Source organism: Pyrgilauda ruficollis, unplaced genomic scaffold (assembly GCF_017590135.1).
Source record: "Pyrgilauda ruficollis isolate IOZ18807 unplaced genomic scaffold, ASM1759013v1 scaffold17, whole genome shotgun sequence".
Classification (NCBI taxonomy): Eukaryota; Metazoa; Chordata; class Aves; order Passeriformes; family Passeridae; genus Pyrgilauda; species Pyrgilauda ruficollis.
This window is the reverse complement of record NW_024515875.1, coordinates 8,657,400-8,728,306: the sequence shown is the minus strand read 5'-3', so window position 1 is coordinate 8,728,306 and position 70,907 is coordinate 8,657,400. Positions and strand designations below refer to the sequence as shown.

The window sequence follows — 70,907 nt, the reverse complement described above, 5'->3', positions numbered from 1 at the left end:
TCCCAAAGAAAGGGAGCTGCTATTTCAGCTAAAAGGCTGAAGAGTACTGGCATGAGAACACACACGCATCACCTGCTTAAAATAGAGGCTAGATACTAGGAGGTCATTTGAACCACAATAACAAAGAGGTTTCCTTCTAGCCACATGTAAACTGTTTTCATAGGTATGCCATAAAAAACAGCTCTGGAGACAAGCTCTCTCTCTCCCTCAAACAATCTCAAACAGGCTCAAGCCCTTCCCTCTGCTCTGTTGTGGGAAATGTTAGCTAAGCCAAGCTGTAGGCAACTCGTAAATCCTGCTGCAGGTCAATCCCCACCTCCTCTTTAAACACCACAGATTCAAGGTCATGGTTTTTTGCCCAGCTTCACGTGAGCTATGAGGTACAGTCCCTGGTCTCATTGCTCCTGGGATTTGAATGCATGGGTGGCTCCTGTTAGCATACAGAAGAAGCTTCTGTACTGACTTTCCCAAAAATCTGCATATTTGGCACAGCTTTCACCACTGTGCAGTCCCTGACACAGCTGGGGATGTTACCACAGCTCCTCTAGACAGTACTACATGGGATAAGGGAGATAAACACATATGGGTTAAGCAGGATGTCTTGCACCCCTAAACAACTTTTATCTTCCCTTTTCATTTTTCTCCTGAACTCACACTACTTATATACAGTCACCTGGCTCATCCCTACTGTCAAAAATCAGCACTCCATGATCCAAGCCCCAGAGGAGAGTCTGAGCTGTGTTTCTGGGCTGCCTGTGGAGGCCTCATGACAGAGTTGTGTTGCTTGGCAGCAGACAAAGCCCCAAGGGCAAAAATAAGCTCCCAGGAAGCATGAGGATAAAGGAGAACATTGGTCACAAACCCCTTGAACCCGTGACTGATGTGGTCAACTCCACCTGTTCAGCTGCCACTCAGAAATGTTCTTCTTTTGTTCAAGGAACTGCTCCTTGTAGTTGTGCTAGCTTGTACAAACGTGACCTGGAAACACAACTTCCAAAAAAAGATTTAGAATCACTTGACTGCAGGCATCTCCCAGTGGTGGGACCCATGTGCAGGCACCGTGGCCAGCATGTGGTGTTCCTGCTGAGGCCTTTTCTTGCACCTGAACTCCAACTGAAGCAGAGGCTCCTGTGTTGACTTCTCCATATGCTGCTGTTTGATACTCTCAGAAGTTGAAAGTAATTTCCCTGTATTCTGAAAGGGAGACACTGAAACATCAGCTCCTAAACTAATGCACTATACTGCCTTTTCCAGGTTCCCTTAGGGGGCAATGACACTTCTGACTTCTTGTAGAGCACTAGAAGATGTCTGCCTGTCTCATTACCTCCACGTACTGTTCTGCATGTCCATGCAAGACCATAGAATCTCTTTGCAGGTGGATGTCTGAGTATCAGCCTCTAAATATGTCTTTTTGCATGTCAGGACCCACGTGCATCAGGGTATGGGTCCTATTTTGTATCTCTATATGTCTCTGTGCAGGTTCAACCCTCTGTACCAAGGACCTGAGAAAGGTAATGAGGGCAAAGTCCTTATGCTGGCAAGTTAAAGAGCACTAGAAAAGTGACTAATAATAATAATAATAACAATAATCCTGCCATTCTAATAGCCCAGACTAGAACTGTTCAGTGTGCGCAGATGGGGAATGCTGGGATCACATCAGTTGGTCTTGCAAGTGCAATATCACATCTCAGGTCTTCAGATACTGCACCACTGTGTATGCTCTCCCTTTGCAACAGGGAGAAGCAGGGTGGGGAGACCTTCACAGCTTGGAAGTGAGGTGGCAAAGAGCCCACTAGTCAGAGGGTGGCTGAATGTGGGAAGTGTGTTTTCCATCTGAGTTCCTTGTCTGGGAGAGCTCTGCCACCCAGCACAATGCCTTGTATCCTTCCTTTCTGCCAGATGTTGGGCACAGCCACTTGCCAAAAATCACTGGCTTAGAGGCTACCTCTTTTGGAAAAAGGATGCTCCACAGGCTGGGGTTACACGAGCAGCCAGAAGTTGCCCCTTGTCAGGCACTGGCCATAACTTCTAAAGTCTCTTCTTCCAGGTGGAGGGAGAAGGAGGTCACCCTGATGAATGCCAGCTAAGACTCACCAACACCAGCTCCCTTTCCCCAGTGCTCATCTGCCAAGAAAGATGGGGGAGCAGAGTGCCCCAGGGACAAGTCTAGGAGTGCTGAGGGTAACCAGAGAGGTGAGCAAGGAAGTGATAGGAGCACTGTGTGTTCTCCTGGTATCCCTTGGACCTGCTGGCTCAGGGCTTGTGGTCATGTTTAGTACCAACAGACTCTTGGGAGCACATAGCTCCACCAAGTGCTAAGGAAATGAGCCTTTGGCTGCCCCCTCCGCGGAGGGCTCCGGTGCATGAGAGGGACACCTCCCTCGGGGCAAGGGTGGCCGAGGTCCTGATGGGAGCTGGCCAAGGCATGTCAGCCATAGCTGATAGAGGCTTAAAACATGCCCTGTTCCAACACGCCTATGAACAACTTGCGGGAGGTGAAGGGAAGAAGGGAGCCCTTTGTCACCGTGCTGGGAACAAAGGCTGCTCTGTGAGCCCGGGGGTAAAACTGACCCAACCAGCATCAGCTGCCGCTGTTTCTTCCGTCACACTGACAATGCACAGTTGCAGGGTTTCTCTCCCTGTGAGGAGAATGGGATTTAGTGATACCATAAGTTAGTCAAACAGCAGCCAAGATACCAATTCAAGTCCCGTTCAATGGATGCAACGTTTGCTTTGTGCTGTTTTTCTTCCACTTCCTGTATTTTGCACTAAGCCTCATTTCCTCTCCCTTTTTCTCTGTAACACAGGCACCACAAATGCGCACACACACTTTCACTCCTCTCCCTTCTATTTAGCTCCTATTTTGGAGGAAACAGCTGTGTATTTATCTTGCTAGAGAGATCAAATGTTTTTCCAACACAGCTCTCAGGGAAACAAACAACGTTAACCACTGAAACCACCGCTGGCGTGCATCAGCTGTGTCATGTCCACCCAAATGAGTGGGACAGTGCACCTTGCTCCTTCAGGCTGCCAGAATCTTGGGTAGACCCTGGATCAGGGTCTCCCAGTAAGTTTCCTCTGGGGTTGGGAGAGAGGCCACAGCCAGTCCCTGCTGAGGGCTGGTCTTGGCAGGGAGCACAAGCAAGGAAGCCAGGCCGTGGAGTGACGCTTGGTTGCTGGCTGGTGACCTTGTGTTGCCATTAGATAACCCCTGGAACAAGAGCCAGCCAGGAGCTCCATGGGCAGGAGCTAGCTGAGGTGAGCTGACCCTGCCCTTGCCACCCATCCACGCTGGGCAAAAGGGCCCTGCTCCTCTCTGCTGAAAAATGCAGTCCTGATCCTGTGGCTCCCGCTCGCAGGGCCCCCGGCAGCTGGTGCAGTGAGGAAGAGGGGACAGGTCACAGGGTCATGACACTACCAGTGTCCTTGTGGCACCTGTAGCAGTGCACCCTTGGTGCACAGAAACAGGTGCTGAGCTACAGCTTTCCTTTTCTCTTGAACTGCTATCCAGGTGTGAAGATCACTCTCTGAAGTTTCCTCTCCATCACAGATGTGCCTACTGTCTGCAAGGTCCAGAGGAAGGCATGCTGTTGGCCTAGATTTTGTCTTTGTAAACCACTTGCTTAGCTACTTCCCATTGGTGAATATTCCTGTAAAATCAGGGCAGTTCTGGCTGACTCTCTGAAGTTCTAGAGATTGGCCACAGATAGAGAGATGAGCTGGGATGTGTACAGCTTGAGCTGGGAAACCTCTCACGGATCTCTTGTTTGTGAATTCAAGGGTAAACCAGTGTCCAGACTGAAGAAAGGAAAAAAAAATCTTTGTTCTGGTCAGGTAGGGAAGAATTGTGTGAATGTGACTTGGTTGCCCAGGATTTCATCTGGCAGATACAGTCCTGCTATTGCAAGGAGCTGGGAACTGGCACTCCTGTGCTTACAGGCTTTTGTTTGGAAAAGTTCCCATCAGTTAGAGGTGCTGGGAAGGATTTTTTGGGACAGAGAAGGGGCAGAGTTTGCATGTAATAAACACAAAGGTGTCTCCTTATTGACCACAGGCAGGCCCCTGTCCTGCAAGTTAATAACTGAATAATTGAGTAATCTCTGATGGTCACACAGTGCCAGACATACCAGGAAAACGTCAGAGCAGAAGGCTGGAGGTCTTAAAGCTCCAGAGGAGCTCTGGGGCTATGGGAAGCAGCAGAGGAAGGTCAAAGACTGCTTCAGTCAGTGCCTGCATGAAATGTGAGCAAATAAAAAGATCTCAAGAAATAGTCCTGTTTTTTATACTGGCTGGCTCTGATGTGCTTGTTAGGTTTGGTAGTTTTAGGGAGGAGAAAGGAAAAGAGGAGCATAGCCAGCTCCCTTAGAAGAGACCAGCCCATGGCTGGAACTGAAAACAAGGATTGCTGGAGAGCCAGAACTAACCCTGACTGTGCCAAGAAACACAAGTGCATCCCCCCTAAAAACATGGCTATGCCTGGGTGAATAGTGTCCTGAAACTGTTTGCAGAGCTGGGAATCCACATCACTGCAAGAAAGGGAGCTAGGACCTACAGAGCAGAGTGTGTGGACAAAGGATGCAAGTCACAAAAATCTGAACGTGGCTGGATACAGCTGATGCCATAATATGATAGTGCATGAGACTGGCTCCAGTTCAGCAGGGCTGGGGTAGAGCACAAAGCTTAGAAGAGATTTAGTTTGGTGGCTGCTGATGCCTATCATTGCCAGTAAAATGAAGGAATGGACAAAATGAGAAATTATCCTGTTTATTCTGAAAAAGACCCCAAAAAGGGCCTAAACTGGCTCAGAAACTTGCTACACAGCTCATGTCCCAGAAACCCTGCTGTCACATTGTCAAGAAGCTTTCCAGTGCAGGGCAACTCTGATGTGACAGTGTAATGTCATGTGTGTAAATACAGACACATTACAGAGATATACATATATCCGTATAAATGTGTATGTTTGCATATGTATGCATGTACAGATGGCACACAGAAATCTCTTTCAAAGAGCCTGAGGCTCTGAACAGCCCCAGAATCACTGACAGCCCCAGTGGGTGTGCTCTGTGTCCTGGCAGTGAGGGCGCTGCAAAAGGAGAGCCCCTGGGGAACATAGCCAAGGGCAGAGCAGCCCAGGGTAAATTGAAGCCAGCACTTCCTGGCCAAAATTAACATGCTCCTTGTTGCCTAATCTGTAGGACTCATCCCAGGGAGTTCTGAAAGAGACCCGAGCTGTGGTATGCACTTGTGGAGGGCAGAGCAGTACCTTGCTTGAGTTAACAGTACCATCAGGTGTTAACCTGGGCAGGAGTGTGCTTCTGTCACCCTTATCACCAGGGTGTGAGTGCTTACTGGAAAGCTTCCTTACCCTGGAGTGCAGAATCTAAAGGGAAGCAGTTGGATTGCATCCTCAGCTCCCCTGGCTTTGGCACACATAACTGAGCTCCCCAAATATTGCTTTAGCAGAGAGTTGGACACAGGGCAGAACAAGGAGGGTGTCCCTTGCACAGTGCGGTGACACCAAGCCCAGCTTCACGAGGCTCAGCATAAAGGAAGAATAGCAGCAAAAGCATCCTTGAGCCTCGGCCAAAATCTGCCCGAGAGGGAACTTCAGGTGCCACTGCTGCTGGGAGGTCAGGCCAGCGTGCTCAAGGTCGGATTCCTGTCAGAGGCGGTTCTGCTGGCTGCAAGATGATCTCCACGCTGAGTCTGAAATGCTGGTGGTGGGCAGAAATGCACTTCCACCTCGTCCAGCACTGCCAAGACTGTGGAATTTTTTCCCATGGAAACTATCAAGCTGGGGGCATCCTTGAGCATGGAGATAGCTTTCCTCACTAGAGAGGGATTGGAGGCATTCTTTTGCTGTGGAGAGTTGGGGAGCCAGGAGGTAAACATGGCCTTTCCTGTTGTCATGCTGGTCACTGATGGCAGCCTTGCTCTGGCTGTGCCCTTCTGCCCCAGCTCCAAGTGTGCACGCTAGCTGTACTGTCCCTGCAATTTAAGGTTTGTTTGACCAGCAGGAAACCACCAATCTTGTTCAAGATAAAGACAAGACTGTGTTTTTTGTGGAAGAGGAGAACAGACTGGATCCAAGGAGTGGAGGAAAGATCTTGTCTGAAGTTCATTACCTTCATGTAACTCAGGGTGTGGGTCAGAGCCTTGAATGTGCAGGGCAGGAAAGAGATTAATTGAGGAAGAGTGGAAAAGAAAAAGCCACAAATATTTGAAGGCCAGGAAGGGAACATTCTGCTCAGCTGCCTGGACAGAGGTTTATGATTATTTTCTATGCAGCTCAGTTGTATTATCCACTATGAAAAATCATTGGCCGTGGAGATATCTGATAAGAACTGGGCTGGCATCAGCTGGGAGAACAAAATGTCAAGAATGCATCGCACTGCACCCCCACTTTTACCAGCAGGCAGGACATTGGTCTGGGAACAGTGTGTTGCTCACCCTTATCTCTAATTGCCCTGCTTGCCTAGCTTCTTTACTGCCTCCTAATGAATGCAAATATGATATTATGAGATTTGATCTTCTTCTAAGAACCCCTTCCCCTCCTACCTCTCACCTCCTGACCTGTGTTCCCTAATGCATGGCCTTGGCTGGTGATGGGAGGTCTGGGGAGCTGGAATGATGTGAATACAGAGGAATACCTCTAATTTGGCTAGCTCTGTACTCCTATGCCGAGCTTCCCCCACGGAGCAGAAAAAAGTTGCCATTTGTGGCAAAATCTATCTGCTCCCAAGTGCTTAACAGCAAAGCAAAGCAAAAATCCCCTTCCTCACTTATTTTGGTAAGAAATGGAATGTGAGCTGTGGGTTGCTGAACAGCCTCAGCCTACACCATGACTGTCAAGGGTACACACAGGAGACGTCAGGAACAGGCACCAGGAGGAGGAACAGCTTCAAGGGGAGCCAATGGGCTGAGGTGGGACACAGCACAGGAGCTCAAGGGCTTTTCTTCTCCTGCCCGTGCCACATCTCCTTCCAAGAAACCTACCCCTCACCTCTGCAGGACTGGAGGGCTGTGTCACCAGCACTCTCAGTGGGTGCAGAAGCTCATCCCACTGATGTGTGAAGAGCTGTTTTTCTAACAGTAACACACACATGGCATCTGAAGACACTTTTGTTCCTTGGTTAGGTGGGACAGGTCTTGTTGGAGTGGAATCACTAATGTTAGCCTGAAATTCAGAGAGGGACTGACCTCCCTTTTCCTGCTCAAGATTTGATAGACATGAAGCTGTGAAAAAAAAGGCTTTTATTTGCTCCTTCTTTTCTCAAGCTTGACGGTAGCAGGGTGTCTTTCTCAAAACTGGCTTGGGAAGCTTTGCTTCCCCCACCCCTTATATGAACCATCACAGACTTATGGCCCACCAAGGCATGTCCTAAAGTGCTGCTCAGATCTGCTGGCTATTCAGTCAGTTTCTGTGGAACCCTGGGTAGAATACATGTCTCTCCCTGCGTTGTTGGACATACAATGCAATCCCTGTCCCTGGGGACTGCTGCACCCTTCCCAGACTGCTGCTGGATGTTATCCAGATCCAGCTCCCTGATCTCCTTAGGGCACAGCTGGCATGCTGAGCTGCTGGGGCTCAAGCCCCAGGGACACCCTGGGAGCAATAGCATTGCTGAGCTCTCCCTAGACAGCAGGACAAGCCTACTCAAGCCTGAAAGGTGGTCAGGCAAAAGAGTATGTTTGTAGCTGTATTTGTACAGCTGTAGCTGTAAGACATCTGTGGGCATGTATTTAAACAGCTAGATCTTGCCTGAGTGTTCAGGTGTTAGTATTTCACTGATATGAGTGGACAGGACAATCCTCCAGGACAACACAAACAGAAAACTCCTGCCGTGGTTGTTACACACCACGTGTGTGTGTTCTGGGGAGCAGGGTTGGTGGATGTTGGCTGAGAATCCGGCAACCATGTGCATGCAGCACTGGGTGGAGAGCTTCATGTGGGGGGTAACTCATGGATAAGGCACTGAGGGCAGGAAGAGGTTCTGGGTGCTTCTTCCAAATTTGGTTGTAATGTGGGGATCTCACCCATGGCATGACCCTGCCGACACCAGTGCAAGTTCCTTGATTCCAGTAATGATGCGTGGGGGTTTAAAGATGTGGATAAGTTCAGGCAGCTGATTACAAAAAACACACTGAAATCCAGAATGAAAAAGAGGAAGGCTCAGGCAAATTGTAGCTATCTGACTGCTTCCAGAGGAGGTAGTGAGGACTCTGCCCTGCCTGCTCTGTCTGTGACCAAAATAGACCTTCCCCAGCAGATCCTGAGGGTGGTCATCTCAGTATTAAGTTTTCTTTCCTATCATACCTTCATTATTTCCAGGTGATCACACTGTTCCCAGTAGCTTGCTCTGACTGCCAGCAGTGCAGCTGAGCTGTTCCTGACCCCTGGCCTATGGTAATTAGAAGGCTTTGGCGGAAGCCTTCAAGTGGCATCTGTTGCTTTGGGAGTGATTTGTCCAAGATGGTCAATTTTCACTGTGGAGGAGAAGGAAGGTCACACGGAAATGTTCACTCCAAGGAAAAACTCCCTTCGTTTCTATTTTAGTCTCCCTGGGGATTAATTGCCTCCTAAAAAAAAACCTGGAAGAGCAGAGAAGTAAGAGCATGCAGGCAAGCACGTGTGATAAGGATAGGCTGGGGACAGCCATGTTTCAGACTGGCTGTTGTACAGGCTTGCTTTTAGAAAGTATTTTGTAAAAGGGAAAAAACATTAAAAAGGAACAGAAAAACGTCCATGCATGATTAGCTGTAGATGCAACTTTTAAAAGCAGCAGAAAATACCCTGACTGGAAAGGAAAAGCCCAGCTGTCTGCTGAGCACTCCCTTTCCCTTCTCCTCTGCCCATGGGCCCAGCTTTGTCTGCTGGGGCAGCATGGAGCTGTGGGAAAACTATTCTCAGCCCTTTCAGGTTGTAGCTTGACAATGTGGTAAACCTCCTGCCATCAGATCAAACACACCCCAGCCATGCCATACACAGGGCAGATAAGTATAAACTTGTTGGTTCAAAATACTTTCTGAGTTTTTGAGACAATAGCTCTTGCATAGCCAAGCTTCATGCCTGTGCTGCTCTGTTTTTTTCTCTGGGTCAGGTGCTGCTCATTCTCGCACACATGGGACGAAGCCATCAAGAGCACCACACAATGCTTATTCAACAGAAAGGAGCCCTGTCACCATGCCTCAGCCAGACCAGATTTATAAGGATGGGTAATGCAGGGCATTGGTTGGATGAAAACTATCAGATCATCACCACAGAATAGCTGTCACCAAAGACACGTGTGGATAGACTGGCAGATGTTTTATGAATGAAGGGTTTCAGGAGGTTGTGTAAAAGCCAAGTCACCAAGGGGAGTCACAACTGAGCTGCGTCAGTTTGTCTGGGCAACGGTCACCACCAGAACTCCTTTGGCCAGTGCTGTTGCTGAGTTGTGTGGAGCTGCATCCTCCACAACAGTGCTCCTGTTGACTTCCTGGCTGTCTCCCCATCAGGCCCGGCTCTGTTTAGTTGTGAAACCCGACCCTTGTATCCTGTGTCCAGCAGGTATGAAGACCAAAGTAAATAAGCCTCAATAGAAACCACACTTGTTAGGGACAGAACGCGTGTTAGCTTTCATAATTCACCTTGGGACTCGTTTGCCGAAGGCTGCTCTGAGCCCATTAGCGCTGATGTCTATTTTTAGCCCCAATTCCTGTCAGCTGTGGGTCCCAGTCCATGAATGTGACACCCTGTCAAGAATCCCTTTTTTTTTTATCCTGTAACATTTAAAAAACAACTGTGGGGTTTTCTTCTGCTGGCTGTTCAATGTCTTCTGCCACAGTAAAGGGAAAAGGTGAGCTGCTGTGCCTGTGGAGAGGTTTCTCATTCCTCATGGCTGATGATTTTCTAACCATCCCTGACTTTCTGGCTTATTTCAGCGCATCAGGGATCCAGTTAACCGAGCACATAGGACATGGGGGTGCTGGCTTGGCAAACCTCTGGGAGGTGACACCAACCTTCCCAGGCATGCTTAGGAAGCACAGCTGTTTTCCAGCTATAGTTGGAAAGTTCTGGTGGCATTTCACGGGAGGGTTTTCAGTATCTCCTTCCTGATCAGATCTCCCCACTGGGCTGTTTGAACTGGCTCTTTGCCGGACAGCAGCACAAGCCTCCCAGAGGCAAAGTTTTGTGTACCATGCAGGAAAGTGTGGGGCCTCCTAAAGTGAAAGGAAGTTCATAAATGCAAGATTGTACATCTGCTGTTATCAGAGCTGGGCAAATCAGCCATACTTTCTTTCCAGCCTTCTGAAGAGTCAGAGAGCTTAGAGGTTCACACAAGTGAAGAAGTTATTGTGCTTGGAAAGCCAGATGAAAGAAGCAGGGAGATAGATAATCTCATGGGAGCAAAGATGAGTGTGATGAGAGGGATTTCTATCCTTCCATATAAGGAGTAAAATCTTCTGCCATACTTTTCATCAGCAAAGCCCAGGAGTCCAGAGGCCCTTGGGATGGGACATGGAGTGATGGGGAAAGAGAAGAAGGGCTGCAGAGACTGGAGGAGAGGAGAGGAGAGGAGAGGAGAGGAGAGGAAACAAAGCAACATCTGAAGCAAGTGCAGGCAGGATCTGAGCAAGCCTGCAGCAATAAACTGTGGGAGAGCACAGAAGGGGCTCTAAGCATTGGTACAATTTAGGAGGTAATGGAGTAAGAAGCTGCGACTGTAAGCAATGGAAGGTCCCTGGGATGCATGTCCAAAGCCAGACTCCTGGGAAGCCTATCCACAGTGCTTTACTGAATATAATTGTTTATACATTTTCACCTAATTGGGGTTAATCTGCTCTCTACTTTGGCTAATCAGCTGATTCAGAGGCCTAATAGGTTGGAGGGGTATGTTTTGCTCTCCTCCTGTTTTCAAGGCCATGGAGTCAGGGGCAAGCAAGCACTGTGGAGGGGCTCAGAGCTGCCTGCTGTCAAGTCTGGTAGAAAAGTGCTTTATCCCTTGAGGAATGGTGCTGGGGAGCAGGTCCCCAGGAGGGACTAGTGCCTTTCTTCTTGCTAATTGGCAGATCTTGTGAAAACGAAGGATTACTAGGGAAAAAAACTCCTCTGCAAGAGCCCAGCACTGAGTGAGATAACTGCTCTGTAGAGGTCTGCTGAGGCTCCCACATCCTGGGGGGTACCATTCCCAGCTGGCCCCATGCCCTGCCTCAGGCCCCCACCTCCAGCAAAGGATACGCATGATTCTGGCACAGACGTCTGGTGTCCATCCACTCAGGCACTGTTGCTATTTCAGGTTCCTTTGCTGGGTGGTGAGTCATGGGCATCTCATGCAAAATCTTCCATGTCACTTCAGGCTAAAGGAGATGGTGTTGCCATCATAAGCACATCCTGCCCTTTGAGGGTGGGAAAAAAGTCAGGGTGGGCTCAGCCATGTGATGGGAGCTCACTGTGCTACAGGGAAGCTGCTGTAAATGCTGTCTCTAATTACTGCTCATTACTTAGCTTATGAATGTTGACCAGCACCTAGAGCCAATATAGAACATCCTCCATTGCCTTCTCTACCACCCTGGTCCTGGTTACCTGCTCCCTTCCCCAAGCATTGGAGCCCCATCCACCCCAGTCACAGCTGCCTCAGCCCTCTACCCAGGCAAGGATGTCAGAGCACAGTGGGCTAAAGCTTTCCTTTAACGAGTCACTGCTTGTCCAACTTGGCTTCAGAATAGTTTTCTTATAGAAGATGGGAACTAAACGGGTGAGTCACAGCACGAAGTGCAAGAAATGCTCCTGGACTAGTGTGAGATGTCCAGGTGAGGTGGAACTCCTGAGCAGCAACTGTAGCCAAAAAAAGCATTCCTGCAAGATGTGGATGGAAAGGAGCCTGAACTACAGTGCAGCACAAGGACAGCCCAACAAGGAGCCACTGGGGAGGGGGGTCACCTCTGGCCTCGATGTTCTGAGCAGCAGCTGGACCTCCAGGGGTCCCTTCTCACCCACACCTTTGAGTCAGTGAGAAGCCCAGTGCGAAGGCTGTTTAAAGCTGAAATGTCAGGGAGAGTAACAGGACCTTTTTTTTTCCTTTTTTTTTGCCAGCATCTGACAACCAACATTGATTTTGCAACTTCACTGTAGCAGACCTCAGGCACAGACCAAAATGTTTAAGGAAGTGTAATGCCAAAGTCAAGGAAGTGTCACGCCTGGGTGGACTGAGTGTCATTTCTGCATCACTTCTCAGTCATCATCAGATCCTGTAACACACATCCCACCTTTTTTTCTTCCTCCCCTAGTGCAACTCATCATCTCCCCTTCCCAACCAGGACCACCTCACGCCCAGTTGCATCAATTCAACTGTTAGCATGGGCAGACTCCAACAATTGGAAGACTTTATTGTTATTTTTAATCATCTCCAACTGGGGGTTCCACAGTAGAGTGTCCAAGACAAAGTGAAACCGTTGCCACCCTCAACTTCTCATTTTTTTCCCTCCCTAGTGCTTTCTGAGTTTATATTGTTCAGTACATGAGGTAAGCGACCCGAGATCAAAACACCACCTTAAAAAAAACAAAAAGTTATGAGGAAAGAGGGATGACAACATTGAGTTTTAATTGCAGAGCCTTTCAGTGCTGTGGTTTAGCGATCCTTTGAAGAGACAGACACGTATCTAAGAGGGGCACAGGCCAGTAGTTCAGGAACAGGGCTTGAAGCATCTCCAGCTTGCTTCAGCATAACAGCACTAGGAGCAATGAATAGTTAGGACTTCATGGTGACTGCCCACATGCAAAAGGCCAGCTCTCTCAGAGTTCTCACAAAAGAGAGCCATACAGGCATTAACAGTAAATCAAAGCATACAGAAAAAGGTCAGATACTCGGAGGGAAGCAGCATGACTCACTTCAGCTCACAAGACAGGCTCAGACCCCAGACAACAGCAACACCTTCCTCAAGAGTCGAGGATGCAGAATTCAAGATCAGCCCCTGCTCTCATTCCACAGGAGGCACGAGCCAGTATCAGGACAGGGCAAGTGCCATGCACAGAGGACACCAGGAAACATTATCCTTTGCTTGGATAAGCAAGCAAGAAAATCAATGTCAATTTTGAGAACAAGGCTGCTTGGATCCAAGTGCCAGTCAGTAGAGCTCACCCAGAACCCAGCAAAGAGCCCCTTTAAGGCAGGCCAGCTCTTCTGTCTACTCAATGCTCCATTTGCTCAAGCAGCCAAGATGCACAGCCAAGGAAGCTTCCTGAGCTTTAGGCTGTGAGATCCAAGTGCTGGCAAACAGTTTGTCGCATTAAGCACTGAGCCAGTGTAAGGTGCACCGGGGCTTTTACACGTGCTGTTGTCTGTGGGTCAAGCAGCTCTGCTTCCCTATTACAAAAACAGGAAGCCAGGGACTAACCCTTGCACTCACCACCACACCCCAAGCCAGGGTGGGGAAGCTGCCCTGAACCAGTTTTTGCCTTGAGAAAAACATCCACCTAAGACCATGTGGGGGCATCCTCTTATAATCCATCTTTATTTGTAAAAATCCACATATAAAATCTTCGGTTTCCTTTTACAAAAACATAAAGGCACATAAAACTACTCAAACTCTCATCCCCCTGGACTGATGGTCGGACACTCCCCCCCACCCCAACCTCCCCGTTGCTTTCTCCTCCAGTCCACGTTTCTTCATGTTTCCTTTAGTTTTCAGCTCACTCCTGCTCAGACACAGTTCTGCTCTTGCAAAGATGAAGTATGCACACAGGGGAGATGGTGGAGAGGTGGCATGGGCTGTGCGTGGAATGTTTTACAGGTACTTTTTAGTAGTAGGTCTCTCTTTCCACCCAGCCTGAAGGAAAAGGAGAAAGCAGAGTTAGTCTCAAGGCAAACCAATTATGAGGCTCATGAGAGCTCCTTTTCAGCTCTTGAAAACTTTCACTGTAGCACCTGAGCTAATAAGTGACCTGCCACAATGGGAAAATCTTGCCAAATTTATGTTCTCCAGCTTTCAGGATCTCTTCCAGCTTTCTAGAACTATCCAAGCATTAATCAGTCTTTTCCATCTACTTCAGTACATCTGTACTTTTATATAATGTGAGAGAATGTAGGGACAGCAAGAAGGCATTAATTTGAACTAACTGCAAAATACAGCCCCAAATAGTGCTTAGGGGTCCCCAAGCTTTGCTGGGGTTTCTGGAGAACTCAGCAGCATGAAGAGGTTGGGAAGGAAACACACAGATGAGCAGCAGATTCTTACCGCCAGGGTTGCGCCTGATAATGAGCTTTCTGACTTCATCATACACGAATATGAGGAGGGAGTATGGGAAAGCACAGAACCACCAGGTCGGCCTGTTTGGGAGAGGAGACAGTGAGAACACGGGCTGTGGAGATGCTCTTTGCCTGGCACAGCTCTGACTCCATGGCACACTCAAGCGCAAAAAGGCTGGCATGATCCAGCTTGCCAGTTCAGTCAAGAATCCTCCAAGCCCAGAATTGCAGGTTTTCTGCTACAATAGATTAATTCACTTTTGGATAATAATTCCAACACGAGGTGTGTCATGGCACCTTTGCTCATCTCTGTACCAGCACCTCCCCACCTACCAATCAAGCAATATTTCCTCTAAGTACACAACCTTTGTGCCCAGAGCCTTGCTTGCTGGAACTGTATTGTTTCCCCTCGTGATTTACACATACTAACATCCAGCTGCTGCAGGCACTGGGCAGAGGCCAGCTTTCCTGTTAGGAAATGCTCAGACTTCAGCACCCAGCTCTTGGAATGCAGGATGTACCAGGATTTATTTTTTTTTCCATGAAGATTTCATGACACCTAAACTTTGAACAGTCCTCTGGCTTAAGACTAAACCCTGCCATGAAGTGTTGCAATGCTGTTGAGCAACACTTAAAATGTTGGCACCTTCCCAACCATTAGGAAAGTTAGTGTGCATCAACTGGTCATCTGCATCTACGTAGCAGCTTTTAAAAGACTTTACTAGTGGTTCTCTTCCCAAGGGATGTAGGAAAAAAGCACAAGACGTCATCAGCAGCCCTTCAGTACCCAAGAGTCATCTGACTTACGAATTACAGCAATGCTTTCTTTGGAGGTGCACTACCCTACCCATAAAAATACTCCATGAAATAAGTGCAAGAGGCAGCTGCACTAGAGCACACTGGTACTGAAGTTGTACTGCTGATTTTTAGTGAGGCACTGAACAGGAGGCTCCTCATAAACATTCCACGCACAGTGAAGAAAACCACAGTGTGCCACACGACACCAAAGGATCACTGACACCCTCTAGCCTGAGCTCTTAAGACTAGGTTTAATGCTCCACTGGTTCACAACTACTGTTATCCATCTCCCCACCCAAGCACTATTGTTCTGTGGTACGATCTGTTACACAAAAAGCATGATGCAACTTACTTCAGAGGATACATCCTTAGAGCAACATCCATCCCAGGGCAGTAGGACAGGAAGGCAGCCAGAGCAGTCTCCTCAAAGAGACCAAATATTAAGATCTTGTTCCTAGAAGAGACAGGAAAGAAGTCAAAAACAAAGAGAGACATTCAGCAATGACCTCCTAAAAAACACCTAGTTGCCACATGGGAGTGAATGGAAACAAACATTCCAGTCCAGCCCAGAGGGTAATCAGGTGAGGACTACCAGGCCATCCATCCAAGCCAACTGCAGAGTTGCCATTATGGTATTTTAAGTCTCTTCAGAGACAGTTCATGGTCAAGTCAACCAGCAATTGCTTTCATCACAAATTCAGGAGGTGGCTGGGGCTCATGCCATGAGATCTCTTGATGTACAAGATCAGGAGATCAAGGCTGTGTGCTGGAGTGTCCATGGGCTAGTGAGGTGGCCTAGCTCCCACAGACAATGCCAACAGAAGCCACCATTTCTTTGTCTCAGCCTGACAACTGTACTAAAGGAAGAGAGCACCCAGTCTTTTACCTACTACCGAGGCAGTCTGGTCAGGACTTTTGCCAAAACACCCAGACACTGCTGGGATGAAGGACTAGAATGCTGTGTGCTGGAGAACACAGAGTCCCATTCTAAATCCTCCATGGACAGGCTGACTTACTTCATTCCCTGCTGGAAGACAGAGTTTCTTCGGGTCTTACAAATGATCAAGTCTGCCCACTGCACGACCACGATGCTGACAAAGAAGGCTGTATGGCAAGTGAACTCCACTATTTTCCTCTGTTCATAGGTCTAGGAAGCAGACAAAGCAGAGAGCGTTTGTTCAGACACGCTGCCTTTGCTCTCTGGTGCTCACACCAAGTTCAGCAGGTGTTAATATTCTGGCTGGCAGCCTCTAAGCTGTGCTTCAAAACTCACCCATTGCTGCCCATAGCTGTCTTCCACATCATTAATCCATCGGTCATCCCACTGAACTCTGATCCCTAGCAAGCCAGAAGGCCAGAACCCATTCTCTGCCATGATTACAAAATAGGTGAAGAAACCTCCAAGGGCCTGGATCATACCTAAACAGGTAAGAAAGGATGATAAAACTAATGAAGCTACCATGCAGAACAACTGTTTGCAGGAAATCCTCACCCCCTTAAAAATTACTCCTTGCCAGGCTCAATGTCCCAAGTAGCAGCTGTAGAAATAGTTCACACTAACATCAAATTCAGCTGCAACCCTTTTGCTGAGCAGCTTCTGCCCCCAACTTTGTACAGAGTTACTTCTGTTCTGCCCTGTGCTGTGATGGCACCATACTCAAGGACACAAGATAAAACTCCCTTTGTATTCTTATTATGCCTTGCCCACCCCCCAGCCCTTACAAAATAGTCAAGAAGGTTCCCAAGGTCTGCTGCAATTAAGCATGAGCTCCCATCCTGTGAACTGGGCACGTCTCTGTAGCTGCCTTTAATCAAAGCTCCTAATGCTGTGTGTTTAGGGATACGCTGGAGAGAATCCTTTACTTCTAATTAAACTAACAATGGGATCTATGTTCTTGCTGGACAAGCCTGAACCAGAGGAGAGCTGGTTGTCAGCCAGTTCCTTTACAGCGCTGTGCAATTAAACAAAATTACTGTGAAAGCGATTCAATGGATCAAGCTGCACAAACCACTGCTATAAGCCATGGGGGAAGAATCATGGCAAGTTCTTTACAGCCTGAGGTTCTTGGTTTACACACCCCAAACCTCAACCCTACCAAAATAAGCAGAGCAGTCACTGACTCAAGATTGTGTACAACCCCTGCTACCACCAAGTTCAAACTGGTGCCAGAGAAAACAGAGCAGCTTACCAATCTGCCCATAGGCCATGCTGATCAGCCGTTCATTCACCAGCTTGTCTGTTTTGGGATTTCTGGGCTGCCTCTTCATGATGTCACTCTCTGCTTGCTCATATGCCAGGGAGATAGCAGGGACCTGAGGGTGGCAGGACTGCTCTTAGAAGAGTTTCAATTCTCCACTGTACAGAGTCTTCCCTGTCCCATGTATTCAGTGCCAGAAACAGCACTCCCCAAAAGTGATATTCCAAAATGACCTTACCCCCTCCCTTTCCCTAGTTTGTCCTTACAGAGAGCTGAAAGATCCTCAGATTCAAGAGCCATGAGATGAATGTGAATAAAAGGAGTATCAGATAGTTTTCTCTAGTGTTCTGATTTAAAGTGAGCAACTATCTAAGCATTTTCCTTCCATCTGTCCTTTCTTTAAGGTACCTAAGAATATCCACATTTTTTTCCTGAGACAAAAAAACCACATTCACCATGTCAGTGCCCAAGTCAATGCAGAGGATGGTGACTGTTCCCAGAGGAAGGGGTATGTTTGCAATGATGAAGATCAGGAACGGCGTGATTTCAGGAATGTTACTGGTCAAGGTGTAGGCAATAGACTTCTTCAGGTTATCAAAGATCAGACGACCTGGGGCAAGGAAGAGAGAACAGGGTAACTCTCACTTGTCAGCAGAAGGCAGCCAAGCAGCTCACAGGCAGCCTCAGTGCTAACACCAAAAGGCAAAAAGCTAGTGCAGCAAATGAAAGGGTTCTCTTGTATGTAAGGGTGAGAGACTGCTCCATGCACAGCAACACCTGTGGAGAGTGACACTTCTGGTCACAGCAATCAGGGCTCACTGCATACAGCAGTAAGATACTAAGCCTTGGCTTCTGGACATCATCAAGAGTCCCTGGAGGGACTGTCTGTTCTGCTCCTGTTTGAGTGCTACTTCTCCATCAGGGAGGAAAACGTCACACTCAGCTGGCAAAGATGACTGTAAGGTCATGTGTTAGGCAACAGCACAAAGTTGCTTTTGTTACTCAGCTGCTTCCTACTCTTACCCATCCCAAAGGGTCATGCAGAACACCCATGGAAAGAAATAAAACTTTGAAGGGAGGAGGAAAAGCACTGCTCTCCTTGAAAACTCTTGGCATGGAGGCAAGCTCAAAGAAGAGCCCCCCAGGTGCCTCTATTTCAGAGGGGATGCTGAAGCATGTTACTTTACCACCACTGAACACAAGTTATAGACTCACCTTCTTCAACCCCAGTGACAATGGAGGCAAAGTTGTCATCCAGCAGAATCATGTCAGCTGCCTGCTTGGAGACATCTGAGCCAGCAATACCCATAGCAACACCAATGTCAGCCTTCTTCAGGGCTGGGGAATCATTCACACCATCACCTGTGACTGCTACAATGGCACCCTGGTCACAAAGAGAGGAACAGCAAGACTGAAATCATCATGTAAGATGTTTTTGGCAGAAAAGCTTTCTGCTACCTTACAGATGAAGCACAAAAAACTATTTCACCTTGCTGTAAAGAGACCTCAGTTCTTCCTTGCCCTCCCCTCACCCTTTCCCTGGTCTGATCAGGCTCATCAAGGGAACCACGTTGCTCTCTCAAAAGGAGATACTGGAAAACACATGAGCATGCTGGATCCTCCTCTCCCAAGCACATCCAGTGAATTTAGGAATTAATTTTACTAATGAACACCCTAGGATCAGAAGAAGGCCTCAGTACAAACTGAAGGTGTTTTCCTGTCAGACCCTTGTATTTATGTATTGTAGAGCAGCCTGACATGAGCAGCTGCAGGCTGCTGACAGACAAGATTTAATCTGGCTCTTTACATGAGGGCACTGAGGAGACTTAGCCCTAGCACTTCAACAGCAGAACTGCCTGGTAGTTTACATCTATATGTCTGTGCATTTCTCTAATATGACAGCCTTACTCTCCCTCTCTTTACCTGTCGCTGACAGCCTTCCACAATGATAAGCTTCTGCTGAGGAGATGTCCTGGCAAAAACAATTTCTGTATGGTGAAGCAGGATGTCATCCAATTGCTCGCTAGTCATGTCCTTCAAATCTGAGCCATGAACCACACAAGCTTTGGCATCCCTGAAAACAAGATAAGGTGTGTTTTACTTTGCAGTAAGTTTCTCATTACCTGTACTTGCCCCATAAAAATAAGGCTCTTCAGTGCTCTGGGGAAAAGACCAACTTCTGCTATGACTAAATACTAATCCAGGCAGCCTCTGCCTGGTTTGATGCACAAAATTTTGAGAGGCAGATGGGGAGCACCAAGAAAAAGACAACACAACAGAACCAAGCAACAGACAAAAAACCTCGTGAGCAAATTTCTTTCCATAGCTTTCTAAAAGGCATCAAGGTAAAGACTAGCTGTTCCCACAAATCTTAGCCTGTCTGAAAAAAAGGAACTCCTGGCTCAGGTAGTTAGCTCCCAAGGTTTCAAGAGATGCTGCTGTCTTCTTCAGGCAATCCTTTTTGCAACAGACTGATGACCATGTGACTGGTGACACATGGCTCTTCACAGAGTGTTCACACCATGCAAGTTCCAACTAATTTACACCCTTTGGCCACAAAAGCATGTAATGTTATATTTAGACTGGTTTGGTACCCTACATGCTGCAGCAAAATACCATCTCTCCAGCCCAGCATACCATCCCTTATAGGTCTAGGAGACTATCCACACAGCTCTTGACATCACCCAGTTTAGACAGGGAAATTCCTTCCCCACCCTCACAGCCAGCTGCTGACCTCCTCAGTCATACAGCCCAGCAAACCCCAGCCTGCACTACTGGGTTTTGAAGTTGTCCTCAAAATCTAAAAAAGAAAAAAAAATCCCAACCAAAAAAAAACCCCAAGCAATTTCATTTCACAGGGTGTCTCTATTCACAGTTCATAAGCTACATGGCTGTCCTCCAGCCCAAACACAGGCTGGGTCAAGCTAAGCAATGCAGACAGCCCAGCCATTCTGCAAACAGCCTGCTTATGCCAAAGCACATTTTCTGAGGATGCCTCAGTCCTAGCTAGGCTATGAAGGCAAGCATTAACCCTTAAAAGGAAGGAGTTCCCTTTTTACATTTATTCTGCTTGTAGCTATGCAATAATGTCAACTCCTCTACCTGGCATAAGTCCTGCTCCCTTTGCTCTCCTACAATCTTACCCTTAAGTACTTCCCACACACAAGACATGCACATTTAATACAATCTTGTGCATTCTTCAGATAACTCATGATACACACTGAAGAGCCACAATATGCTGAGCTAAGCAAATGCCAAGCTTTTCGTGTCCAGAGGGGAGATGCTGAGGGATTATCCAAGGCAAGGAGAGAGGCAAATGCTGAATTCTTTGAACAGCTCTGGCCTTTCCCAGCAGACATTACCTAGGGTTGACCTGGCTGACAGGAATGTTGAGTCGAGCAGCAATATCTTCTACTGTTTCATTGCCCTCGGAGATGATGCCGACACCCTTGGCAATGGCTTTGGCTGTGATCGGGTGGTCTCCAGTAACCATGATAACCTGAAATGCAAACAGACTGCCATGGAAGCCTTGCCTGTACTGCAGAGCAGCACTGCCCCAAAGGCAGGGTCCCTTACAATGAAAAGCCCGCACGTCTTTTGTTCTACTCGCGAGCCCTAGCACAGAGCAAGTCTGAGGTACAGGCAGTAGCCTGCTACCAGTATGTGAGAGATTGAGGTGGGTGGAAGACAAAAAATTTTCATATTGAGCTAATGAAGCCAGTTCTGTTTCCAGCCTGTGCTTCCCTCTCATTTTACTCAGTACTGTGGCCCATGCAGAACTCACCCTGAGCCAAATCATGTGCTTTGGGACACCATGCTTTCAGCACCAGCCAGGGCCCTAGCAGTTTGGAGTTTCACTCATTTTTCAGTTCATGAACACACAACCATTTGTACTGAACTTAGAAATTAAGCCTGAAATAGTAGTAGTTAAATCCTGATCAATTACTTCATCCACTCACATTACAGTAATACAGGAGGTCAAGGAAGCCCTTATTTCCACAGGTATCAAGTGAGGTGATTTTCGACCCAGGAATGAATTACCTTGATCCCAGCACTTCTGCATTTGCCAACAGCATCTGGCACAGCAGCACGAGGTGGGTCAATCATAGACATCAGTCCTACAAAGCAGAGTTTGTCTACAGGGAAGTTCAGGTCGTCCGTATCAAACTGGAAGCCATCAGGGAACTGATCATCAGGCAGAGCCAAGTGGCAGAATCCTGTAACACATCAAACCCACATTTACTCTGTTCCTACACATCAGGAGGGAGAGAGTGAACACTTACTGCTTCTGCAAACAGCTGTGCAAGAATAACAGGGCAGCTTAGTCAGAGGTTTAGCCAGGTTGAGACAGGAGTCATGCTCCTATTCTGATAACTACCAGCTGTGGCTAGGTGCCCAGACACAGCCTGGTTCCTGTGCAGTGGAATAAACCCAGCAATACTGTGTGGTCCCATGGAAGGTCCCAAATGCTTTGCTGCATTTTCATCTCAGTGACTTCACTGCTGAGAGAGACCAGACACTGCAGGCTGCCTTTTAGATTAAAGGCAGGACTGTCCCTACATGGATTGCTGAAGTGACCTTAATACTATGGTTACACTGCAGGAACAGAGTGACCCTTCACTTAATCTGTGAGGACTGCACGGGAACATGAAGGACAAATCTTTTCCAATGTAATCAGGCTGTTTTTCCTTACCTAACACTCTCTCCCCGAGGCCTCCCAACTCAAGGTAGGCATTCTGAAAAGCATCTTTCATTTCCTCATCCAGTGGTTGCTCTTTGCCATGAATAAGAATAGTGCTGCAGCGATCCAGGATCCTCTCTGGAGCTCCCTTCATCACCAACAAGTAACGGGATTCTGACGGATTTGCATTTTTGTGGATGGACAGCTAAGGGTGGAAGAAATGAATCTGTTCTACAAACATGTACTGTGAAGGACACGAGTGATCAACATCAGTGTTTTGCAACTATGGCAGCTCAGGGCCATTTGTGATATTCTGCCTAGTTTTCATTTACCCACACTTTAAAGAGGTTTACAAACTAAGGAATCTGAGCATTCTTTGGCATTAATGTGTAACTGCAGGTGTTGTAATGACCTTTTCTCTATTCAAGTGCCACCTGTTAAGGTCACTTCCCAGCAGTTTGCTCCTATTCCCAGATTTGAGTTACTCCATGCTCTGTGCACTATTGCTACACAGGTTAAGAGCATGTCTGATCCTTTGTTAGCAGTTAACACCTTAGTGTCAGTGCAGCTCCTACACATGTAACTATGGTCTCTTAACTTAGATTTATAGAGCAGTCTTCAAGCAAGTAATGGCTAGACAAGATTTGGGTGCCAGAACATGTTTTGAGGCACACTGTGTGCAAATTCACACAAGTACTTCACACAGCAGCTCTTCTTTCAAGAGCACACCTGCTTACCTGGTACTTGTTGGTAGAGTTAAATGGTATTTCCACCACTTTGGGATACCTTTCTCTCATCTGCTTGACAGAACCACAGCACAATTCAATGCATTTCAGAAGTGCAGACTCAGAGGCATCTCCTGCCACAGCTCGCTGAGGAAAAAAGACAACTATCAAAACATACAACCACAGAAGACTGGATATTTAAAATAGATTTTAAGAGTGAATTCGTCACAGCCCAGTCCCAGCTTCTACATAAGATTATATGAAAGCAAATGAAAAATAATTCTGTTATCTAGTACCAACAAATGCTGCATTTCAAAAAGCCAGGCCTCCCATCTTAAGAGAGCAGCAGTCTCCTTGTGACAAAGTCAAGAAGCCCTTTAAAAGGGTTAGAGAAAGTCATAACCGGGTACAGCCAGACCAAGTGAGGCGGAAGGGTAATCTTTGAGAAGAACTGCTGTAAGCTGCTTGCCATGAAGAACAGCTAATGTGAGATGACTGACTACATGCACACAGAAATGCTTCCATGTGCTCCCCCACTCCAAGATAACACCAGCTTATCAAGCCCCTGGGAGAAATTTGATATGTCCCACAAAGGCTGGCACTCAAGAGATTGGGGTTCTCAGCCCAGGAGATCTGAATATGCTCAGTGTCCTGGTGGAACTTCCTTTGCTTTTTTGCCTTTCTGGTCTCTCTCTTTGTCTGTGAGCAATTTTTTTTTTTTTTTTCATTTCTGTACTACTTTTTGGTATCTAACAACTTCTCAAAACTTCCCTCTCCCAAGCCTTCCTTAAACAGGAAGAACTCCAGCTCTTTAACTTCAGGTCACATTTTGCAGACTTAAGATACAGTCAGAGGAGTGCTGGGAGAAAATAGTTTGTTCCATCATCTCTACTACCACTGCATCAGAACACCCTGGGAATAAGTTTACTAAGCAACATGACTAATACTTGACAGATTATAAGCACTGTACAGTTAATTTCAGCCCTGGCTGGGTCACAGTTCAGAAGGAGGAATGTGAACTGGTGCTATGCCAGCATTTGCACCAGCACTGAACCAGTGAAAGCTTAAGGAGACTTGCCAGTGAGAGCAGACTGTCTCTAGCCAGTCTCCCACAACCACTGCTCCCCCTGCTCTGATGTTTACTTCTCCCAGCACCAGGTGTTTGTAGCTTTGAAGTATACAAATGCCAGAGATAGCAATTCCTGGAACAGCCAGATACTGGGCAATGCCTAGGAAAGCTTTCTGGTCTTTTTGAGCCCTGTCTGAAATATCTGGCCTCCCAAACTGAGTGTAAATGGCAGTGGATTGCAGGGATTCTGCTGTGGGAAAAATGTCTTTTCAATCCCATCTCCCTTGCCCACAGCACACTTCCTCTAAGAGTGCTAGACTGCAGAGAAGATTAGGAGTGGCAGCTACCTCTACTTTGTAGGTTTGTATGACCCACAGGATGTAATTTCACTACCATTATGAGAGGATGGTGATGAGGAACAAGACCAACACTTTTTTGGGGAACTTACCTTGAGAATTGGTACATTTTCCTGGCCAGCCTGAAACACAGCACGGTTACAAAGACCTGCAATTCTGGACAAAGCAGTCCAAGTGGCTGAGCTCTTGTCAAAGGAAGCACCTGAAAGCAGAGGAAGACTGTCAAAAAGCCACCCCTCAAGAAAGTCACATAAGCTCAAAATCCCACAGGTTTAAGAGCAAGAAACCTTTATCTCAGAAACAGGAAACACTCATAGCATCACTGCACCTCTCTCATTCTTCCTGCCTTCCCAGATACTTGATGAGCAGCTGATTATTTTAAGACAGCTGCAGTGCAAGAGAACACCTCTGCTTTCAAGATTCCAGATTACTGGCTGTATCCAGCAGCAACAGAGGGACACACTGACAAAACCAAGGAATTCTGGACAGGTAACGCTCATTCAGAGGGATGCGTAAGGGATGCTGGGTTCTACCTCCAGGTTGTCTCACTTTATCCATCAACTCAGGAACTGGATATCCCAAAGGAACAATGCTTAAATAAAGATACTCTCTCATTCTGGCTCTTAAGCTGGCTTTAAAGGAGATGAATTGAAGAGACAGTTAACCGATAACTTAACATACTTTCCATGAAGGGAAATCTTCTAGGTTTACTTCCACTGCAGCCAAGCCAACCACTGCCAGGCCTAGGGCTTCCAAAAGATCTATTTATAGCTCATTACTTTGCATTAATGTTAAATAAAGTGGCTTTTTTAAGCAGTGCAGACAAGCACAACGTTTTGGACTGGTTCAGGGCAGGGTGCAGCAGCATCACTGGAAAAATATTGATGCTAATAATGTGTCGCAAGCACAGCATTACACAAGGTAGATGACAGCTAGGAAACTCCTGAGTTTGGTTGTGTTGAACAGTTCTGGAGAGGTAAGCATTTCTCTCAGTTGTACAGCACACTGAGATTTCAGATTCTTATCAACTAGAAGAAACTTCCTGCTAAAGTCTTACACTCATTGCTGGCACTATGCAAACACAACCTGGATGTTCTGGGAAAACCCCTGTCCAAGGCAACCATTTAGTTCCACATGGGAACTTGCCATCTATGTCCAGCCTCAAGTAATTATTATCAGGGCCAACACTTCTGTTGTCATTACTTTCAACAGACTTAAGATTGAGCAATTTCATCAAGATACATTTTAGCAAAGATAATCAGGTACTTTGCAAATATTTCTATGTACAGGAAAAACATATGGGGCTGAACATTCAAGAGGCTCAAATTCCAATGGAGTAATTCTGCACAAAAGGCAGGCTAAACAGAGTTAAAGGATTAAACAGAGTCATGCTACAGTGCAAAGCTCTCTATGTGTCATTTTAATTTTTTTTATGCTCATTCTAGACTGTACATTAGAAATCCCTGCATTGTGAACATCACTTAGGACCGAGGAGCTACAAACACAGGTTCTTAGAAGTACCAGTGTCCAGGCAGGCCCAGAAAAAGCCATTTTTTAATGAAATGCCTCAAGCACAGAGAGGCTGTCTTACCACTCTGGTTCTCTGTAGTGTCAGCCTCATGGATCTGATTGTCAAACCACATGTGGGCAACTGTCATACGATTCTGTGTCAGAGTGCCCGTTTTGTCAGAACAGATGGTGGATGTGGAACCCAGGGTCTCCACGGCCTCGAGGTTCTTCACCAAGCAGTTCTTACGAGCCATACGCTTGGCTGTTAGTGTCAGACATACCTGGGGACAAGAAAGATGATGTCAGGTTAGAGGCACTTGTGCAGTAATAACACTGCTATCCAACTCAATGTGCACATGGAATAACAACCAGTTTCCATGCCCTGCGGTGATTCCTTAACGCCTTGTTCACCTTGACAGTGCAAAATAAACAGCAACACTTCAGCTCAGGTGCTAGGTTTAAATGACATTTTCCTCATTACAAAATCTCCAGAAAAGGCTTTCAGCCTCCTACTTCTCAGTGTATTAGGAAGGAAATAACATGCCTCAGGCTAACGTTTCAGTCAAAGTTGCCACCTCCTAACGATAAGAGTTCTCAAAATAGGTGAAGGCAAGCCACATATGAGACGGCCCAAATTAGCTCTGGTGATAAGGCCTGCAAGTTGCTGGGGTAGAAAGTGAGCAGCTCCAGCTCACTTTCTTGCTAGAGGCTGTTATCTGGTTCCAGTTCCCAACCATTCATTTCCTGGCTTGGTTGCTACTCTGCTTCCTAAGGCAGCATGGAAGCATTTTCTCCTGTCTACCACCACTCTCCATAAACCTAAGAACACCTAGATACTCTCACAACCTCTTAAGGAAACCAAACTTACAGACCTCTGACAGATCCCAGACCAAGAGCTAGGGCCAGAGTGAAGCTAGCTGGATGCTCTGCCAGCCCTAAAAGGTTGGAAGGGTTGGTGTGCATGTGGGTGTAGAAACCCTGATGGCTGTAGCAGGAAAACTCCTTACTGACACAGAAAAAGGCAGGACTTAGAACTCCTAGTCTTGCTCACTTCAGCTGTATGATGCCAGGCCTCTGTGCAGGTTTAACTTAGGGACCCATCTTTATGAGCTAAATTGCTGCAGAACTTGACGTTGATTAGTTAAAATACACTGAACTTACGGAGCCCAACCCTGCACACACACACCTTCCATTACTGCAGTGTTCACCTCTCTGAATGCACACTGAGATAAAGCACTCCACTTCCTTAAGGACCAAATTCAATCTTTTTTCCAACTTCACTCACCGTAACCGTTGCAAGCAGCCCTTCAGGGACATTGGCAACAATGATCCCAATGAGGAAGATAACGGCCTCCAGCCATGTGTACTCAAGGATGAGGGACAGGATAAAGAAGGAGAAACCCAGGAACACAGCCACACCAGTGATGAGACGGATAAAGTGCTCGATCTCCGTGGCAATTGGAGTTTTCCCCCCTTCCAGGCCAGAAGCCAAACTGGCAATACGGCCCATCACAGTGCGATCCCCAGTGCTAATGACAATGCCACGGGCAGTGCCTGGAAGAGAGATGGGTTTGAGAAAACAAAAACAACCACAGCTTAATATCCTGTAGGTGTGGAAGAGATGTCCTGGGTGGGCTTCAGCACAAAGACCCCATATTCAGAGCTGCAGCAGAAATCCTGCCAGATGTGTCTGACATTCCTGCTTTCTGCAGCAGCCGCAGTACTTGATACAGATCTACCTCATGGTTCATGCTACGTTATCTGCTTTCAACTTCAACACTTTTTACTTGTAATAAAACAGGCAGGCTATAAGACACACCAACTAGCTGCTCCTCTGAAAGAAGCAAGAACAAAACACCCAGTAGTGCTGTGGAGTCTTTAACCACAGTAGTGCAGTTGGAATGGGCAAGGACTTTGATGGGAACTTCCACCCTGCTTTTGCATTCCCACTACTTATCTATACAGCTCAATATCATTGCTCATACTTCAGGGAAGTAGGAGACACACATACCTTCCACACAGTTGGTGGAAAAGAAAGCAATGTTCCTGGTCTCCAGTGGGTTCTCATGGGAGAAGTCTGGAGACCTGGTTTGAGGCTCTGATTCACCAGTAAGTGAGGAGTTATCCACCTACACAAAAAAGAGTACTTTGTCATACACCAGCACACAGATGCCTGCTAGGTACTTTCCCCACCCTTCTCCTCCACTCCAGCCCCCATTCACGGCATAGAAGACTAATTCATCCTCCTTCAGAATGAAGCTTCCCAACAGCCTGTCACTAGTGTACCTTGCAACCATGTGCAGATATGATCCGAAGGTCAGCTGGAATTCTGTCTCCTCCTTTTACCTCCACTAGATCTCCAACTACAACACCTTCTGCATTTATGCTCATCTTCTCACCGTTTCTGACTACAAGTGCTTGCTGAAAGACAGTGAAGAAACAATCTGTGTCAAAAGCAAATCTTAGGAAAAGGCTCAAAAGATCTGACAGTCTTAAAACAGTTATTCTGTGCTTCTACTAAGATGTTTATATCTGATATATATGTTAGTTAAGAAAAATAAGTTGGTTTTTTTTCTTGATATTAAAGCTCCTTGTTACCAACGTGACAGTGTGATAGCTAGTTTTGATCCAGATTGTCCATGAAGGAATTCAAATTTTAGTGCTTATTATACCAGTTATTGAATTCCCCGTTCTATGGAGAAAGTCTATGATTGTTAACAAGCTGGTGGAACCCACAGATTTTCAGGAATTACATTGGCCTATTAGCATAGCTACTTGGAGCAGTCTCACAGATCCCTCAAAATTAAGAGCTAGTAACCCACATTAATAGCCAGGCCCTTGCAATTGGAGATGGCATTTAAAACAACTAATACCTTTGAACAAGCTATGGCTTGCCAGACATCAAGGAAATTATTTATTCCATACCTGAGGCACCAAGTTCTTGAAGGACTCCATGATCTTGGAACTTTTTGCTTCTTGGTAATAAGAGAAACAGCCAGTAATGATAACCACAGCTGCCAACACAACACCCAGGTACAGCTACAAAGAGCAGAGAAAGTGAGTCAGAGGACAATCTGCCTGAAAGGCTTCCAGTTTGTCCAAATTAATTGCCTGGCATTTAAGTGCCCCATCACAAGCATGAAGGTACTTGCAGTCTCTGTAGAGTTTGAACACAAAGGCTGTCCACAAGCTGGTGTTGTTAACACAAAGGAAGCTGCCTATTCATTTCATTATGTGGAAGCACTCCAAAACATGTTAAGCTCACACACTGAATTTCCCATACTTATGGGAAAAGCTTCTGGACTTAATACTTAAAGGAAGTTAATCTGCCTCGAGCCCAAAAGGCTGCTCAGCCTGCCTTTGAGGTAAACCAGACATTTTTACTTACATTATCATTGTTGGCCTCCTCCCCCATCAAGCTCTCTATGCTGTAAGCCAGAAAGCACAGAATAGCACCAATCCACAGCAGGAGCGAGAATCCTCCGAAGAGCTGCCGGCAGAACTTCACCCATTCAGGAGTGGTGGCAGGGGGGGTGAGGGCATTTGGGCCATCACGAGCCAGGATCTCAGCTGCACGTGCAGTTGTCAAACCCTACAAGAGAAGTTCCTTTTTAGGCATTGTGGAAAGACCAGCTGCAGAAGGTAGGTCTGAATTTGCTCAAGTTCTACCACATCAAGAAGGAGCTGCTAACAGGAAACGGAGATGTCCAAAGCTGCCAGGGTTCCACAAGTGCAGGATGTGAGAGCTGATGCCAAAACAGGAGCTACAGGATGCTGAATACTACTTGAGGAGCCTGCAGGCCATGGGCCTAAGAACACAGAAGGGCAGGACAAGAAGGTTATAGCCACAGACTTTGAGCTCTAAGGAAAAGCTCAATGCCATCCAGCCTCATCAAATTATGGAAGAAGTGAAAGCTGGAGGCCATAAAAGTGATGACATGTTGGAACAACCTTCCAGGAGGTTCAGCTTTCAGAAGCCAAGATCTTGGACACAAAAATACCAATCTCTGTACTGTTTTAAAGAGCAGAGTTGATGCTATATGCAATCATGCAAGAAATGCATTAAGCAAAGCAAACAACAGAAGTGTAAAACCACTGCAGTGTTTCTGCACTGGACTCTAAGGTAGCCTAGGACATTTGCACACCTCTTAATGCAGAAAGGTAGAATTTTAACTGGTATTAGCCATCATTAAGTCTCTGGGCATGTGCTAGCTCTCCAGAGCTAGCTGTTACATTAGCAACATAACAAACATTTGTCTTCATTACATGCTCCTCCAGAAAAAAAAATAACACCAAGAATCAACCTGACCTTGAACGACTCAGAGGCAGATAACAGTGACTTTGTTAGAAGCAGAATCACTAAAGTATTGCAGTCAAGTTGTACAGTGGGAGGATAAAGAGAAGTATTTGTGAATTCAACAGTTCTCCCAAAGCCTGAGAAACTTAACTGGAGGTGGGGAGATTAAACACAAAAAGGAAAAAACAAAAAACCATACCCAAATCAGACCACCCAGATCTCCTTTGTGAAATGCTCTGAGCTGTGACTGTTTCTTTTCAGATCAGGGCAAAGAAGGAAGGAATACAATGTTTACCTACCCGATTCAAGTCTGTTCCATATTTACGATGAAGCTCATCAAGGCTCAGCTTGTGGTCATCCTGAAAGACAAGAAATAGTTGGAAGAGAAAAGAATCTGAGAAAAGAACTCAGCAATTCCACCTCCCACCCCAGGTCTCCTATCTGTAACAGTGTGATAGCAGAACTCTAGTTCCTCCTTTCTGTGAAGGGAAATCTCAAACTCATTCTGGAATTCAGCAAAGTCTTGTCTTTAGCATTCTTGTGACTATTTGGGTACTTGAAAGCTTTTTTGAAAAAGTCTGACTTTCTCTCAGGGCAGTCCTTACACTCCCAGCAGATTCTGTGAAACCTCAGTGGGTGGATTTTTTTGGGAGGTTGAGAGAGGAATGGAAAGAAAAGGAGTTGGGAAGGAAGGTAGGAATGCACAGAAGATTAAACCTGTAATTTCACACATTTTTAAGTAGTGTTGCCATATTAAGCACTACTTTGGGGAAGTGTTTCTTTCCCCAAAGAGGCTTCTTTTCACAGCCTGCCTATTTTTCAGTTGGATTGAGTTGGTTCACAGCAGTGCCTCACTTAAAAAGTTTTGGATCTGGAGAAGCAGATGCTTTAAGTACACATCTCTACCGAACACAGAATGTAATGTTTGAGCAATATTTAGAATCCCCTCTTCCTAACAGAGGGGTCAAAAACGTTAAAGCACGGTCTCAAACCCATGGAACAGAACCAAAATCTGCATCACCTTTAAGGACAGCAGATCTAAGCCAGATGATGCTCACAGACGGGTATAGCATCATCCAGCTTTCACAGATGGAGATGGGAGACACTCCCCACAGCCTCAAACATGATTAGAAGGAATAACACTGAGGTCAGTCTGAGCAGAGGCCAGCAGTAAATGGAGCTGTACAGCCTCAACTCCTCAGCTGGAATGAAAACAGCAGTCCCACTCACATGACAGCACAATAAAGCCTGTAATGCTGCTATGCAGAGAGCGCTCGCCTGGCTGAGGAAATTCATCCATACTGCGCTATGGGTAATGCAGGCAAGCACAGACTCAGGTTCTGTGTCAAGTGCCTTTTGAGAAGTGATGTTGCCGGGGTCTATTGTGTGCTCATCTTGATGCTGAAACACTTACAGCACATCTGACTTGGGGACACAGGGGAGGAGAAGGGAGATCAGTGCCTTCAGACACACCATACTGCCAGCACACCAGCTCGTTTCTCTTTTAGTCAGATTAGGGACAGGGCTTTGGGCATAACAAACATCCTTAAAGCTGCTCTTTCTGTGCTCTGCACTCTTACCATCACAACTTCCTTTTTAAGTTCATCCATGTCCCTCTCCTTCTTTCCCTTCTTCTTTCCGCCATGCTCTGATGTAGCAGTGGGCTCATATTTGTCTCTTCCAGCCTGCAAGGGAAGATACAGCATCGTTAGAAACATCTTACAGTCAAATACCACAGCAGCAGACATGAATTATACACAGACATGACTGCCAGGCAGACAAAATTATCACAGTTTATTAAAGTTCTCTACCAAAACCTCAGTAAAGCCTTTGACACTGTTTCCTATAGCATTCTCTTGGAGAAATGGGCTGCTTGGACAAGCTTGTGGCTTGGACAGGTGCACTGTGTGCTAGGTAAAAAACAGCCAGAGGGTTGAACCATGAAAGTGGTGGTGAACAGAGTAACATCCAGCTGGCATCTGGCCACCAGTGAGGCTCTCCAGGCCTCAGTATTGAGGGCAGTCCTGTTTAATATCTTCATCAGTAATCCAGACAAGTCGATCGAGTACACCCTTAGTCAGTTTGCAGATAATAGTAAGTTGGGCAGGAGGGTCGATCTGCTGGAGGGCAGGAAGTCTCTGCAGAGGGATCTGGACAGGCTGGATTGATGGGCTGAGACCAACAATACAAGGTTTAATAAGACAAAGTGCTGAGTCCTGCCCTTGCATCACAACAAGCCCAGGCAGAGCTACAGGCGGGGAGAAGAGTGGCTGGAAAGCTGCCCAGTGGAAAAGAATCTGGGGGTGCTGGTCAACAGTGGCTGCACATGAGCCAACATGTGCCCAAGAAGGCCAATGGCATCCTGGCCTGTGCAACAGTGTGGCCAGCAGGACCACTGCAGTGATTGTACCCCCATACTCGGCACTGGTGATGCTGCACCTTGAGTGCTGTGCCCAGTTCTGGGCCCCTGACTGCAAGAAGGACATTGAGGTGCTGGAGAGTGCCCAGAGAAGGGCAACAGAGCTGGGGAAGGGTCTGGAGCACAAGTCTGATGCAGAGCTAAGGGAGCTGGGGTTGTTGAGCCTAAAGAAAAGGAGGCTCAGGGGAGACCTTCTTGCTCTCTGCAACTCACTGAAAGAAGGCTGTAGCCAGGTGGGTGCTGGTTCATCCTCCCAAGAAGCAACAGGCCAAGAGGAAATTACCTCCAGTTGTACCAGGAGAGGTTTAGATTGGCTATTAGGAAAAATTTCTTCACAGAATGGGCTGTCAGGTCCTGGAACAGGATACCCAGGAAACTGGTTGAGTCACCATCCCCAGCAGTATTTAAAAGATGTGTAGATGTGGCACTTGGAGAGATGGTGTAGTGAGACTTGGCAATGCTGGGTTAGCGGTTGGACTCAATTATTCTAATGGTCTTTTCCAACCTACATGATTCTACGACAGTTATGCCACTACAATAAATAACAAAAACGAGCTAGTGAACAGAGAAGTCTGCTCGGTATCATACCCAATACACAGACCAGACCGAGACATTGTGCAAGCCTAGCAAGGAGGAAAGCAAGCTACACACTATTCAGGCAGTCTTGACGTGTGAGCCCTGGCTCAAGCTGAAAAAGTGATGAAGAGCAGAATAAACCAATTCCTGAGAGCAAACGTATGTTTCCTTCAAGACATTACCTCCTCCTCCCCCTTCCCAGCCTTTCACATCCTCTGGTGAGGAGGAGCAGCCTATCAACTGTAGATAAATAAGAGGTGGTACCTCTGCTGGTCTATTCTGGGAGCTAAGTTCCAACACTTTCATTCTCAGTTTGGCAAACTAGCTGGCCAGTTTACACAACAGAAATCTGCTTTCAATTTATGGCAGTTTGAGCAGCAAGAATGGTATACAAGCAGTACACTTTTGCAGATTCAATCTGTGCTTAGTCCTGCTTACACTTCACAGAGCAGATGATTCGCTTAAAGCCTCTTTATTCAGCAGGATTTTTATTCACTTTTATTATGGTTAATTCTACATGAAATCATGCAAAGATTTAGATCTAGTCATAATGGGGTAAACAAGCATCTAAGGACAAACAAATGATGACTTAGTGCACATAAACATCACTTAATCTTCTGTTCCTTTCTGTGTGGGACCAATTACATCCCCACACTCTGCCAACTTTTATGTGATGAGATTTTCACCTAATAAGATCCCCGAGAAGAACTTTGAGATGAAACAGCACTTAGTAGCACCAGAGTCAAATCTTTAACGAGATTAAGAAAAGGTTTCAAAGGCATTGCCTTGCTTGTTCTTTGCATGAACACCTCAAACCACGAACTGGACTCCTGAGAGCTGGATTCCTGAGTGACCTGGACACAGGAACTCTTGTTTGCATCCAAGACCTGTCGTGATGAGCAGCTAGCACAGGAAATTATTATCTATTTTGAGAGAAGTAGAAACCAAAACCAAAAGTGAAACTGCACAAAAAAGAAGGAAGACCATTACTTTTCTGGAAGACCCCGTAAGTCACATCTAGACAAGGGTTTTTTTTACTGTGCTGAGAAAGCTCTGTGTGCAACTCTGCAGCCATAGTCACATATTTCACAGGCACAGAAGTCTCCCCTTGCCCTGCTCAGTAAAGGCAAGCTTTGCACGACACTACGGAGCTGTGCAATGGAAACAGTTTTTAATAAGTACAGCAGAGCAAAGCTATTTGCCTCCACTGATCCAGGAAAAGGACACAGAACTCCAGACTGTCAGCATTCCTGACATTCTCTTCCCTGCACCTAAACTCCCATTTCCCTTAAAAAAGTGAAAGCCACAGTACTTAAACCAGCAAGGTCCTCACATTCCAGCATTACAGGAATTTGCCACAGGGCAATTCACAAAAAGCCACCATGAAACATCTCTCTCCTTCAGTCTCTGAAGGAAACAACTTTGACTTCTGCTGGAGCTGTGAGACACAAGTCCAAACACGGCCCTGCACAAAACACATGCCTCTTGATTACTGCTTGAGATGAGAAATGATTCCTAACCAAGGTGCAGGAGCTAGTGCCTTGTCTGCCTACCACTCCATCACCTTCAGCTTCACCCCTTCTCCCCAAGAAATGCTTGGCAACTGCTTGCAGGTGATCTAAAAACCTCCTGGTGAGAAATACAGTTACTCATTGGGGGCAGTGAATAATCCAGGAATATAGGAGTGCTTAGGCTTTTTCAGCTGCAGCTGAATCAATCTACAAGTGGGCAAACATGAAAAGGCTCATTGCCCTTGTTCAAGCATGATTTGCTTTAAAAAAAAAAAAAAACAAGCAACCAAAAAAAACCAAACCCAAATACCCCGGCGATCAGCTCCAGTCAGAACAAAGAGTGGATAGTTAATTGTTTCTTTAAGCACCCAAGTATTTGGGTCTTAATGGAGTCTGTCTTACAGAGGAGCTCAGCAATTCCTCAGCTTGAAAAAAAAAAAAAAGCACAATACTTTCAATACTTTCCCTTTATTGCTACATCCCACCCTTATTGAAAAGGTAAGTAGATAAGTCAGGAGAATCAGCTTCAGCTCCTTGTTACAGGATCATTCCATGCAGAATCTGAACTTCCTGCTCAGTCATTCAAATCTGGACTTGACACATGCACCAGAGTCCAAGTCCTGCCCCTGTTCTGTGCCTCCAGGGCCACTGCCTCCCTTCCTGCAAGATGAGCCCAATCTGTTCAACAAAGGCTTGTGCTGGCTGGGCTGCCAGGGGAAGAGGTTTTCATCCCACCTCAGCGCGGTAGGATTTCCCTGCTCTCCCCTTCTTTTCCTGTTATACAAAGAGAAGAAGGCCTGTGGTACTCCACATCCACATCTTATCACGATTTAATCACGTGGCCTGAACAGAAAGGAAGGTCTGTCTCATCAGAAATGTCTTGTTAGCCCAAGAACTGACTCATCAAAACTGCCTCGGAAAAAAAACAATGCAGCTTCTTTTTTTTTCCATGCAAGATTTATTTTTTTTCCACTGGCTTAAGCACAACATTTGTACACACCAGCGTAAGAAGTTTTATACATCCCCCAGAAAATCCTATTGTCTTTCAGCTACAGCTGATGATTTTCCGCTCTGGACTAATTGAGCCATTCATGGCTGACGTTCTCAATACAAGCCATGATTGACCAGGAAACAGGAGGGGTACAAATCAGCAGACAAGCTCAGAAGTACCGTGTTCTAAGATCACCTAATCCAACAAGAAATGTCAAGTAAGAGCCAAAACAAATTATGCAGTCTCCGGAGGCCTGGTCTGTTTTACTGCTTATGTCATTATAATCAATTGTGCAGAGAAAACAGAAAAGTTACTGTCCTGCTGCCTTATGAGACTAAATATATTAACCAGATGAGTCATAAAACTAACTCCGCCTATTGGACTGCAAACTGCTCCATGACCCTATGTAATCCTAGCAAGAGATGGCTTCTTTGGATCCTTCTTCCTCCCAAGAGCTGTATTCAATCTCCTATCTTGAATCAAAAATTTAAACTGCATCAATTGATCAGACTCTCAGCATCTAGGACAGTACAAGGCAGTTTTTACTCAACAGCTAGTAATTGCTAATTGTGCACTGTCTGCTGCTTCCCAAATTATGAAAGGACAAGCTCTTCTCCCATGAAAAGAGATGTAAACCTAATCAGGTTTTTAATCATCAGGATAAAACAAGGACCACCCACACACCTTAAGCCCTGTCTGGGTATTAGGACAAACAACTCTACTGCTCTGGAATTGTGTGAAGACCCAAGAGCAGAGAGGCTTTCCAAATGTCATCACTGCACAGCTGAGCAGCCCATCCTGGGTTTTTTGGTGCTGTGCCAACTACAAAGAATCACCTTCCTCACTTCTTCGCCTGTAATAAATAGTCACCATAACTCCAGACATCTCTAGTAGTTGACAAACACATCAAGATGAGTGGACTGGACCCAGTTCTCCCCTAGACAAGCTGGTGAAGGCTACCCCTTGGAAAGGCCTGGGGGAAGGATGAGCTGCAGCTTTCAGCAGGTCAGGACTGAAGCAGGTTGTACAGCTCACCTCATGTGCCAGAGGCCCCTGTCCCTGCTCCCCTGTTTTTCCAGAAACACACTCTGACTAGGCCCAGGGTTTTCTTTGGAAAAAGGATGATCCTCTAGTCACAGTAATAAAAAGTGAACTGTCATAAAATAGCCATGGTAATAAAGGAATCAAGAAGATGGGGGAAGGTAATACATTAAGATTTTTTTAATTGCACCAGATAAGGACTGCTGTGATTTGCATTATTTCCCCTCAGTTGGTTCCATTATGCAATAAACCTTCCTAGTTTCTGACAGGGGGAAAAAACCCTTAACTGGGGTTCAAGGAAATCTGAGCTAGCTAAGAGGTGCTTCTGCTCCACACATGGGTGCTTGATCACAGCATCCAGCTTCAAAAAGTCTTCATTACTGTTTCTAACAGTCTTCACACACACTTTAGTTAGAAGATATGACCTGAATTAAGGACATCTCCTCCTCATGGCCTTTAAGGCAAAGCTGACCTCCAGAAGTGACCCAAAGCACACACCAACTCCATGCAATGCCTGTGCAGCAAGGGAGATGGAGTGAAACATGCTGCTATCTACCAAACAGCTTCCAGTCAGCTCTGAACAGGAATGAAATCCAGAGTGCTTTCCTCTGCTACACACCACCCCCCCCCACCCCCTTTGGATAATCTGCTTTTTGGGCTATGTAGCAGCAGCTGGCCCTCCCCTTGCCCCATTACCATTTAAAGTAAAACACACTCAGCTTCTCCTCACAGCCACAGAGAGAAGAAACTTGTTTACTCACACTTAAGCTCTTTTTTTTTTTTCTCTCTTCCATCCCATGCAACCATGGGAAAGAAGTTTCCTTTTTGGGCACCCTAGCTTAGAGCAGGCACATGCTGTTCAGTGTTGCATCCACACTCCGCCTTTCTCGCTGCCTCGCTCTCTCACATGCCCGTTTTCCAGGGGGTCCCCAGTCATACGCACACATTCTCAGCGCTCAACCAGCAAATCTTGTGACTTGCTACCAGAAAGCATGAGGCAGCCGTATTATCCCTGCTGAATTATCCCTTGTGGCGGCGCTTCAGTTTCAGGCTAATTGCTTTATTATCCATGCGACCTCCGAAATCTGAAGTGGAGCAAGACAGCTTTGTACTCTGGAAGGCGTTCATACCTTCTATTAGCCCCACCAAGGCAGGCTAAGCCCCTGAAGCCTTTTGTGCTGCAGTCCTACATACACACACAAATCAAAGGCTACTCTGAGGATTTAAACAAGATTCAGAATACCGCCCACACTGCCAGACCTCTCCTCAGTGTTTTATCTCCTAGATGAGCTTTTGCTGTCCATACCGCCTGTTGCCTACTGGATGAAATGCAACAGGCTAGGCTGCCAAGCAACAGAAGGACTTCCTTAGGAAAAGAAAAAGAAACCCCATACACAGAACAAATGCTGAAAGCCCACCCCACACACTCCTCAACCCCGTTTTCCGAGCAACTCTCCATTCAGCCATGTTCTTGCAGCGCTCCCTACCACTCACGCAGTTATGTCAACACTGCTGCTGCTGCACTGCACCGATGAGGACAATACAAAGTCAAGCCAATGTTTGAACAGCGCCTGGAAGCACAGAACACCTGTTGGCAGGGAACAGGCTACCACCGCTGCCATGGCCCTGCACGGTCACCCTCTCCTCAGGAAATAGAGAAACCTGGGAATTTTACAGGAATGCGTCTAAACCAAAAGTAAACACGAATCTACACACCTCCAACTACACAAGACATACAGGGAAGCATTCAAAGGGAAAAAAACAAACATCCAGGCAACAAACCCCAGAAAATGGTCTCTAGTTTTTTTGACATAAAATAAAACCAGAGCAAGCCAAGAGGTGTTTCTGTTCCACACACGGGTGCTTGAGCACAACACCCCCCAACATCCTTCAGATACACTTTTCTTTAGTTAAAAGAAATTAAGAATTAAGGACTTCTCCTCCCTATAGCCCTATAATGGGCTATAAGTAGAAACAAGGCTGATCCAGAGCAGGAACCGCTGCACAGCCTTCTGCCGTGCCAAGTTATCGCCCCAGCGACCAGGAGACCTCGAGCGTGTCCGCCTCCCTTCTGCCACCATCTCCCATCACACCGTCACTGCTACCAACAGGCAAATTAGCCCTAATAACCCTGAGGGCTCCCCTTCTCTCGGCCCCCCCACGCCGGGCCCGCGTGTCTCAAGGAAAGTCTAAAGTACTCTCAGGAGCCCGGGGAGCAGCCGCGCTCCCTCCCCAGCTCCGCAAGGCCACCAGATAACACCAGCCCCGGGGGCTGCGGGCGGACCAGAGGCCCCTCGTCGGGGAGACACGGCCTCAAGGAGGAGCCGGGGGCTTTGGGACGCCGGCTCCTCGCCCCGGGCTCAGCCACGCCCTCGGCCCGGCTCTTCCTTCCCGCGGCCGGCGGCGGCCGCCCTCGCACGTTGCTGGGGTGGCGGCACCGGCGCCGCTCGCCAACGGCCCCGGCCGCCCTCGCACCCGCCCCGACGGGGCCGCCCCTGCCCGGCGCACACAAAGCGCAGCTTCGTTGAAGGGAAAGAGGCACCGGCCACCGTCCGGTTCCTTGGATTTCCCACTTCCCGCCCCGGCCCGGCCCCGCCGCTCACCCCCTTGCCCATGGTGCCGGGCGACTGCGTGCGGGCCAAGTGACGGGGGGCGAAGAGCGGGGCTCAGCGGCGCCACGTGTCCCGGCCGGCGCAGGTGCGGAACAATAGGAGCACCCCGGCCGGCGCGCTCCTTCCTCTTCTTTCTCCTCCTCCTCGGCTCCTCGCCTTCGCCTCGCCCCCCTCTGCCCCCGCCCGGGTCCTTCCTCTCCCGCGCCGCAACCGCGCGCAGCTCCGGCCGCCGGGTTCCCGCCGCATAAAGAGCCTCGCTCGGCCCCGCCCAGCCCGTGTGGCACTGAGGGGGCGTGCGCTGAGGGGGCGTGAACGGGGGGCGGCGCTGGGGAAGGGGGCGGCGGCCGCGGCCCGGGCTGGGCCGGCGGGGAGTAGCGCCCGCGGGCCCTTCTGCCGTCCCGGGTGCATTTTGGGACGGAGGGCTCCCCTTGAGCCTCGCCCAGGCTGCCCCGGCCGCGCCTCGCCGGCGCCGCTGCCAGGCCGGGGCTCCCCGGGCGCCTTTCCCGCCGCCCCTGCGGGGCTCGGCCCTGCGGCCGCCCGGAGCCCCCAGGTGCCGCCGCTTCCCCGCGGGTTTTGCCGCCGCTGGCTGAGAGGCTCAGGAGCCCTGGTGCTCCCTTTCCACCCACGGGCTTTTCTGCTGGGCATGGTCCCTGCCGTGCTGCCAGCCTGCCGGAGCCTCAGCGCGCTCCGTGCCCGTTCCGTGGGAGATGCTCTTGGCGGAAACTACTTCTGGTGATTGAGGACTCGGGGACGAGTTAGGGGACATCTTTCTGTGCCCTCTGCTGCTCAGGGAGCCTGGCTAGGGGACCAGGTTTGGCTATGGTCATCCTTCCCTTATGCTTCAAATTCTGGGGGAGACAGATGAAGAAATTATGACTTTGTTCACTTTGTTTGGTTTTGGGGTTTTCTTCCAGAAGTTTGTTGACTTTGCTTTTACTTCTGTCTAGATTTTCTGGCAAACAAAATGAGCTGATGCTCTTTTTCATTCTCGACGGCTTAGTAGAAGCCCTGGAACCCTGTATAAACTTGGAAATGAGAAAGTGTTTCAGGAGGCTTCATCTGCTGAGGGTCCCAAGAATAGCTGTGAACTTTCTTGGGAAGGAGGAACATAGTTAGAGCACTTCCCTGCTTAGCATGGCTTGAAACCCTTCCACGGGGACTGAATTCAAGCCTTAAACATCCTGCACAAAGAGCTTGCTCATCAAACTGGCCACGAAACCAGAGTCTGTTAGGGGAATATCTGCCACTGCAATCATCATGTTTATTTAAACAATCGTGTGTAGAGGGGCACCACACGTGGTGGAGCTTGGCCCTGTCACTGCTCCCTAGACCAGCTGTGGCGTTTCTGATGGATTTGCTATTTGCAGATGTGGGGGGTGCTCCATCGTTGTATATTTCAATCTACTGGCTGGATGCTCCAGCTGGACTTAGAAACATCTTGATCTCTCAGTTCTGAGGTGCTTCTGCAACAGAGCATATTGAACATGAAAGCAAAAACCAGCAGTGAGATCAGATGCAATTTTAGGCAGCAGGCCAGCATTTCAGGGACACTTTTTAGCTGTATGCATAATCTCCATATTGGAGCCTCTCATGGTCATTATTAGGTCTGGCACTGAGCTGACAGAGTGGGAGGCTGAGGCTTTTGGTTTACCTAGAAAATACCTGGACAGCTGTCTCCCTACCAAGCTGCACCAACCCAACCCTGAGGCGACACTCAGATAGCTTTCATTACTTACCCTTGAGATTTTCTTCTGAAATTTCCCAGGAAATGCTTGGCTCTTGCCTGTGGGTGGGGAGAAGGGGATAAGCATTGGGAACTGGGTCAAAATTCCAGTGCCTGAAATCACCTATTAGTTTCGTTTTCACTCCTTAACAGCATTTTACTCCTGAAGAGCAATGCACTGTACCAACCTTGGCTTTCTTTCTATGTGGCACTGAAGAAGCATCATCAATAGGACACTACAAGAAGACCTCCAGACCACTTCTGCAGTATGTTGCCCCTTGAAGTGCTGCCTAACCAGTGTAGTTGATTTGGCACGCTATCACGCACTTTTCCATGGGGCAGTTGATGCATTGTCATTTCTGCATCATACGAAACTGTCGCGTGCAGCTGTGCTGCTGTAAACCCGGATTAATGTCTCAGTGTCACTGTTTTAAACGGAGAACAAATCCATACAGATCAAAAGAAATTTTATTACGTCAAACCAGGCAGGGGTTGTAATGTTCTGTATTGGAAATGCTTGTGTTCTCTTTCCGTAATTGGTATCAGTGAGATTAGCTTAAGAAAAATCAGGAGAGCTCTGTTTTCAGTATCTACAAGCAATTACAAACTCTTTGAGACCTTGGCAGGGTGACTCGAAGAAGCAGAGATAACATACAGGGAACTTCACTCCTGCCAGCAGGTGAAATCCTGGTCAGGCTTTGATACCTGAAAATTCCTGCTCTTTGGCTTGTGTCCCACTCCAGGTCATCCCAGGAGTAATCCTGAATCCTTACTTTGCAGCTCTGCAACCATACATCGTTTTCCCCTCAGACAGCAGCTGTGGTGTGGCTGTGGGCTGCTGCACAGCAGTCGAATTCCAAGGATGCGTTGAAAGGAGAAGGATGAGCCTTAGCTAAGCAGTGCAGGGCATTGCCTGCTGCTGTGGACATCACAAGGCCCTCCTGCCACATTTTCTACTTTGGGAAGCAGGGATTGTTTTACAGCAAGTAGTTTTATTATGGCCATTTTCAGAACAGGAGAACAGTCACACTGAGGGAAGGCTGGCATGCAGAAAAGCTTTAGCAGGTTCCACTTAAGAGCCCAAGGGCCTGAAAGCCCTTTGCTCCTGCTGCTAGATATGACAGCTTGCTCTCAAACATATTCCTTCTTCCAGTAACAGACTCTGTGTAGCTTGACACAGAGAAGCAAATCTTCTTTACTCCTTCACACCTGCCGCAGCCTAGGGCTGCATTTGCTGGGAAAACTAGGATCCCAGCAGTGGGCAGTCCCCAGAATAGGAAAGAATCCCATCTCTTATCTGTTTTTTCTTTGTGTGACATCTCCACCACGAGTTCTCCGTCAGTGTGGTTCAGAGAAGTGGTCAAAAGGGGTTCATGCTTTTTTGAAGACTACCCCCCTTGAGAGATGACAAGGTCCATGAAGTGGTATTTTTATCGACCTTCCATCTGTAATTACAGGCCTTCTACCCTCTGCTGTCTTGTCCCCTGCTTTTAATGAGATCATTTTAAGAGATAAGGCAGGGACTCCATTAAAAGGGGGGGCAGGGGGGAACAATATCTAACTATTGGGTGAGCAAAGATCAAGATCCACAATACTCTGTCAGGCTTGGCTAAGCTTCCGGCATGTTTTTTCCCTCCCCCTGGCCGAGGGATACAAACATTTTGCATTTTTGACAGTATTTACTATTTTTCTGAAGCCTTCCAAGTCATTCAAATATTGTTGTGCCACAAAAACATGACAAAGGCTCCTCAAAGGCCCAGTGAAAATGAGGGCTCCAGCCTCTACCACTGCATATAAATAGATTCACCTTCCTTTAGAGCGACGGTGTCAGGACTGCAGAGGCAAAGGGCACAAATACACAGCATTCCCGTCATTTCAAGTGCCTCAGTGCTATGCCTGTACAAAATTCCTGCGCACTTGGCACTTCCGTAAGTGGGAGCTCTGGCTGCTCAGCCTTTCTCCGTACTAAGCTCAAAGTCCCTCAGCCTGAGAACTTCAAAACTGGGGATCTTTTGTGTTTTCCCAGAGAGGAGGTGGATGGAGGCTTACAAGAGTCATGCAGTGAATCAGATCAGTGTGTGGGATTTAGGGGAATGTGGTTCCTGTCTGACTGCTAGGAGGTGGGGTTTTACTTCTGGTTCACAGATCCCCAAAGACTACTTGGAGTGGGGCGATGCTATGAGAGCACAGGGGAAAAAGCCATTGCCAGTAGATTGAAGTACACAATTCAAGGATTTGTGCTTCTCCAAGAAAATGCTTAGGAATCCACAAATTAAAAAAAAAAAAAAAAGAAAACAAAGTATTAATATCTTGCTCTGAACAAATCTGTAACATGCATTTAACTGACAATTCTTTTTTAAAGCCCATACTCATAATCTATCATTTCAGTTTTAGTCACCAACACTGTTATTAATTCACCCTTCTTTGCCAGTGAGTTATCTGAGAGATAAAGCACCTTTGAAATCCCTAGACTCCCTGGAACCACAGTGTATATCTGTATGTGCACTTTGCCATTCCAGAGCAGATAAACTGAGTGCCATGTAAATTATGCCTGCTCTGGAAATCATTTGAGCACTAGTAGCTGTATGGGATTAAATCAAAGAGAGCATAAGATTTATCCAAAAATGTCTGCATGTACTGGTTTTTTTAAATTTTTTTTCATTTTCTTCCCATTTGCATCTGCCTGTATTCCATGGCAGGGAGGTGGTTGCATCTAAGTATAGGCAAGGTGGTAAAAAATGCCAGATTTTCTTTTCAATCCATACTTTGAACTGTTTTCTGCCTAACTGTGAGGACAAGTGGGTGTGTTGATAAGTAAAAGGGAGTTAAAGATTCTTGCTGTAGGGTGGTGGACAAGGAGAAGAAAATAAAGTATGTGTTGCCATACTAGAAACAGCTCTCTCTGGCATTTTACTATCTGTGGAAATATTTTCAAATGTACAAAAGGCATAGATAATGTTCTGCTGAAAATTTTCATTAGAAAAAGATGATGTTTCTAAGGACAAACACCCTGCAGTCAGGATGTGCCCAAGTCCAAGCTCTGCTCTCTCCACCTGCCTGTGGTACAGCCTTCAGCCACAGCATGCTGCTGCATCCAGCATTTCAGGTGAAGCACTACTCAGCAAAATCTTTCATAGGCTGAGGATTGTGTTCACCTGCTGTAATCCTTCATTTTCCAAGGCTGGTGTTCTCTGGGTTGGAGAGACCCTTTCAGCAGGACAGCCCAAGGTGTTGGAGTGAGGAGAGCAGCCTGACAGGGATGCTTGCTGGCTGCAGCCTCAGGGGCTGAGGTCAGCACAGAGCTCTCTGCCTTGTCTGGGGACTGATGGCCAAGTAAGGGTGATGGCACAATAACTAAGACCCTTCTAATATCTGATCTGGCCTACTGGAGGCTGTGCCTTTCCTGCCCACACCTTATGCAGCCAATAAGGGCACTAAAGTTCGGTGTTCCTGGTAGGAAAACAGGATACTGGCTGGAACTTGTTGATCTGAAATAGCCTGAATGTGACAAGTTTCTAAGCAAGCTACATAAGCCATCAAATTGACAGGGTGCTGGGGGAGAACTGAGAATATTCTTCCCAGCATGACAGGGATGGATTTTCTGGAGGTGGCTGCTTCTTTTCCCGTACAAATGATTACTTTAAGATAATAAAAAATGAACAATATGAGTTTGGGCACCTAAGGCCTTAAATAGCCATGTCTTTAATTTTCATTTAAGTCTGCATCCATGAATAAAATATTTGATATTGTTCACTAGACAACTGAGTTCTGCACAAGATGTTCATTTTGGCCCCAGTTCATCAAAACACTTAAGTGCTTTGCTGAATCAGGGACCTGTCTCTCATTAGAGCAGGCACTTTTTATTCAAGGAAGGAGAGAGAGCATGGTGCAACCTTGCCTCACTGTGTGGGCTCTCTGGACAAGTGTTGCACACAGTAATTTGTTATGGATTAGGACCCTGATTTTAAGGCCCAGACTCCCACTCTGGATCTTCCACCAGACACTTTTTTCAGCTGGTTATCAAACTGTCATTGCAGTGCTTGAGCTTTGGGAAGGCACTGGTTGTTGAACACTGATTTCTTGCAGGTTTTCTTTCCCTGAACCAGGGAAATTCTTCTGTACAGGCTTAGGATAAGAGAGAAAAATTTGATAGTATTGGGCTCTGAAATGGAGTCACTCCTGCAGGTTCACTTGTATAAGAATCCAGCCCCCATTAAGATTTTTGCAGAAGTAACAAAGTCAAGTATTGTGATAAAGCAAATACTGCAGAGCAGATATTTTATTAGTGCCTGAAGTGTAATTGTCTAAAAAGCACCATGTGGTAAGAGGAAATCAAAGTGATCAAAGGTGTATCCCCCAGGTACATGCCTCAATAAGAAAGAGGGAGGGCAATCTCATCATTCAGGAGTGTGAGACTGCCTGGATGTCCCCAAAAGATCCATCAACACTCGCAAGGCAAAAGGTTTGTCTCACCACCACAATCCCCTGGCCTTTCCTTTTGCTGCCCTGGCACTTCCCATCTCCCCCAGCAGCTACGTGGGCTCAAGTGCTATGGACAAACAATGAAACAGGTTGGAGAACCGGTCCCACTTGAAACAAACATGCAGAAAGCATCCCCCCCATTTTTTTTTCCCATGGAGTCTTTTATTTGGAGATCTGCTTTTACACCAGACCCACACAACCAGCACTGCCAGCACAAGGCAGCGTTGTCATAGACTGGTATTGCCATCACAGTGTGGGAGACAGGAGCCCCCAGGTTTGCTGGTAATCAGCTGGAGTTCCTATAGCTTATAATGGCCAAGTCTTTCACTGTTAGGAAAAGCATCCTGCCCACCTGGAGTTACTAAGGAAATGCTCTTGTCTTCCTGAAGAACAGAGGCAGGGCCTCAAGTAGGATCCCCCTGGGGTCCTGCAGAAGTGACAGAGTTGGGGAAGGGGCTGTGAAACACACAAGTCTCACCCCACACTGGGTTTGGGACATTCTGAGTATGGTCCTAATTCCTGACACTCAGAAGTACTCCTTACTCCTGGAATTTATGTGCAGATAAATTGGTTGTCATCTTAGCTGAGAGGCACAAGAATCTAGGAAAGAGCAAGAATGTCACCTACAGCAGCCAGAGCCAGCCAAGCTGGTGGTTAGAAGGTGCAGGCTCACAGAAATTCTCCTACACTGTGCTTGCAGAGGGAGTTTTGTACCCTGGGAAACACAAAGCCCATTTGCATGATTGATGTTTAAATACAGGGCTACTTCAGGACAATGTAACTTGGGGAAAAGGATGATTTAAAAAAAGGCTTTGAAATGGACAAGATAGCTCCATAAAATCTTACACTGCATGAGATGGAAAGCCAGCAAAAATAAGCTTCACCAACAAATACATTTCATTCCAGCTCTTGCGGTGGGAAAATAAAACAAGAGAACTCCCAGAACAGTAGGTTGCAGTCCATGGCATGAGTGCACTGGTATCATTATAGTCTTGACATGAGTAGTTACCCTTATTAAGAAGTGCATATTCAGCAGCAAAATTGTTCTGTAAAGATGGGCTGTAGCCCAAGGATGTGTTATATTCCCAGTACTTACAGCTCAGAGCAACTCAAATAGGCATGAGCAAGCAAAACACTGACCAGCTATAGATTTTTTTGCTTCAAGTCTTCCTTAGAATTTTAATTCTGTAACAATTTAATTCTGTTGTAAGTCCTGTTTGCAGAAAATCTTTCTCCTCAAGGTTTTTAAAATCTCCCTGTTTGCACTCATCACTGTTCTGGGGCAAAAGAAAAGAGCAGCTTATCAACACAATGTAATATTACCCCATGGAAAAAAAGTAAGAAAATTAATTAGGAGAATTGCTGAGTGAGAGAGAGAACTCAGATGACAGGCATAGTTGACAAGGTCACTGGCTTTAACAAGAGTGTCATTTTAAAAATGTTGTGCCTTCATGTTCAGAATCCAAAGAAGATACCTTAAAAAGTAGCCTCAGCTAGAAGTAATTGAGAAAGAACCTGCATAAACCTGCAGTTTCACCTGTGCTGTGGATGAAGTTCACTAGACCTGTAAAAATTAGAGCAAAGTCCTAGCAAGTGTTGTCTCTAGTGCTGCTTAGTCTGCATAAAGACCAGAGGACACAGAGGCTCTCACACTTTAATCAGCTTCAGCATGTGTTGCAAAGAGAGGGTTTGCATGGGCCATGGGCACTGGTGTGTGACACGCTCCCAGGAGCACGGCTGGACACTGCCAGCCCAGCACCCCTTCGTGGCCATGGCTGAGCACGGCCGTGGCCTGACTGCAGAGCAGAGCAGTGCAGTAGGGACCTCACTGCCTTTCCAAAAATTCCTGCAGAACAGTGATGGCTCAGGCTAAAACCAGAGAAGGACCTGCATTTTCTCCTCTGGGCGTGCAGGTCACGTAGTCCTGTGTTGGGAGGGCAGAGCCAGATGCCAAGGGCAAGCTCTGGGGAGGATGCTGCTCCATTGCTTCCTCCACCTTCTCTGGCCCTGGGGGGCTTTGCAGGCCAAGGGGATTTACAGCCCTGTGCTGAGATGGCTACAAGGCTACTCCAAGTGACATATCCTGATATGCTGGTGAGTTAGAACTTTCAGGCTGCTCCAGGCACTCCCCTGCAACATCAAGGCACCTCAGAGATCCCTCAGTGCATCTGAGGGGAACAGGGTGGCAAGTTCTTTCTTGTGGGGCCGCCCATTGCGCCAGGCAGACTATCATGCAGCTGTCATACTCCTCTGGCTGCCCCAGATAAAAGTTGCACATAGACCAGAGGCAGTGATAGCTCTGTCTGAGGGATTACACCCAGATTAGGAGAAATTGGTCCTGTGTTTGATGAAATTAGCAAAAGTACAAGCTGGCAGCTGATAGAGGCACATATCACGCCCATGGGAACAAATTGTAGCCAGGGAAGAGCGTGTGGGTTATAATGCATCCGTTCCTGTGGCTGCCCAAGGCTGAGGACAGGATGCTGCCCATTTGCCATGAGTCAGAAGAAGTGCACATGGTACATCCTTCTGAGAGCTCGCTTGTGCTCTCCTGGCTGCTCTGATGCACTGCATTAGCCACTCGTGCATTTACCCAGCTGGCAAACTGACTCTCCAGTTGTAGTCCCATACTAAAAGCCCCATCATGTCATTGTCTGCATAGTAGAGGAGGGAGAGGGAAACACAGCACAAAGGGGACAGAGTTGAATGTGTGCTACTTCCAAACTCACTCGAAAGCACCTCTCCAAGAGCAACTCGTTCTGTTATATCCACCACTGATCCTAGGTGTCACTCTGGAAGACCCCATGTTTCCCCATTAACTCGGACCTTGTTCAAAGACTTAAACTTTTCAATAAGCTAAAGTTAGGGGCAGTGAATTGCAGAAAAGCTAGTCTTGGCTCAGGTCTTTGGAAAGTTCATGGGGAAGATCTGCCTATGTTCTGGTTAGGATCACAAGGTTCCAGGCAAACCTGAAAGCCCAGCCCCTGTTTAGGGGGATATCATCAGCTCTTCACCAGAATGCTGATGCTTCTTTTCGAAGTTCTTCTGGCGCTGGCTGCTTTTGGGCAAGTGCAGATTTCCTTTCATACATACACATACACATATGTGTAGCAGGACCTCAACTGTTATGTTAACAGCACCTGAAATTGTGGTAAATCTGCTGACTTGGAGCTTGGGTTTTCCCCTGATGAAGTGCGAGATGTCTACCCCTGTGCTTTGCTCCAGGCGCTCTCCTGTTGTCCGCTTTGTTCTTTCCCACAGGCTGCTGAAAAAGCAGCATTCCCTGGGGCCACAGCGTTAACATCTAGCACTCCAAGAGGCAATTACAGTGGAGACGGCAGAGCGGGGGAGCAGCTCTGGGGAAGAGCATGTCCCAGGAGGACGTGCCTTGCTCCCCCCATGACACTGCCCTGCACAGTGCACAGGTATCTGCCAAGTACATGCAGTACAGCAGCCCAGTTCCCCGTCCCCCGGTGTGGTTTTTGTAATGATTATGTGGTATTTAGATACATTTAGACCGTGGCTTGCCAGCACATAGCTATTGTCTGCATGGGCATGTCCTCAAGAAACGATGCAAAAAGCCCATTATGGTTAGTGATAGACCTGGGCTGGATAATTGAGATCCACCCTTAAGCCTCAAGATCTTCTGATCTAGTGCTCAAATCCAGCAGATTCCTCTCTTGCCGATAAAAGGGAAAAAAAAAAAAAATAAATAAAACCAGCCCAAAAAAACCCAAACAACCCAAAACCCCAAGCAAACCCAACATTTTCAAAGCTGAATTTTCTCACTTCTAAAAAGCCTGAGGAATTTATTTTGATTTGAGGGCTGTGTCAGAGTTCAGATTTTGCTTTCATATATATATGAATGTTCAGATGGACTGCTGGATGCATTATCTTGTTTCAAGCCTGGTCTCTACTTAAATTGGAAATATTTAGTGGGAGAGGATAATCATCAGTTCAGTGAATATCTGGGAAAATTAATTTTAAGGCATGTCTGTGACAGGCTTTTTTGTGCCAGAATAACAATATTGTTAAGGAACAGCTCCTTTTTTATTTCATCTTTTTTTTTTTCCTTTGGCAGAGAAGTTGAAATTTCCATAATGACAAGAACCTTAGTGCAATGCAGTTGAATCCACTTAAAAGTCTTTTTGCCAACATGTAATCATTTTTGTTTCACTTATCGAAATCAGCTAAACCAAGAGAGCTCTCTTGTGACAGCAAAAGCAGTACTCGTACAAGGAAAGTTTGCTTGGACAGCTCTTCTAGAATACCTACACCTGGAAATTTTAAGACTAAGACATCACTGCAGTAAATACATAGAAATATAGCTATATTGGAAAGAGGTGGTGAAGAAAACAGCCTGAGTAATCTCCAGTCTATCCCAATGGACAGATGAGAAAGCTTCCAGTTCCTACATAAACAGAGGGAGCTTCCTGTCTCTTATTTATGCCCCATTGAGTAGGAAGACAACAGTAACAAACACTGCCAGCCTTGCCTTCATTCTTTGAAGCTTATTTCCTTACAGTGTGCACACAAACTTCTCCAAGGGTATTGCCTAACTCACCAGACAGCCTCCCGGAGGTATGTTCTTAAGAGCTAATGCATGTCACACCCATACAATCCTCTTTTCCTGCATCTCCAGGCAAGGGCTCGAGCATGGCCCATAAAAATATGCAAATCATTCGCTGAGTGTTGTAACCAACGCATAAAAGAAAGTATTTCCTTGCCCTGAGGAAGTTAACAGCAATAAAGAGATGGAAAAGACTGGGGAAGATCTAGAGGGGGTCCGCTCTTCTCTAGCTGAAATAACAGGGGTCTGACCCGGAATATTGTGTGCGGTTTTGATCGGTGCAATAAAGGGACACTGATCTCTTCTCTGTGGTGGGAGTGACAGGGCCCGAGGGAATGGCCTGAAGCCGAGTCAGGGGAGATTTAGGTTGGATATTTGGAAAAGGTTCTTCACCCTGAAGGTGACTGGGCACCGGAACAGGCTCCCCAGGGAAGTGGTTATAGCACCAAACCTGACGGAGCCCAAGAAGCGTTTGGACAATGCTCTTAGGCATTTGGTGACTCTTGGGGATGGTTCTGTGCAGGGCCAGGAGCTGGACTCCATGATCCTTGTGGGTCCCTTCCAACTCAGCATATCATGTGATTCCATGAAGCTGGGTGATGGAGAAGCCAAAACCTCCACACTGGCCAGCATCACTGGGCAATGGGGCAGAGGGTTCCCCTGGTGGCTCAGCCCACCCCAAGCAGCTGTGGTGGCCCTGGGAGGAGCTCGGGCTGCTGGCAGGACTGGGATGGCTCAGGCACTGCACCTGCCCAGTGTCTGTCCCCCAGCTTGAGCTGGTCTGGCTCTCCTGGCCATCGGGGAGGGAGCTTGAAGAAATCTGTTGCTTCTGGCGGCTGGTGTAGTGCCCTGGGCACTGCGGAAAAACATTATTTCTGCTTTCTGACCGAAGGAGCTGGGACGGGCATGCAGGGGATCGCTTGCAAGTGGTTGGTGCTCTGCTGCTGGCCTTTATAGGCTGGACCTGTCGCAGAAAGGGCCTTTGAAATGTTACAGATACTTTAAAAGTCTTGCTTAGCAGCTTGAAGAAATAGCTTTTATCCTCTTCCTTAATTTTTGGGGCAACATTTTCCATGTATACTTACAAACTCAAAACATAGGATTCCTGACGTAAGCTGAATGTATAGAGGAAGAAGCTGGCATTAAACAAATTGGAGCAGTACCACCTCCCAGAGAACCACACCAGAGAAGTTTTTGCAAACCTAATCACCTACTCCTAAAAGAAGTCACTCAGCCAGCTCCTCTCAAGCCAAAGCACTGAACGCTTAAACAACAAATTGAGATGTTGGCTGAAATAGGAAAAGCCTTTTAAATCTATATTGACCAATACAGTTCAAAAGGGAGGTTTATTGTTGCAAGTGTATATACTATAAATAAGGGGGTTATTTGGTGTTCTGAGAGTTGCGTAACAGATTGTTTTATGTGATCTTTCAAGCAATGATTTTAGCGTGAGTGAGGTGGGTGGTTCTCTGAGGTATAGGATTTCACCAGTGTGCTAAGGCTTTTGGGAGAGCTTCCACCTTAAGAAAGATGGATTTCTCATGCTGGGGTTTTTAGCTCTCCCAGGAGACAGAGAACAGACATGGTGATAAAAAGGCATAACCCCCTGAGAAGTAAGGGAGGGGGCACGAAGAAAAGAAAAAATTGTGAGGGTAGAAGAGGAGTGAGATTTTTTTTATTGCTCTTCCAATCAGTTTTGGAAATAACTTTTTGTTAATATTGCCAACACAGGCAGCACTGGGGGAGGGGTGGGAGGAGTAATCTAGATTCTAGCAGCATTTCCAGAGTCCTTGACAGCAAAACACAGGTGCCTTTGTGCTCTGTGGACATCCAGCAATCCTCAAATCACCCCATAATACGGCAAGGAAGAAAAAAAGGTCACAGGACAAGGAAGGGTGTGTGATCAGATATGGGGAGGGTGCCACCAGGCAGGGTGCCATGAGGCAGGTGTGGCAAGCTAGAATACAGTCAAAAGATGGCAGCTCCCTTTCTTCACCTGGAGGTCCTCAGGACTGCAGAGGGATCTGACCATGACCGGTGTTCAATCTTGCGCTGTTAACTCTTTAAATTTCCACTCTCCTGTTATGCCGTGTGGAGCCTCATTTCTCTGATCAGATACAGGGCAGTAGATTGCAAAATGTCTCTTGCAGATGCAATGCCATTAGGAAATGTAATGGTCAGGGAAGGCTGGGATGGAAAACAACCATGGAAATAGATGCAGGTTACACCTCTGGCTCCTGTTGGCACGCAGTCTTGTGTCTCTGTTGATGCAGGATTATTTTTTGTTTGTCTGATGTGGTTGGGACAGGAAAGCCAAGCTCCTTGCCGTCAGTCCATCTGAGTTAATGAGTATGGACTGGGTTTGCCTCTATAAAAGGGAATGCCTTGAAGGAACACTGCAGTGTAATAAAAAAAGGTAATCCAAGTACTGCACCTAATTTTGTGCTTAGCACCGTGTAGCTGCAATGTTACTCTTACTAGACCTTTACACTAGTTGGATTGCAAGACTAGATTTCTACCCAACATCTGAAAGAGAATGAAAAGTTTGATCCAAAGGGTAGGGTTTAGGCCTGAACTGTGAAGGAGATCAAGCTGTACACTTCACAGGCATTGCCCTGCTTTTAGCCTTACATAATCTCAAATACCATGATTGATGGGGATTCATCACAGAGCCTAGGAAACTCCAGCTATATCCTAAGTGGAAAACTGTAGTTCCCCACTGCACCATGCACTCCTTGTGCAAGGTGCCCTCCACATTTTCTCCTGCAGTTCAGCCGTGAGATCTCTGGCTGTTGTCACCCAGCCCCACCCAGCTGAATGAAGAGGATGCTGCTTGGATGCATTCCTAAAAGCCTTCTTCCAAAAAGGCCATGGGCCATGCCCAATTGCCTCACCGATTAGCTCATGGTGATCTAAGCCTCCCGTTGCTCTGAGACAGGATCCAGGATACCTCACCCTCCCCCGACTGTGGAGACAGGTTTTTAAAGACCGATGGTGGTAGCCCAGCAGCACTGTCTGTGGGTACTTACTGGAAGACTAGCAATCCTTAAAAACTTGAAAATATTGCCCCTATGCCTACCATAAATCACCTTTATTGTAAATCAAGTCAGGCCTGCCTTGCATCCATGGACATGGAGAATAATGCATCACGACTTTTACAGTTGTGCCTAGAGGAAAAACATGACCGAGTCTACCACATCTTCCTCGGAGGTCATGTTTTCTGAGCCCTCTGCCCAGCTTGCTCATTTCTCTTAAAATTTTTGCTCACCTCTCCAACCCTTTATTCTGATATAGTGCAAACATAAGTCTGTATCTTGGCCCCTACATAAGACTCACTGTGGCCCTAAGTGAACAATTTCCCTGGTGAGAGAATAGAAACCAAATCAAAGAGGATACTTGTCACTGGGTCATTACTTCATAGACTCTTTTTCTAAAAAAGACTGAGCCAAAATCCTGCCTTTATCCATTTCTGAACTCTGGATAAACTTACACTTGAAATGCACACATGGGCCCATAAGCAGAGCCTGACCCACATTAATTCCTGAGCAAGACATTAATAATGCACAAGAATTAGAAACTTGGGACACTCAGCTTGACTTACCAAAAGGTCATGTCCACAGATTGAGTTGCAGGTCTCAGCACCAAGGCCTGCGTGACTTCTCTATGACAGGAGAGGTGGAGGAGCCTTTGCAGGTGGCATTCCTTCTCCCTGTCCCACCAGCAAGGACAGCAGAAGGCACGGTGTGCATTACTGCTCTGGGTTTCAGCACTTCTACCTGTGGTAACCGGAGAAGCTGTGGCAGAGCACGAAGAAGGCAAGCTGGAATTGATCCAATAAACGTGCAATCCACCAGCCTATCCTGTTGCAAATCCCACTGAGAGGATGTCAGTACTGCTGTGTCAGAGATTATGGAAGAATGGGCCTTTCACGTTTTATAATTATAAATACAAAAATAAATGCAAATGAAATAATGTTTCCTGTCATGGTAACTGAGAACCATGTGTTAGAAAGTGACAGCAAGAGCTGAATCTCACAGGTAGCAGCTTGACCTCTGAAGTTTAGCAACCAGAAGGAAGACTCACACATCTGGAGTGCCAGGTAATACACAGCCACTCCTGTCAAGCAGCCAGTGTGGATCTCAGCGGCCAGGAGGCTTTGCCTGGCTCAGTGCATCTGTGCCTTTATCTCTTGGGACAGGGAGGAGGGAGTTAACAGTTTGTAGCTTCCTACCCCTGCCTGAAGGCACAGGATGTGCCCAGGCAGAGAGGAGGGGTGGATTGATGGGCCCTCAGGCTGCATACAGAAAGGGAGACTTGCAGGGTGTCTGGGGTGACCTGTGGAAGCAAAGGGCCCTCAGGCTGCACACAGCAGCACTGGTGCAGCTGCATTTTGTACCACAAAGGTAAAAGCCGCCCCAGGTGTGCAGGCAAAACAGACTGGGCTGGTGATGTTTGGAGAAAGTAATATCTGCAAGGCATCCTGCTTGTCTGAGCTCTGTGTCCTTCCACCCCTGGCTGAGCTGGCAAAGGGCATGGAGCCACCAGGAACATGTGACACCTTAAACTGTGCACCTGCTCCAGGAGTGGGGCACTTGGTACTTCACTCAGTGTGCAGCTGTCTGCATCAGCACCTTCCTCCGAGGGCTTCTGGCCAGCCTGCCACATTCCCAGGTGCTCAGGGCTCAACTCCATCCTCCAGAGCTGGGTGTGCCTCAAGCCTCGCACAGGGCTTGTGAAATCCACATTTCTGCACTGCTCTGTCTCTCTAGTTGTGCTACAGGGCTGTCAGAATTGCTCCCAGAGCTGGAGCTTATCTCGAATTCCCAGTGCCTCTTAGCTCTGGGTCCCTTAATCAGAAAAAGCCACAGGTGCTCAGAAGGAGTCTGCTGCCAGGGCTGACCTGGGGCCCATCCCACAGTGAACTTGCTGGAGGAGAGGGAAGGGTGGGTGCACCCTGAACAGTGACCTGACACAGGCTGATGGAGTGAGGGGCTGCTCCTCATGCTTGCTAGCACTGGGGCTTCACTGAGGGGCTGCTCTGTTTGTATAATCCATCACTGGCAGAGCTGCTCTGGGAGCTGTGGTTCTCTAGTTGCCCATCACATGGGCTGCATGCTCTCAAAATGTGCCTCCTGGCCCCTTCACAACACGCCAAAGCAATGAGGTGAGAAACAGATAAGGCTGAGAGTCCTAAAGTCCCTCATCTGGGGTGCCTGGAAAGCAGGACCTGGATGGCAACTCCTACTGCTGAGATGGGAGTTTTCTGTCTGACTTTTGTATTTGCTCCTGTTCTCTGCTTTACCTGTTCTCTGCCTCTTCAAATGACAAGGGTCAGTCTCCTTATTCTCCCTAAGTCGGGCAAATGGGTGGCTGAACATGGAGAGGGAGAAAGGAAAAGAGATTGTTAGCAGCCTTGGAATAGCATATAAATCAGGGGCTGTGTCCATTGCTCTGCTCCACCACGGGGATTTGGAATGGATTGACACTGTTTTCCCACTCATAAAAGGGAGATAAACAGTCTTTCTAAAACTGTTGCTGGGAGAAAGTTTGGCTTTGCTCATTGCACTCTTGGAGGTTGTTAAAGAGCAGGCTAGCTGGTCTATCATTCTGTGACTTGAAATACAACAGCTCCTTGCAGGGGGGAGGATCATAAATTCCACAGGGCACCAGATAAACTGGAGGAGGTGAAAACACAAAGGGGCAGTTGAAGTTTCAAATCCCTTCCCCCCGCCCCATCCTCTGCCTCCTTCCTCCCACCTTTGCCATGCCAACACAACAATAAGGTTGACAGCCCTCTCCATCACTGCTGGGGCTAAAGGAGCACCAGGTCCTGCTGCCCACGGCCGTGTAGCTCCTTAATCCCTGTTCCTCGCCCTTGGTCAGCAGGTGGACAGCTTGAGCAGCCTCTCACCTGGGAAAAACAGAAGAGGAATGGTGATAGAGGGAAGGACAAGGCTGGAGGGAGGCAGGGGGAACGGAGGGTTGCAGCATGGGGTGGGATGGAAAATCTGGAGCTGAACAGAAGGAAAAAAAAGGTAAAAGCTGGAAGGGGAGAAAGGAGCACACAGACATGCTTGCAAAAGAAAGGCAGCAGGTGGAAGCATGGAGGAGGGTTTGTCAATTGGAGCTGGTGTTGCACACATTTCCTGACAAGTGAGAAAAGATGAGAGGTCACACAGAGGCTCTTTTGCAGCACACACAGCTCCAGGCACTGATGCACTCAGTTAGCAACCAGCTTCACCTGGCAATGCTGGAACAGTTTTGGGACCAGGCCAGAGATCCACAGAAGTAACATCCCCTTCATTTGGTACAAACAGTGCCCACTTTGCCCAGCTCCAGCCCTGACTGTTTGTCTTCTCCGTGGCAGGGTGGTGATCAGTCACACAGGGGTCACCCAACTTGTTCTGCTGCTTTGGTTGGACGACGCGGAACAATTACAGGACAGTTCCCATGAAGATGAAGACAAGGAAAACAAGGCTGTACTTAAAAGTGTTACCAGTGTAATCATTTTGGAAGGGGGTTGGGAAGGGGAGGGAAGACAGCACTCAGAGCAGCAACAACCCAAGTATGGGTACAGTTACACTGCAAAGGAGTACTTTTAATAGGAAGGGTTATTTCACTTTTTCAAGGAAAGCCTAATTCACTTGGAAATTCCTGTAAACAACACCAACAAGGTGTGTTTTGTGTGGAGAGGTGTGTATACAAGAGCCTAGAAATGCACTCAGGTCACTGCGGTATGGCAAACTCCTGCTCATCTGCTACTTCTTGGGGTGGAACAGCTGAGTTCACAACACAAGCGGGGTCATTGCAGATGCAATGACAACAGGCTACAGTCATTATTTATTGGTAGTTTGTTACCACACCCAGACAGTGTCTCTAAGCCCTAAAATGTGTGCTGTGCAAGGAAAATGAGGGGGGAGGCTAAATGCAGCTTTGGGAATAGCATGCAACTAACAAACCTCTTTGGGGAAGACAGAATCTTCGCTGGCAGTTTTTCATTGCATAGAGGAATAACTGCAGTAGCTATGCAGCAAAAGACATGTCCATGTCTTCCCACCGCTGGGAGACTGCTCTGCTAGAGATTCCCAGGGCAGGTGCAGCCACAGAAACGGGACAAAGTTGGAGAGGCTACAACAGCAAGATTGACTGACTTCAGCCTGGCTCCTTATGCTCTTGGACTCACCTCCAAATTCTCCTTCATCCAGAAACATTAACCCCAAGCCCTCACTGACTGCATCTATTTTTCAGCAGCAATGCACGCTCAGGCTTGGAAAAACACCGGTCGTTAATGGATCCTGCACAGAAAGCGATGGCAGGCTACTTGCAGCCCTTGGGCTGAAAAACATTCCCCCAAATGAAGAGTAAAAGAATTTGCCTCTTTGTTTTAAGGATTGTTCTCCCCAACCCTAAGCACAGGCTGAATATTCATGAACCTCCTATATGAATTGGTTATCTTCTAAAAGCAAATACAAAGTCCCCATTCTGCATGAGGTGCCCAGGCACCGGACAAAGCCAAGTGTCTGCTCTAGCCGTGGGTTTCCCAGGGACTCTGTGTGCTGCTTTAAACCAGTTACTCTCGCCTATTAAAGCAGGATCAAAATGAACAAAGAGGAAAAGATCCTTCCAGAGCTGTTTGAGGCAGCTGCAGCTAGTTCAGACTTCTCCGTCTCTTGACCTAACATGACTCCCAGGCTGCCACATTGTCTGCATGGGAAGCCAGAAGGGAAGGTAACGTGATTTTTATTGTAAGAGCTGCTCACCAGTGCAGTCAGCCTAATTTATGTTGAGAGTTCATGTTGCTAAGGAGCTTGCCAGCACAGAGGTCCAGCTTCATGTCGGAGCTGTCTTTGTGGTAGGAACAAACGGGTGTGTATGAGCACAGACCTGTGTAATGGCTCATTTGCAGGTGTTTGTGGTAAGGTGCACAGGGGAAATGGGCATTTGTGGGTGGGAGCACTCCTGAGGTTGTTGAGGGCATCTGAGGATGGTTCATTCGTTGTAATGATGATGGAGCTGACATGATGGCATTTAAGAACTGGGTATCACTTGGGAGACAGACCCGGGTCCAAGTGAGGTAGCAGGAGTGTGAAAAATAAAAAAAAAAAAAAAGGTGAGCACTTGCAAGTGTGTACACAAAATATACAAGACATGTCTACTGTCTGTGCTGGGTCTGTCAGGAATGGAGTTAGGATGGTAACTTTTTTCACAGCAGCCTGTGTAGTGCATCTGCCTCCCAAAGGGAAGTGGTGAATGAATTTCTTGTTTTGCTTTGCTTCCACGTGCAGCTTTTGCTTTTCTTGTTAAACCATAATGATCTTGACCACAAGGGGATTTTTTTCTCCCCCTGACCTATTGAGGTGGGGGGAATGAGAGTGGCTGAGTGGGCAGCTGGTCATGGTCGGTGCACCATTGTCTTGTCATTCAGGTGGCCTGCCCCCTTCCCAAGACCCTGTGTGCAGACAGTGGAGATTTTTAGGGACTTGTTAGGGATTTTTTAAATTCTTTGGAGGTTGGTAAGCAATTCAGAGGGCCTGTGTGGGGAACTGCCTGAGGCTGGGCAATAGGAAGGAGTATCAGGGTCAGACTGACCTTGCGTCTGAATGCCTGGGAACACAGCTGTCGTTGCCCCTGAAAATATCACCCAGTACTGGTGCTATATCCCAGCACAGCAAGTGCCTCTGGGCTGGCCTTGCCAGACTGGGATTTCTCAATTGCCAGGGACCACTGCCTCTCTGTGCAGCGAGGAGAGGGGGCTGCTGACAGGGGGGATGGGAGGTGCTGCTCCCAGCATGTGCTGAAGAGCAGAGCTGGGGCATGTGGAGACCTCCACGGCAGCCTCCCTTGCCCACATCAGTGCAGCTCAGAGCACCAGCCACGTGTGTCCCTTTGCCTATGCTCTGTGCTATCCCAGGACACCGGGGTGCCCAGAACTGTCTCTGCTACTGATTTCTTTCCAGCTCAGAGCAGCCAGGTCTCCTGCAACCACCAAGGGACAGAGGGGAAATGCCCTTGATCAGTCCCCATTGTATATCTTCCACATCTGTGCAAGTGGCAGAGAGACCCAAGCTCTCCAGAGAACAGTCCTGGTAGGTATCACCAAAAATTGCACTTTTCTGAGCTACACGTGCTTAGTCCCCACTCGCTTCCTTTTTCCAACACCCTCAGAAGATGCTGAAGGATACCAGTGGGACTGATAGTTCCATGGGCCAGCTCCACACCCTGCAGAAGCAGCAGGCACAGGCACGGTCACAGCATGGTTTATGGGATTCCTGGACACAAATCCCTTCTGCAGCATGAGGCAGAACCTGGCACACGTGCACCTGGCATGCCCCAGTGCCCCTCCCATCTTCCCCAAGGGCTGTGTGTTTTTCTCACTGCCTTTGTGCCAGCACCTTCTCCACCTCCAGGCCCACAATGCCACAAGACCTTGGCAGCCTCCTCTTTGCCCTGGTGAGACTGACCACCTGCAGCCCCAGGAGAAGGAGGATGAAGAGAGGAGACCAGGTTTTTTAGACCACAGACTATTTCCCTCCCTGCACTTTGTATGCCTGTAGGGAGAGGTGGGCAGAAATGGTGGTGTTCTGCTCCATGTCCCCTCCTGTTCCCTATTCTTGCACTTTTAACCTCTGATCTTCATCCTCTTTCTCCCGTGAATTGTTTCCATTTCTGTTTTTTTCCTTTATGCCCTCTTCCCCCTCCAAGAGCCATATGTTTTAGTTAGGATCAGCTGACACCCAAACTGAGGGGTAGGGTTTTCCCCAGCGGTCCTTGGCTGGTGGCCACATAATTAAAAGCAGCAGGGGAGCGGCGGCAGGAACCCAATCTGGCATTAATGAGAGCGAGAGGTTGTTGTGTGACCGGCTGAGCTGCAGGAGCCCGGCCAAACAGCGGCTCAACAAATGGCACCGTGTGTGCAGGGCTCTTTGTTAGCACAACATGCATCTCCACTACACCTGGGCTGCTCAGCCTCCCAGCTCGGCCCTGTCCTCATCATCCCTCTTGCATAAGCAAATGGTAAAGACTGGATTCTGCTTGTTTGCTGCAGAAAAAGAGATGTCTGACATTTCTACTTGGGTAGAATTTTAGCGTTTCTGTCTTGCCCATCTCCAGAGCTATTGGGATCCTGATGGGGCTGGTGATGTAGGACTGGGCAGGGTGGAAGAGAACTATCTCCATTCTCTTTGCTGGGAGCCTGCTTCCCCCAGCAGGTAGTGAAGCCAGCAAGGTGTCCATAGGCAGGGAGGACCAGGCAGGGCACAAAGAGTTGTTAGCCTTTGCTGTCATCACTGCAGGGATCTGACTGCTTGGATTTGTGGGACGCAGTTGCTTTGGGCCTTACTGCCCTTCAGACCCCCAAACTTTCTTCATGCAGACTGATTACTGGCTTCCAGCTTCAAAATTCTCTTGGCTGGCCTCTCTCTTGCAAAGTCTGTATTAAGAAACTCCTTCTCAATGTAGCTCACCGCTACATTGTACAGCAAACCATGAGGGGCTTTACAGCAGCTAGCAGTTGTAGTTTATTTCAGCTCCTCCGTGCAGAGCACAGCAGGGCTTGCTGACACAGCTCAGTAAGCCCAAGATCGGCGTTTGCCCAGCCCTAAGTAGTAGCAGATGTGGCGAAGGTCCCCAAGTCCCTCATGTGAATGCGAGCAGATGTAATTATATAGTTTAGCTATTACTATACCCCTGCACACAGCAGTGGTCTCAGGCTGGAAGTTTGGAGGCAGTCCATACCCTTTGTGCAATCTTGGGAATTGATTGCAGTCTTGAGGAAGCCAGAGCTGACGCAGGCCAGAGACATCAAAACAGAGCATTGCCCACATCGAGCAATCTTCGCATGGTATTAGCTAAGGAGCGACATGTCATAGGTGGTCATATCTATCATCTCTTTAGCTACACCACATAATTCACACAGTCACAGAAGTCACATCCCTAAAATTTCCCAAGTGGACAATCCTCATCGTGGTTTTCTGACATCCACATAATTCAACATTTTCATGCTGCTCAAAGCAGCTAAGCAAGCACCAAACTTTCAGTGTAAGAAACCCTTTGAACAAAAGCAGCACCTTAAAGGCTAGGTCAACATCCAAGAGTTTCTCAGCCTTTTCTGGAATAAGGGAATGCATGAGCATGCTCTTCTAGAATATGAATTCAGAATATTTAATAATATTAATTCTGCCAGGAGCTTCAAAATTCATCATTTGGAGCTGGGAACCTAAGAAGACAGGCAGTGTGTTTGGTCAGTGTACATCAGGAGAGTTTGTAGCAGCATCTGCGTTTCTGCAATAGAGGTGTGACTCATGAGAGTCACAAAAAGACTCATACTTTTTGCACCCCATGTAGAAAGCAAACTCATCACAGGTGTTTCCACAGACCCTTTGCACAGATCACTACTGGAAAACTCCCTTATCAGGGCAGGAATTCTGAGTTGTGCCTCAACAGAAGTGATATATGAGATATTTATGATTTTGAGGATGTTTCCTTTGTATGCAGCCTGTGTGGGGACCTGTGAGGTTGAATTGACCACATCTCCAAGGCCAGAGACAGAGCTGCTCTGGGGATGGAGGTGAGGCCATTCAGTGATGAGCACAGTAATGCTGAGCTGCCAGAGGCACTGCTGTGCTGGTTGGTGAGGACTGAGTGTGGCCCCTGTGTCAGTGAACAACCAAAACCTGCCACTGGGAGATGGCACCCAGCCACCGACATAAAGTGCACCCTGGTCTGCATACACACTTGCTGTGGTTGTGAAAATTGCTCACCTGCTCTTGAAAGCCTCTGTGAGCCCATTCACTGGGGTGAATCACAAAGATCTCTTGTGCAGTGACAACTGCGTCCCAGCAAAAGCCCCAGTGCAGGGGCCTCATACTGCCTTTGTAGAGCCTTCCACAGGCGGAACCTCCCCAGCACCTAAAAATGCCCCAGGCTTCAGCTCTGAGGAGAGCTGTTGAAATGTTACCTGCAAACATGATTTTGTCTTGCTGAATACAGCAAGGCAATTTTGCACTCCACTGCAATATTGTTGGGGTGACCCAGGTGTCATAGGGTTAGACAATAACACTAAAGATAGGAAGTGTGCCTGTGCAATAGGTTAGATACGGAACAATGTCTTGTCATAAACAGAGTTTGGCCTCATCTACACAGAAGGAATCAGCCTAAGCTTACCATATCACAGCCTTGCAGAAATCATGGACCAAATCCTGACATTTCACTAGCTTCAAGACTGGTGCTAACTCAGAAAATAGTTAAATGCAGTTCTAGTTCTCTGTGGATAAAAAGGATTGATTTTCCAGTTCCGCGAGAGGAATACTGTACCTGGCTGCTTCAGGGCTGTGGTAATTGCAACAGGGATGGGACTTTGGCAGGCCAAGGAGTAGGAGGCAAGAACAAGCCATGAACTGTATATGTGAGGCCACAACAACAGATGGGGCTGGAGGAAAACCATCCAAATTAAAATTTTGTCCATGGGTGAAGCAAAGACCGGCTTGCAAAAACCTGCCTCTGAACGTGCCCACACAGAATGGGTGTTTGGGTCTCAGTCCAAGCCTTCCTGGAAGCTCAGTGGTGTAAGAGGTTAAGAGTGAGAGCAGAAGAGATCCCAGGGTTCATATCAGCAGAGGGTTCAAAGCAGGTTGCAGAGTCCAAATCCAGCAGCTCCTTTGTCCAGTGACTCATGATGATGAGGGCAGTTTTGCAGAATCACAGCTTCAGGCCTTTGGATGTTTTGAAGAAGGCACTCAGTGCTGATGCATGTGAACTGCTCCCAGCTGAGCTCTGTGAGTAGAGAGCATGGATGGCATCTGACCAGTTCTGGTTTTACCCACTCCCTCTGTATCACCACCATCACAGACAGTGAAAGAATTGCACAAAGGTTTGTTCAGCTGCCTCCCCCACTCTGACTGTGGTGGGAGGCGAGAAGGCATGGGCTGTGTTTTCATCCAGCCTGGAGGAGACTGTGAGGAGCCACTGCAACCGGCCTCAGTCAGGTGAAAGGTCACTGCAAAAGGCAAGGGGAAAAAAAAGAACCTGTTTTCTTTTCCCACTGGGGAAAAACCAAACTCATGTGCCTTAAACGCACTAAGAAGAACAACATCAATACCATTAACACATTAATCACTTCCTGAGTAGGCTGGAGGGTTGTAAGGCTGTTAAATACATATCAAAAAGCATCTGTCAGGCATGGGCTAGGTTTAGTTAATCCTGCCTTGGAGAGGAGGATGTGTTAGCTGGTCCCAAGGTCTTACTCGATGTTCAGTGATTTCCCCATTCCTCATGGTACTGAGGAACCAAATACAGCTATTAAAAGCTTTGTAAGTTCCCCACTGGTTTGTGTTTCTTCCATTAAAAAACCCAACAACAACAACAAAACAAAAACTCAAAAAAAAAAAAAAAAAAACCAAACAGACTCACCCATGGTTTATTTAGGAAGGAAATAGATATTCAGGGAAGGAAAACATCCTCTATTTATTCCGTAGTCAATGCTTAAGGGAGGACTGTGAGAGTAACCAGGTCCGGCAGTGCTTTCTAAATGGAGGCAAAACTTGTCCTATGGGAACAAAAAGATAAACCACAGCCAGCACTGCAGTCTCTCCTGTAAGTGCCTCCAGTTTCTTGGACTGGTAGCTTTCAACTTCTCTGATTTTCTTCCCATGCTTTTCTCCCTTTGAAGATGCAGGCCCCATACAGTGAATTTAAAGTGGCCAGCAAAAGGCTTGCTCTCCTTAATTACCTTTCAGAATAGAGGGTCTGCAGGCCACAGGTCAAAGGGCACTTTGTTCAAGAGAATTCAGAGTTAGGCTCTTCAAAACCAAGTGCAAGGGATCAGGCATCTGAACATGGTATTGCCTGGGGCTCTGCCTTGGATTAGGCTCCCACGGAGCATTTTGTATTTCGGAGCCCTTCTTTGGGACAGACCTAAAAACAAGCAGTTCAGTGTAAAGGGGGCTGTGCACAGGCAGAGGGGAAAAAAAAAAAAAAGTCATTTTGATTAACAGTGACAGACTGGTCTACAACCCCCCTGGGGCTTGTCAGCAACCTCATCACAGGCTGCGCTGCCATTCCTCACGCACTCGGGCTCAGCCACGGGACATGGTGTCATCCCAGGCTGTGCGCAACCCTCACAGCGTCCCCTGACACACACAGCGCGGGACAGTGACACCGCACAGCTTTTGCGGCAGGGCAGGAGCCTTGTGGAAGTTACATGAGTTCCTCACTTCTGCAGTTCCTGGGGGCTGCCAGGAGTTTCTCTTTCAGTTCATGCCCCGGAGGGATGGAGCACACCACACTGCAGCACGGAGCATTGTCAGCAGAGACCGAAATGGGTTGTGCTTGGCAAGCACAGTGGAAAGGAAAAAGAGGGTGACCTGGGAGGATTGCTGTTCTCACTTCATTTTTCCATTGCATCTGCTGCCTTGTTTTTTTATTTTTTTTCTATCAAGCCTGAAGAAAGAAACAAAATATATGGGCTCTCTCACTGTAAGTGCTACAGCAGGGGAGCATTTTTGAAAAGACGAAAGCAAGGTCTGGGTTATAGTCTCCATCCTTACACTCACCTCCTTCTCTGTCTCTTCCCTCCCTGTCTCACTTTCTCTCCAGCATCCCACCACCACTCCTTCTCAGGGTGCTGAGCTGATGCTTGTGCTGGTGCTTTGACAGGTTACCAAGGAATTATATCACTCACAGGCTGGCCCTGAAGAGACATTTTTGAAAGCACCTCAGCTCTCCCCACAGTGAATTGTCAACAGATGCAATGGCTCAAATATGACAGCAATTGAAGGTGATAAGAATGTCGTTGGAAGGTGATAAGAATGTCATTGTCATCTGAGCTGCTGGGAGCAGCCTCTGGCTGCTCCAGAGGGGCAGAGTGTCGTGGTGAAGTACTGACCTCAAAGCTCAAACTGTATAGACCGTGCTGGCCTCCTGCAGCACCACCTCCAAACCATCTCTGGCAGAAGATGAATCTCGGTGAAGTACTGACCTCAAAGCTCAAACAGTATATTGGCATCTCCCTCCCCTCGAGAAACCCAGCCCATGCTACCCTGTCCAACACAGCCCCTCTCCTGGCTGGCTCGGCTGAAGGTCCAAGGAGTGAGTGGTCCAGGCAGGTCCTGTCCTGCAAAGGACCTGGCATGGGGAAGGGTTGTTCTGCCATCCTCTGGGCTCTACCCTACCTCCCCAAGGCAAAGCATGCAGTGTTGGGCTCAGGCACACCATGTGTCCCTCAGGAAATCTGCTTCACCCTTCCCTACTGGCATGTCTCCCACACCACCTGCCTCCATCCATCCCCGGGCAGCAGCAGAGCCAGAGGACAGGGGTTATCCGTGCTCCACACCAACACTCTGGCAACTTCAATTGCCCATTTCCATGACAGCATCACGGGCTGCAGAGAAAGGTTTACAGAGGGCACAATGCCAGGAAAGTCCCTGGAGATGATCTACGTAGAGAAAATTCCCTTTCAAATCACAGTCTCGCCCACAGTGCCCATGACAATTGACCTGTCCTAGAACTGAATACAGGGAAAAGGTCTATATTTTTATGCATTTGACTGGCAATGAGTACAAGGTGGACCCCTGGACTTGGGTCTCCATTCACTGGTAGAACTGCAGTGGCTGAGAGAATCACCACTCCCAAAGCCTCAGAGCAATCATGTGCTTGCTTGTAAGAAAAGTTTTGAAGCTTGAGGACCCTTTACTCAGGCCTGGAAACAAAAAAGCCAACATTTCTTCATTCCACAGCATGTCTCTGAGAACCATAGGTACCATGAAATGCCTTGAAACCAGGTAGCAGCCAAAAGCAGGCTCCCAAAGTTAGGACATTCTTCTGAATGCCAGGGAGGAGGCTGTGTGTACACCCTGCCTCTGAGTGTAGCCTCAGGCAAGCCACTGACTTGGTAGCCTGCACCTCAAACCTGCAAAAAGGAACCTTTCCTGGTCTTGTTTTAACCCTCCAAGAACATGAATTCCTCTGCAAGCCCAGCACATATTGCTCCACATTTAGCTGGCCAAGTAGACCCTCTGGAGCTGCGGCCTGGGCCCTTTAATTGCTGCTCCTGTATTTCAGATGGCTCTTGCAAACCTCCTGTAACCTGAGCAGGCAAAATTGGTGCTGGCACTGGAAAGCAGTTATGCAATATGCAGGAGGTAAAACCCTCCCGGCAGGGGCACGTGAAAGGAGATACAAGTGGGAGGCTCCAGTTGCTGAGGTGAACACCATGTCCCACAAGGAGACAGGGAGAGGAGAGATATACATGTCATAGAATCATAGAATGGTTTGGATTGGAAGGGACCTTGAAGATCATCTAGTTCCAGCCCCCACTCCAGTGACTGTCTCTCTCCTTGCTGTTGTTCTCCCAGCCCATCTCTGCCACAAAGAGTGGACAGATCTAGAGACGGTGAAGACACTGCTGGAAAAATCAGCAGTCTGAATCTGCAAAGCCAAGACAGGAGGCCTGCGCAGATGCTGCTCACCCTTGTGAACATGTTTCAAGTATCACCTTTTTGTGTTCAAAGCCATCAAGTCAGCCACATGTTCACCGAGTTGTATCTTGTCTTCTGTCTCTCAGTGCTACCCCGGAGCATGCAAACACAGGAGGCTCCTGAAGCATAGCTGGGAAGGTGCTGGGCACCCCCACAGGGTGCAGCCTGCCACCTGTTGCCCTGGTAAGTGTGCTGTGCCATGCCATGCCATGCCATGCCATGCCATGCCATGCCTGGCTCCTCCACCAGCCGGGCCCTGCTGCTCCCAAGGGCAGGGTTTGGCTGAGGCAGACTGGCTCTGGCACGTGTGAGCGGCAGGGCATGGATCCTGTTTCCTTGCACTGGCATGTGCTGTGCTGTGTGGTGGGGCTGTACAGGCTTGAGCTTTCCTGTCTCCTCAGGTGAAGTCTGAGGCTGATCCCACCCCTGCTGCCAGGGCAGCTGCTCCAACCTGTAAAGGCAGGATTTTGCCCACAGCATGTTTTTCTCCAGCCATGCAAATTAATGTGGAGTTAACCAAGAAGTGGGATCTCACCAGTGCTCTGCACCACCTACCTGTGTTGGAGTTGCTGGTACTCCTCTCCTCCTTTTCTTCCTGCTGAAAGCCCCCAAGTTGCCAGCTCCATGGAGCTGCCCTGCCACCCTCAGCCAGAGAGACCTGGCTTCCAACGTGGTCAGTTCAGCTGTGAACAAATGTCCACCAGTTCCTCGCTGCATTGTCCTGCATGAGCCATGCAAAATATTTGGATTTTGGCTGCAGAAGGTCTTGCACCCTGCTCCTTTCTAACCCTTGCGAGAAGCTGCCTTGCTTTCCCCTGCCTGATTAGGCACATTCCTTCCTCTCTCCCTTCTTTGCTCTGCCCTGCAGCAATTTCCAAAGCATTTTTGTGGCATCCGAGACCCGTAGACAAATTCATGAGCTGTGGATATGCGGTTTCTGTCATGTGCTCTCAGCTCTGAGTCCTGGCTAGGGCAGGGGCGGTGGGTCCACAAGCATGAGGGCACTGTGCTCCTTTCCTGAGGGTCAAAGGGTACTTACCATTCCACAGTCTTTCTAAGTGAAATCAAATTGCTCACTGTGAGCTTATTGGGGAAATACTGTCTGTGCACTCTCTCCCAGGTTCCTGACTCTCAAAATAATAATAATTATGTGGCCTGGAAAAAAATTATTGTTAACCATAAGCCTGGGAACTGCTTCTATTATGCAGCTTTATGGGAATCCATACAGCTCCCATGGCAGGGGATTATTTACCTAGGCCCTGAGAAAAAGTGGAGGAGCCTGCATGCTCCTTCTGGCTATTGTACTGCCAAATCCCACGGCAAGGCGTGCGGAGAGCGGTTTCCTCTAGCTGTCATTAATCCTTGTGGGCTTGGCGGCCTCAGCGCACGGCATCCTTTGGGTCAGCGGCTGCTGGGGAGCCAGACTATTGTTTGAGGGCTTTTGTCCCAGACAGAGGAGCTGAGGAGCCAGGCTTTTCAGGTGTCCCCACCACAAAGTGACTGGCTTGCAGCCTGGAACTTGCTTGGGCCTTTCCTGGCTGTGCTGGTGGGGCTGGATTTGGACCCATTTTGGTGAGGCCGAAGGAAGGAATGGCTCTGGAATGTCCCAGTACGAGCTGTGCTCACCCTGCATGAGGGAGCTTCCCCACATACCTGTGGCTGCAAGGGGATGGCTCCACTACAGCCCCCATGGATAGGATGGAACACCCAGGACCAGCAACTTCCTCCTGGTCCCTAACTCCCAGCCTGATCTTCTAATCCCAGCAGGGCAGAAGCAGGAAGGCTCAGTTTCAGTACATGAGCTGGAGCAAAGGAATTGTGCCCTTTCTCTAAGAACTAAAAGAAGTCTTGCAGGGATGCTTTCTAATCAGGATGTTGCCCATGGCTTGTATGTGCACAAGTGTGCACGGAAGGAATTGTGGCATGGAGGGAAACCCAAACAGGCCCTTGATTCTAGCCATGGGTGTGCAGAGCCCTTTCTGGTTCTTTTTATGATGACAACCTTAGAGGAAGAAACAGAAATATGTGTTTTCCAAGCCAGGGTTCAAAGGGGGTTTATAGCTCTGATGGGAAAGTCTCTGTTCAAGGTTGCATCTGTCTCAGCACAAACTACACTTTAGAGACAGCTCAGAAGGAAGTAAGCTGTGACTTCTTCCCCACTGATGCTGGCAGGCAGTGCACTGGTAAGCTTGGAAAGAGCTGCCTTTTCTTTCTCTGGGTGAGGCATACAGCAATGCCTTCATGTGGGCATTTCTCCCCACTCCTGTCCCACTCAGGGCTTCAGGAAGGCCCCAGAGCAAAGCAGCCAGCCCCTACTGCCACCACGTTGTGACTGGAAGCTTTCCTCTCTGGCTTGCAGCCAGAGCTCCCTCTTTCTGCCCTCTTCAGGGGTGTTGTGTGCCACCACAGCTTTGCCAGTGGCAGCAATATTATTTTGATGCTGCAGTCACTCCTTTTGGTAACTCATTGCTTTGAGAGGTGCTGCTGATGGACAGGAATGAGAAAGTCACTTTTTACAGCAGCCCAGCAGTGATGCCAGAAGTGCTTTCAGGATCTGTAGAAGGTCGGTCTGATGGTCCCCATAAGCAGAGCTGTGCTACTGTCCCCCCCAGTGCCACCTGGGCAAGGGACACAGGGAGAGTCCGTGGGTTTTCCGAACCCACGCAGCACGGGGCTGCCTCAGAGACCCCTGAGCTGGTGCATCCCATGGCCCTGTGTGCAGTGCTGGTCTGGGGCTGGGGGCACACTGGTGTGGCTCCATACCTAGACTCCCAGCCCACACCTCCAGTGTGGAGGTGCAGGGAGCCAGCTGTGCAGCTGGCCCAGGCAGCCTCCATGCCTTGCAGGGATCACAAAGCACCAGCGTGGCCCAAGGGACCTGCCCAAGGTTCCCCTGGGAGTCTGCAGCAGAGCAAATGTCCAAGCTCTGTGTGACCCAGCCGATGCCTGGTGGAAGCAGAGCCACCCTAGTCCCTGCATCAGCCTTCACAGTGCGTGGGGGAGTGGGATGATGCTGCTCTCAGGCATCAATCCCTCCATCTTCTCCCTGATTTTGCCCAGGGAGGGGCATGCCGGGGCACGGAGGGACACCCTTCCCCTGCCCCGTGCTCAGCGGATGCGGACCGCGGTGGCAGCCGGACAGAGCTGCTTTCTCCAGCACAGTGCTGCCATTGTCCAGCTGGGCTCTGGGCCCTCTCATCCCCACCAGGATGCGGGCACAGCCAGGATCTCTGCAGCCCAGCACACAGACAAGGTGAAGGGGATGGATGGAAGCCTCTGGAGCAGGCAGCCCACCTTTGTGTCTCCACAGGGCAGCCCCACTGCTTTTTGGACTTCTAAGCAAAAGATTCTACAAGGGAGCACAGTAAAGTGGTGGCTAAAAAAAGGAAAATCTAGATTAATAGGAGGAGGAAGGGAGAGCAGATGACGCTGAGATGTGAGGGGCAAGACACAGCCAGTGAGACAGAGCTGGGCTGCGAGCCGGAGAGGAAAAGCCGTGAGCCCCGTGGGAGCTGGGCTGTGGGAAGAGACAATGCAATGGAGGGGAAGGAGCCAGCTCCCACTCTGGAACAGGCACAAGGCTGCAATTAGAGAGAGGAGACAGCGTGTCTGCTCAGGCTGGGAAGTCTCCTGCCATGGACGCAGGGTCGTGCAGGGGCTGGGGCAGAAAGCCCCTGCCCGCTCTGTGCCCCTGCACACAGCTCCCCTTCGACTGGCACCCCGAGCGGGGCAGAAGCCCCAGGGGCACACACTGGCAGTACCTGTGGCTCCAAGGTGCAGGGGCTTTGCTCCCCAGCGCAGGCACAAGATGTCTGGGTTGCTTTGTGCTTGCACTGCAGCGGCATGGTCATACCAGGCCCCCTTCCCTGGGCCAGTCCCAGCCCTCCTCCCCTGGCTGCCCTGGGCAGCCCCCTCCTGCCTCCTAAACCAGCTGATCAAATACCAACGTCCTCCGGGCAAACACGTTGCTTGACTGCTCACCTGTCACAGCTAGAAGCACCCTTCAGTAGGCTTTTGGAATTTTCCTGGATGAAGGATGCTATGGAAATATGCAACTCCAGAGCACAGGCTCTGGTTTTAGTGTCCTCCTCTGCACTGCGATTATCTAGCTCCCAATGGAAAATTTAAGTTTGTTTGGAAACAGTCTCTGGGTTTGGCTTGAAAAGGCTCAGAAAATACCATGCAAGGGTCACAAACTTTTAGCACAAGCCATGTTTGGCTGGGGCTGTAAAAGAGGAGGGAGCTGGAGGAGGAATAGGAGGAATATGAGTACACACCATTTTTGCTACCGCAAACTTGGCCAGGAAACTCTTTGCGCTCTGGACATAAAGGTCCAAGAAAAGAGTTTGGTGCTTTTAAAAGAAAAAAACGAGTCATGCAGCCAGAGGAACTGATTTCCAAATTTGCTTTTTACAGCTCATTTTCACCACCCAGCCAAGAGACAGATGAAGCAGAGCTCCTGCAAACTTCTGCTGAAGTGACAGTAAAGGGAGATGCTTGAAAAAAGCCATCAACTCCTGGCAGGGACAGAAGAAAGAGGAGAGCCCTGGTGAACCAACGGTGGTTTTTTTAAAATATAAAATAATATACTTCAGACTTGCAGTGGTTTTTGCTTCCTGATCAACAGTTTTAAGCCAACCCAACTACTT

General features: G+C 47.9%; 1 protein-coding gene and 1 long non-coding RNA gene across 2 annotated transcripts in view; one reads left to right on the top strand and one right to left on the bottom strand.

Moving 5' to 3' along the window:
* Positions 1 to 13,467: 13,467 nt before the first annotated feature.
* Positions 13,468 to 39,256, bottom strand: ATP1A1 (ATPase Na+/K+ transporting subunit alpha 1). Its single transcript, XM_041464099.1, has 23 exons — positions 39,003 to 39,256; positions 31,442 to 31,546; positions 30,161 to 30,220; positions 28,953 to 29,156; positions 28,490 to 28,603; positions 27,851 to 27,985; positions 27,576 to 27,693; positions 26,850 to 27,118; positions 25,647 to 25,845; positions 24,148 to 24,257; positions 22,643 to 22,777; positions 21,918 to 22,110; positions 21,266 to 21,441; positions 20,587 to 20,723; positions 19,148 to 19,298; positions 18,440 to 18,608; positions 17,680 to 17,834; positions 17,216 to 17,339; positions 16,300 to 16,445; positions 16,043 to 16,173; positions 15,379 to 15,480; positions 14,218 to 14,309; positions 13,468 to 13,809 (listed from the first exon to the last, which is right to left on the bottom strand). Exons 1-23 carry the CDS (start codon positions 39,012 to 39,014, stop codon positions 13,781 to 13,783), a joined length of 3,066 nt encoding a protein of 1,021 aa, XP_041320033.1. The 5' UTR covers positions 39,015 to 39,256; the 3' UTR covers positions 13,468 to 13,780.
* Positions 39,257 to 65,968: 26,712 nt separating this feature from the next.
* LOC121351727 overlaps positions 65,969 to 70,907 on the top strand; it is a 5,225-nt gene continuing 286 nt past the window's right edge. The window contains exons 1-2 of the long non-coding RNA XR_005954828.1: positions 65,969 to 66,441; positions 70,675 to 70,907. The exon at positions 70,675 to 70,907 is cut by the window's right edge and continues 286 nt beyond it. This is a non-coding gene — a long non-coding RNA (uncharacterized LOC121351727). The remainder of the gene's footprint in view (positions 66,442 to 70,674) is intronic.

Bases quoted from the DNA above. Each gene is read 5' to 3' on its own strand.
- ATP1A1 (XM_041464099.1), bottom strand. The intron at 20,724-21,265 runs GTAATTCATTCC...TTTGCATTTCAG, and splicing joins GCAGAAGTGCTGGGATCAAG to GTTATCATGGTTACTGGAGA. The intron at 17,835-18,439 runs GTGAGTCTATAA...TCCTTGCCCCAG, and splicing joins TGTCACTGGGGTTGAAGAAG to GTCGTCTGATCTTTGATAAC.